This window comes from Dermacentor variabilis, chromosome 3, assembly GCF_050947875.1.
Source record: "Dermacentor variabilis isolate Ectoservices chromosome 3, ASM5094787v1, whole genome shotgun sequence".
NCBI classification, from domain to species: Eukaryota; Metazoa; Arthropoda; class Arachnida; order Ixodida; family Ixodidae; genus Dermacentor; species Dermacentor variabilis.
The window spans coordinates 222046340-222118428 of NC_134570.1; the positions used below are offsets into that span (position 1 = coordinate 222046340).

Below are 72089 nucleotides of genomic sequence, written 5' to 3' on the forward strand. Positions count from 1 at the left end.
CGCAAGCAACACACATATATTTCATTTAGGAAACTGCACTTGTCGGCATTGTCACTCTAACAGGTGTCAATAAAGGTAAAGACGTAAAAGATTATCTGCTGGGTAACACTGTAGTCCGAGATAGCGACAAGCGATCACCAAAATAAATATGAACCATTCTTTCAGCATCATCAAAAGACAGAGAGATAACGTAGAGAAACAGGGGAAGAAAAACAGGAAAAGAGCGTGAGTATGTGAAGAAGACGGATATTGACAAATAACAAATAACCAGTGTAAAGACGAAGGATGCTGCCATAAAATAGTTTGGAGAAAGCAAAAAAGCCAAAAAAAACATAACAGCAAACAGTGAATATCGCGGCGATCAACAAATGTGGCAATGACGTCATGAAAGCATAAAGGCTCAGAATATGGCCTAATGAAAACAACCATGGAAAGGGGGGGGACGGCAACTTTCGAATTTACAAACGTGACTATGGAAGGAGTGAAACCTGGTGAAAAAGCTAAACCTCGGCGGCATTCACAGCACAAAACACCTACAACAAACAAAACAAAAAACCAAAAGAACCTTAGACCGTCAAAGGGATTTTTTTTAAAGTATATTTCAGAAAATTGACTTCTGGAAGCACGTAGAAAGATGGTATGCTGATACGTTTGCTGCCATGTTTTCAGTATGTAGAACGCTTCGACAATCTCTCTTTCCGCCTGATCCCTCGAATAGAACAGGAACGTTGTGTTCTGAAAAATTAGTTTAGAAGGGTTGTTTCTTCCATCCTGTTTTTTTTTCTTTGGAATCTATCACACCGCTCCATCAAAGTGGTCCTGCTTTGTTCTGTACATGCCACTGGTGTTCCCGTGCCCTTTCATTGAAACACCTGCCCTTTTGTCAAATATAGATGTTGTCACATGTCACTACCCCCCAAACACAATCTGTGTAGTGCATTTCGTGCATGGTGAACACTGTGGTTTACTCTTTCTCTTGCCGGTCACCATGGGGCACACTCTACTGAGCTGGCATGGAGCCGAAACCATGACATTGACACCGCAGCGGCTTGCTACTTTTTGATGTGCGAAACTCGATTAATATAGGGCGTGACCAGCAGTTTTTCTTTCCTAATACCCTCTTTTTGTTGCTTTTTACCTTCATGTTTATGCAAAAGGCTTTCGCAGGCGCCTGTGATTAAACTCTGAGGGTAACCAATCGAGAGGAAGCGCCGAACTTGCTGGTTGAAACTGGTTTCTAACTTATGCTGGCGTGATTTTTCCAGGGCGGACTTACAAGTTAGGGTTATGTTGACTCTCTAAACTAGTTTGGAATGTGCACTTTCTTATGGGATCTCTCCTTATTCTGATGATGCTGCAAAATCGTTCATGGTTATTTTGGGGATCGCTTGTCGCAATGTTGGACTACACATTTACCGAGCAGATAAGTTTTACGTCTTTATGTTAATCGGCACATGTGAGAGTGACAATGCGGAGACGTGCACAGGTTCCCGAATCCAATATATGTATATTGCTTGGTTTCCAAAAATAAACAGTTCGCAGTCAGAGGTCGTGGTGTGGTGTTGCTTTCTTGTGCCCTCGTTTTTTTGGCGCAGTTGTAAGAAACGTCTAAAGCATGTTGTCGTTCCTTAACTAATAATTGCTTCCTAATTGGCAGCAGGTCTTCTAGTGTTTGAGGCATCCCAAACTGAACTTGATGCTGTGTCCGCTAGGGAAGTACCAGTATAATGAGGGGCATTCTGACAGTGCAGAATCTGCTGCCTGCAAAAGCCTCCCCTTTTAAGATATATAATGATGCACAGGGCCGGAAACATACGTGCAATTTACCACACTTTCTTAACTTTGAAGCCTATTCTCTGAAAATGAGCTCGAGAAGTTTTTCCTCTAGTCTACCCAAGGATGTCATGCCTTTCTGTCACTCGGATCTCACACCAAGTCATCGCGATGGCTCCGAAATCCAACCGCATGTTCATAACATTCTCAACATTATCCTGCAAACAATTACCGTCACTGGCGTGTTCACGGAAATCAAGCCATGCTTGAGCACGCCCTGTAAATGACCCGCCGAAGATATCCGGTTGAGTAAATTCTATTAGCGTCTTCAGAGACAATTGCATACCCGTTCGCATTATGAGCTTCAACGGCTGCTGTGGCCGGTCGCTGTATTTTCTCGTAAGTGAAACGGATCTCGGAAAATATCTTTTGTTCCAGAAACAACTTTTTCTTTTTCGTAGGAAACCATTTCCCCGTAAAATCGTGTCCCAATGCTCCTTATAAGTTTGCGCAGATAGCCACTTAATGTACCTGGTCGTTGCTGTTACAGTGAAGTTCTTTTTGCCTATGATCCTGAGAGTTCTTCGTGGCGTAACGTCGACCGGAAATTATCATCATCTGTGGCTCAAACCACCGAATGCAATGGCTGATATCTCCGTAAGGAGAAAGCTACAAGCACTCAGCGGAGTGAATCGAATAGTGCATAGATTCTTTGTAATCACGCATAAACATGCGTAACAACATATGTTTAACACTTTAATGATGACAAATATAAATACCAAGAAAACATGTTTTTTCCCTTCTAAATAGGCAAGACCCATCACGAATATGCATAGTCAACGAAAGAAATTCATATTTTTCACAAGTTTTTTCAGCAATAAGGGGAATATCTCAGGCAGGAAACTGGCAATGGGCTTCACCCCAAGCCATCTAAGGTTTCATGTTAAATTTTCTTTCTTTATTGTTTCACGGATTCTCTCCGTGTAGGGGGCAGAGGTAAAGGCAAAATGCCTGACAGAGCCTCTGCGCCCCTACAGTTCAAGGCAGCATGACATATCATTCACACACATATTTGTCGAACCTATCTTTAACACACAGCACACAGCAACGAAAAATTCAATTATTCAGGACACATGTGTCCAAAGCATTACTTTTGCTTCAGCGGGATAGATTTCGAAAAAGCAGAAGATACATATGCAATAAGTATTATATAACAATAAAATTGGCTTACACCAGAAGTCAACAAAGAAAAAAAAACCCATAGAATCACTTGCTCGAAAATAAATAGCACATACAGTAAGTAGAGCAGTACATTGAAACATTTCAGAAAAAAATAAACGAAGGTTTAGACTGATACACAATGTAAATGCCGAAACAATGGCAAACATGATTTACAAGCGCTGAGAAAAATGTAACATAACTGAGGTTACATGTGTTATCAGGGATGAGCACAAGTTACTCAAAATGAAAATGCAATGTCACTGCCCACTAATAGGTTTTTACAGTCATTTTTGAAACTTGTATAGGTAGCTTTGTATAGGTAGCTTTCATCATGTGTGAACCATAGGCGTACATGTCATTTGCTTTGTATCGCACGTGTGCGACATCACTGCAGGTGTATATGTTGCATGTGTCCTCTGACCTTGCTTTCGCTAGACATCAGGTGGCTCAAAGCAACGATCGAAACCACAGAATTGGTGATAAGGTGTTCCTGCGACTACATGCAATGCGAAGCACGTAGCGCTCCCCGCATACGTTTCCCCGTAAAGATTACTGCTGCGCAAACTGCCGTGGCGACGGCTGCTTGGCTGTAGTATACGAAACAGGGAGTGATGTAACTTGGTACGTAAAAAAAGAACCCGCCTAGCAATTCGCATTGTGACAATGCTATGGGAAGGCCACGTAGAGTGAAGTCTCCTGAAGAGCAGCGTGCATATGAGCAGAAGCAAATTTCTCTTCTCTGTGATCCGACCTTTGTAGGTGCACGAAGCAGCGGCGCAAGCCAAGTCGAAGACCGTCGAAACTTCTTAGGCTAACTATTAGGTAAAGTACATATGAATGTCACCACGTGAACAATTTCAATCTACGTCGCTGTGGGTACTCCTAGTACTCATTTGCTGCTTCGCTGTCCAACCACTTTCACAGAGTAGACACGAGACCATTTTTTATCTTGAGAGTACTCAACGCTGCTGGGTCGCCAAATGGCATGTAGGCACTGCTTAAGGCAGTGTTCCCGCTAACAGCACGACAGGACAACAGGACAACAGGACGCTCCTCAACTTGACACCATCTATGTGGGTGGCTGTGACGTTGACACATTGTACTTGGGACATTGGAGTGATCCATCAAGTGATTAGGATGTAGTATACAATAGGGTCTCTATTACTGTTTATTCTCACTCCTTCCTCCTCAACCTATATAAAGCGTTCTCTTGGGTCGTTACGCGTACCATTGTTTGCTACCGTTATCCTGCTGGTATTTTCAAAGAGCTAACATCTGGTTGTATATGCCTCTGCTACATCTGAAAATTCGACTTCGATGTCCACGGAAGCTTATTAGGGTTACTCACCGTGGTTGCTCAGTGGCTATGGTGTTGGGCTGCTGTGCACGAGGTAGCGGGATGGAATCCCGGCCACGGCGGCCGCATTTCGATGGGGGCGAAATGCGAAAACACCCGTGTACTTAGATTTAGGGGCACGTTAAAGAACCCCAGGTGGTCGAAATTTTCGGAGTCCTCCACTACGGCGTTCCTCATAATCAGAAAGTGGTTTTGGCACATAAAACCCCATAATTTTTTTTAATCACCTAGGGTTGTCCGTAGTATAATTGACCTAGTGCGGATGTTCTGCAGACATTCTTATATGAAGTAATTGTCAGTTGGGTGTCTGTTGAACATTCCTGGTCTAATTGGTATTTACCACAAGGAGCGCATGTTTATTACAGGGGTATGTATACTGCCGGGCAGTGCTAACCTCTCTAACCTTCGAGACAGCCCCATTACAATGCCTTCTAGCTCCTCTATGATTTAACAGAACATCGCTAGAAATTTCTTTAAGAATGAACATTGCTAATACTTCTTTCTAACGACATCCTGTCCAGATCTCGAAAGTTTATCACTCTCTTTATTGGCTTAAACAGATGTGACTACCACTTTGGTGAAGTGCTCTATACTCTCTTATAGGTGTCATTGTATTGCAAGATATTGCAAGCATGTGTGAGCCTCATGGTGGTCAAGTCATGTTCCAACAGAAAAGTAGCTCATGCCGCACTACAAAAATGTAATCGGGACAAGAAATGAAGGTGGTCATACGTTAATGTCGTAACCCGTTGCCAGTATTGTCGTGGCTTTCAAATTGCAAATGCGCTTCTCTGCAGATGCATTATTCAGGGACGCCTGGCTTGCACCAAGGCCGATCGCAGGCGGATCCTACCTGGGAACGCTAACCGGTGGCGCTGCCGCTAACAAGACTGGCAGTCACGTGGCCAGCAGTAGCAGCACTGGGAGCAGAACCACGCTATCGCTTGTTGTTGCTGAGCAGCCGGAATGCTCGGTTGCGACCTCACCGCTGGCGGTCGAGCCATACCCGTGCGCGACGGGTTTCAGAACTTCCACGCCTTCAGTGGCGGGGCTTGGCGCAGGCGGTCGATCTCGGCCGCTGACCAAGCCTCCGTACTCGTACGTTGCTCTCATAGACATGGTCCTAAAGGACGCACCGGACGGAAAGCTTACGCTGAGCGAAATCTACAAAGCCATCATGGCCCGGTTTCCATACTTCAAGAAGGAACAACGCGGATGGCAGAACTCTATTCGTCACAACCTCAGCCTGAACGAATGCTTCGTTAAGGTGTGTTGCTTTTTTCATCTTCTTGGCCTTGTCTAGGTAAAGCATAAGGGGGCAAGCACTTCTTATCGCTTAACATTCCCTTTGTGGCAAGTTGTTTTTCTACACAGCCTGATCAGAAATTTTGAGTGTAGCTCAACGTGCCCGTTCTCTCTTCGGATTGTTTGTATTGAGACAACCGTAGAGCGAGAAATGGTTGGGAAACCTGTATCATATGGAATATTGGGTATGACACGATCAATGGAAACACACACGGCTTGTGAACATATCTTTCCTTTGCCTTGCTCAACAACGCCAAGCAGGTGCAGTGGTAATATATGTCTTCTCGTATGCAGAAAAATGTCAACAATACAAGCGCTACATTCTGTCATTGAGTGATTCATTTGCATTGTTTCTAGCACCAAGCGTTCCGTAACTGCATTGACTATATATATATATATATATATATATATATATATATATATATATATATATATATATATATATATATATATATACTCTGCTGAAAATAAGCGCTTCCTTCTGCGTGGAGACACTGCTTGTCAGAGGTGCCGCGAGCGCCGCCAGCGTAATACCCCTGTCAAGCGGGCAAGTTAAGTGCACTTACTGGGAGTGCACTTCGGGACCTTGAGTCACACTTTAGGCAACGCGCTTCTTAACGGGAAAACAGAGTGCACTCCCAGTAAAAAAAAATGGCGACAGACTAAGAGCGCGTTTTTAAAGGTGTAAATTAACAAGAGAAAGCTGCTAAAAAGCGATTGTTTTAAGTAGAATTATATATAAAAACAAACTTCATCTATTTGTCTCAACAAAAAACGAAGACGTTCTTATTATAAATCTGTTGCAAGTCAATGCTGGCCAAGACGAATGCCTAGCAAATCCAAAACAACATGGCGGCGTGCGGCGAGGCGGCAGTTGATCCTGCTAGAACAGAATATGAGCAGTTATATTTGAGCAAAGACGGCGAGTTCGATATTTAGCTACACTGCAAAATGCCACGCACACGGCTCAAAGCACGACCGGCATGGTCCCCCCCACCCCCCAGCACGCTTTCACACCAAAATAAACACGAACTGAATGAACCTGGCGGCGCCGCAGTGCCGCATCATTCTGGCGCCGTTAGTTGCGTACATGATAAATTCGTTTCTTTATTGTGCTATTTCGCTTTTCGCTAAACACAAATTATATTGTTAAAAGCTGTTCACTAACTGAAATGAACTTCTGTGTCCTTTTTCTATCCATTACATTTTGCGTCCTTGAAAGCGTTGGCGGCGAGGCTACGTACTCGGCCAGCAAAGTGCGTTCCGTGAACGTACTCCGACTTGAGTGCACTCATCTGAGAGTACACTCCGCTGCGACGTTAAGATTTGGGAAAGTGCACTTAAAAACTGAGTGCACTCGCCGTAAGTGCACTTAACTTGCCCGCTTGACAGGGGTATAAGAGTGGCGACACGAGCAACCTAGGAAAGCCGCAGCCTTATACGCCGACACGAATGCTAGTGGCGAGAAGCAGCACCTGTGGCACGAACCTATCGACAGCCATGGCACGTATGCTAGCTGTTCTCGACCAAGAAACACGTAAGTGGGCCGCTTACCTAGTAAAGGTTGAGGCGCATTTTGAAACAAGCGAAGTCACCGATGATGCCAAGAGAGCTTTGTTGTTCGCGGCGCTGCGGTCATAGAGGACACGTCTCGCGGCAGATTGGCACCGCTTCAGCCGGACTCTCACAGCTACTACGAAGTTGTAGTTTCGGTAAATGAGTTTTCTAACCCAAAGCCTAATGATATCTCGGAGAGCTTCAAGTTTATCCATCCTACCAGCAAGAAGAAGAGTCCTTAGTTCATTATCTCGACGGTGATTGTCGGGATACGTAAGCTTGATCAGAAGTGCATTTGTTCGCTGGTGTTAGACAGGACGCTTAGGGATAGCACTGCATGGGGTGTCCGTTCAGAAAGTTTGCAAAAGTAGCTACTGCCGAAGAAGTACTTAGCACTTAAAGAATCTGAAGCCCTTCCCTCGCTGCGAAAACCGCAAAACACGGGTCGCAGCAGATACATAGGCAGTGGTATGCGTGCGAACACAAGTGATGCAAACAGAACGGTATACCGAACAGCAGAAAACTCAAGAGAAAGTGACCACAGCAGCACATTGCAAATCTGGTCCATCATGGGCCTTGACGAAGCGCCTTAGGCAGTTTATCGCGTTGGATGCAGGTACCCATATGGATGGACATTGATATTGGCTCTCCAGCTTGTATCTTTCCAAGAGTAACGTATGAAGTACACCGTGACCGTTGGTTTCGGCTGCAAAGTGCATCGTTAAAGCTTTTCTCAAAACAACCAGTACTGGGCGTTTTGGCAATGAAGCCTGCTTATGAGTCGCTAGAAGTTAATTGCACCCTGACGGTATTGGATTGTGAAGGTCCCAGCCTGTGCGGCCGGAACTTATTGCCGAAGCTTGCAGCAGAAGCTACTCCGGGTCCTGCACGTGATGACGCAACCAAGCGCGACAAGTAAGCGAGAACCGGTAGGAACCCGTGCCATAAGAGAAGAGTATGCAGACGGGTTCGCCGAAGGCATAGAACACTTGAAGGTATCGCCGCGTCGCCGCTCCGTTGACATTAGGCACAAAACACTAACAAAATTTTGCAAGGCAAGAAAAGTTGCCTTTGCTCTAACAAGTTTTCTTCTGAGCTGGATAGGCTGGAGCAAAACGGCCTAATATCGCCAGTCCCTTATGCGGAGTGGGCAACACCGATAGTCCTGGTACTTAAAAGTCCCGGCGTGTGCATACTTGTCTCTTAAGGGACATTAAAGCGTGTGTGTGAAATGAAAATGTACCCTCTACCAGCCATAAACGACATCTTCACAAACTTGCGTAGTAGACAGCACTTCTGTATTGTGGATCGAGACGCCTACAACCAGATTGTACTGGAACAAAGCTCGCGAAAGCTGGCCGTTGTAGACACGCATAAAGGATTATTTTTTTTATAATAGGTTGCCGCTTGGAATCTTGCCAGCACCGGCGATATTTCAGAGAATGACTGAGTCAATATTGCACGGAATACAAAGGGTACAAGCATATCTGGACTACGTTTTGATAGCAGAGACTGCGGAAAAGTTCAACGTAATCCTGCGAGTGGCGTTGCAGAAATTTGAAGTGCATGGCATTAAACTGCGCTCTGACAAGTGCCAGATAAACTGGGCCACGGTGAAGTATCTAGGCCACTGTACCGACGAAGAGGGATTGAACCCAAATAAAAAAAACACCGGGGCCATCAGGCTCGTCCCAGCCCCTTGAAATGTTACAGATATACGATCGTTCCTGGGTACGCTGGCACTTTAAAAGAAATTTTTACAGAATGTTTCGACGCTACTGGCCACTTCGTACCGACTTCTGGAAAACGCAACGAGATGGTCATGAGATGCAATAGAAGAAGATGCATTGCAGAAGGCTAAAGATGCTTTGTGTGCTGCGCCAGTGCTGACTCACTTGAATCCAATGAAAAAGCTATTCTTGGAACGGGATGGCTGATGATCTGGTGTAGGAGCCGCTCTTGGTCATGGAACTGATGGACAGTGTTGACCAGTTGGATTTCGGTCGCGAACGCTGACAGCTGCAGAAAAGAAATGTTCCCCCGGATTGGAGCGAGAGGCTCTTATTGGCGGCGTTACGCAGTTCTGCGGTCACCTACTGGTGCACAGAGTCTACTTCAATTACAGACCACGAGCCATTATTATAAGGACGGAGCGGAAAACAAATGCAGCCTAGACCGGGTTAACTATCGTGTAACGCTGATGCATGAGGCCGCATACTTAAACCCGTGCAGCATGAAGCAGAGCCGGAGGTCATCACGCCCGTCGTTCTGGACCTACAGGACCTCCTTGCACTGCTTGCGACACAGTTGCAAGCAACCACGGCGACAGATGACGCCATCTCTCGAGCATTCAAGTACACGCGCAATGGTTGGCCGCGTACTAGTAAAAGGATCAGCTAGCTCGCAGGATATTAAAAGAAAGGGTGCGAGCTGTTAGAAGAAAACGATTTATTGCACTGGGCCATCGCGTGGTCATACCTACAGCATCCTGCAGGAAGTTTTTCATGTTACTGCATCAAGCCCATCAGAGAGTGTTGTCTAAGGTGAGAGCAAGGTCAGCACTTTCGTGGCCCTCTTTGGACCATGAAATCTAGCGCGTCGCTGGCACCTGTAGTAACTGTGTTCAAGCACTGTTCATGACTAAAGTACCCGCTCCCGTGAACTCGCCGGAGGCAGGAGAAGGGTGGTTACGCCAATACACAGACTATACGTGGCCACTGCACGGCAATATTGTTTTAATTGGGGTGCATTCCCACAGTAAATGGCTCGAGGCTGTTTCTGTAGCGTGTGCAAATTTCCGTAGCAGTGTCAGAGCTCTGAGAGCAATGTTTTCCCCGTTCGGTGTACCACACACACAGTGGTGCCACATAAGTGAGCCCCTTTCACAGGCTCCGTGAGTCCACGCAACGGAACAACATCGTATATAGGGCAACAGCCTCCGATCACCCACAGATTAATTGTCTTGCTGAGTGCGATGTGCGGACGGTAAATGATGGATTACAGAAGAGCGGAATCGCCGAATGAGTTACTTCTTTGGCTCACGTCTTGTGTAACTATAAAAGTACTCTTGTCTGTCTGTCTGTCTGTCTGTCTGTCTGTCTTTTTTATTGAAATGAAAATAAATAAAAGAGACGTAGTCACCTTATAAATGGTGACGGCTACTCATTTTCTCATAGCGGAAACAACAATATAAAAAATACGCAGGAAAATGAAAAGAAATCACTTCATACGGTCAGAAATCAACAGCACAGTCCTATACGCCCATGCACATAACAGTATAAAAGTCAAATGCAAGTTGCGCCACAATGAGTTCGTAAACAGTCACAAACACACACAAACGGCCGTTATGTAGTGAGCATATAAACCGATGAGGAATTACACAGTGTTAAAATAATTCACGCATAACAAATGTATAACACGTATCATACAAGTACTAATAATTACAAATAATAGAAGAACGTTATAGTAGTATCGTGTTATTCTTCAGTGCAACACCTAGTATTTGTTAAGGATGCCTGTTCATAAAAATGTTCAAGTGCGTTCAATGCTTTTCGCTGTGCTTTTTTAGGTGGCCATGGGCCCAGCAATTTTGCGACTGGGAAAGGCCGGTGAGAATCAATGGAGTGCTGCTCCTGTTCTAGCTGCCGTCTTTGCATCTCGTATATCGGGCATTCGAGGAGTAGATGGCGAACATCCTCATCGTCGTGGCCACAGGAGCAAGTCTGGCAAGGAGCCCGCTTGAGGCGATATAGGAAATGCTTGGTTTATGCTGTCCCAAGGCGCAGTCGATGAATTAGCGTCTCGGTACTTTTAGAAAGTTGTACACCCAGCTGGTATTTGAGTTGAGGGACCACTTCGTAAAGGATTGATTCCTTAGTGTTTTCATTAAACCATGTTCACCTACACAAGTCTTTCTTTAGTACTCTCAATATCCATTTTGTCTCCATTGGTGATAAATGGATGAGTTGAATTTCTGCATCCTTAAGAGCCGATTTTGCCAATGAGTCCGCTAGTTCGTTGCCTGCTATACCAGCATGGCCCGGGACCCACTGTAATATCACTTCATGTTTCCTTTCATTAGCCTGAGTTAAACTTTTCAGTACTGCTCATGTTATTCATGTGTGTGTGGTTGGTTGTCATCAATATTTTCAAGACATGCTAAAGCCGATAAAGAGTCTGTGCAAATTACCCCCACTTTGTGGGTGTCTCATATCTTTTGATAAAATGAATGGCTTGGAGAATTGCCACTAATTGCTCTATTGTTGGTGACGACGTGTGTCCTAATCGACAAGCGTACTCTACCTCTAAGGATGGTATAACATATGCTGCAGTCACACTTTCTTTGAATACAGAACCGTCTGTGTAGACGTGAATAGATTCCTGGTACTTGTCAAGTAGGTGATGAGGCGCTAATTGACTGTCTGTCTTCTTACGCCGATACTGTGGCTCAACTTGTCTATCAGCTTGAGCTAGTAAGCATGTGCTCGTGGTCCTGATACGGTGATGATCTTTCCATCGCCGTCACTCCTGCTTCGTGATCCGACTCCCGTAACATCGTCGTCTTTACACCTTCTATGCCGGCTTAGTAGCACGAGTTTAATACGTAGGTGCTCGTGTGTTTTTATGCATTCGCTGCCATTGCATCATCGCTATTCCAGGTTTGTCGTCCGACTCTCGTCATGCCTTCGTTGTAACATCATCACCGTCATACTGCCGTCATTCATTGGTTGTGATACCGCCGTCGTGATGCCATGTTGGTCGTTCCAGCGTATAGTTCTAGCTTCGTTACCCGATACTCGTCATGCCGTCGTCGTCATGTGATCGTCGTCTCGCCATCCTCGTCATCAGGCTTCGTAATACAATCATCGACACGCCGTGGTCTTCAAACGCTCGTCTCCATCCCATTTTCCTCATACCGTTGCCATGCCATTGCCTTCATTGAGTCATTCTCACACAGCTGTCATCACGAATTCGATCACGTACCTTCGTCATGGTGCCATCACGATCCTTCCATTATTGCTACTCTAACTTCCGTCTCGAATCTCGCCGTCATCATCACGCCATCACCATCAAGCAGTCATAATCATACCATTGCCATCATGCCGTCGTGATTATACTGCCTTCGTCGCTCCAAGAAATTAATCTTTGTTTGCCATTCAAACGCGATTATGGTGCTGCCGCCATACCATGGTAGCATGACAGCGACTATCATGCATCTGTTGTCCTTCCGTCGTTTGTCATGCCGTCGTGGTCGCTCCAACTTCATCATTCAAGTTTTGGCGTGCAGTCGTCGTGACGCTGTCGTCGTAGTGCCATTGTAGTCAAACACTCATTGCCATCGCATCGTCGTCTTACAATCGTCAGCGCGTCGTCGTCATACAGTCATCGCGATGCATTTATTGTAATGTCGTCAGCATGATGCCAACGCGGTCGTTTCTTCTTCGTCATTCTAAATTCGACATCCAAGTCTCGACAGGAAGCGGTCGCCATGCCATCAACGCCATACAGTTGTCGTTACACCATTGTCATCATGCTGTCGTCGTAATGGTATCGTTTTACCATCGTCATCACATAAGTAACGTCACCCCATTGTCCTTAATTGATGCCGTCCCGCAGCTCCTCTCGATTCATCGACCACATTCCTTCTTCGTCATTTCATCGTAACTATGCCGTCTTAAATCAATCGTAATTATGTGCCGTTGTCATACCGTCGTCGTCATTTGCGTCTGTGTGAGACAGACAATGCAACCACTGTGAACCATCGTCGTCATGCCGTCGTGGTCGTGCCATCGCCGTGATTTCAACTTAGCCATCCGGTTGCCGCCATGCCAGCGTCGTCATGGCTACGTTGTTCACTCGTCATTATCCCGTTGCCACCACGTTGTCGTCAAGCGTAGCCATTACACCAATGTAATCATTTAGGAATTGTCATCTCATTGTCGTCATAGGGCTGTCGTCATACCGCGTTTTTGTTCCTTCCACATAAGTCTATTGTCGTGGCTGCTTCGGCGTTATACAGTCGTCGTCATGCCTTCATAGTGATGGGCGACTTGAGTGTCATAGCAAAGCGGGGCTATACCGTAGAACGTACCACACAGCCGAAGAATCGCAAGTCTCACAGTAATCACTAAAGATGCTAAGCAAACGTCACTAAATAAATACTGTATCCCACTACATTGCTCAAATGGCAATCGCATTACCGTCGATAGCCATCGTTAGATGAGTTCTGCAGTAATTTTCCTTAAATAATTTTTGCGTAGTGTCCCAACCGAATGCGACGGCTGGTTGGTACCCTAAACTAGCAGCCTCAAGCTCAGAAGCATGTTTTAGTAACTTACTCACCACGCCGGGTACCGGCACTGAAACTGCTATGTTTTTTAGAAGTCGCGTGACCAATGATGATTTGTGACTGTCGATGGCCTCAGAAGACGCCCAAAGTGCGAGTCACCTACCTCAAGCAACCTTCTATGGTGGCAGAATGGCTACGCAGCCTTCTGTTGCAGAGTACGAAGTCACAGATTGAAGTGTTGGCGGCGGCAGCCTCACGACCGCGGGGACAGAATCAAAAACATGCTCGCGGGTGCTGCTTTAAATCCGCGTCAAAAACGTCAGGTGGTTTAAATTAATACGGATCCACCTGCTACGTCACATGTCCCCTCTGCGTGCTGCTTTGATTCCCTAAGCCCTACAATTTTGAAGAGCCGCTCTCGAAAAGACAATCTCAGTCTTTGGTTCGCACCTCCATTAGCCCACAATGGGTTTTGGTACGCGGTACCTGCTTCCTGTAGGGTGCACCATGAGGTTAGTCGACTGCGGAACGTCGGGGTCCCTGAAGACACGATAGTGTCTGTGGCTGAGAACATCATTCATGAGGTCCAGTGACACCGACAATCCACTGGGCTATGTTAACCATGGCACCAGGTGCGTGCAGTGCATATGCCGTACATGCACAACATGTCGCGCCGCCTCAAGAAGAAAACGGGAAAGTGTGGCGTTGTGGTCGTTTTCTCGGCGCAACAAAAACAATCGAGAATGTGCATCACGGTGAACAAAGGTTAACGTACTGACGCCTGTTTGAAAAATTATGCGACAAACTTTGTTGACTGCCATGTGGCTGCAGTTTACATGATTACACTACCGTGCGCCAAATGCTATATTTGTCAAACGTTGGGGGTTCAAACGATTGCGTGAGGGAACACAGGGCAGCTGTCTGGACATTAGCGGCTGGGGACCATCTGGCTGATGTATGTCGTAGGTGCTCGTGCACCACAAAGTTTCAAAGCACTGTTGTGCTCAATCGGCTTCATAGCCAAATGGATAGATAAGTATTCGGAGTGTTGTGGGTGAGAGGTGTGTAAGCACCGTGTCCCTGGCTCTTAAATTTTTTTTTTCCTATCTGGAAAATAACCTGTTCATCAATTTGTTGCGATAATTCCTGTGTTAGAGGGGCAAAAGATGAGCTTGCCATGAATGTTAGGTTTATTCGTAGTAAAAATACAACTCAAGTCTAACACTTCGTTCTGTGTGCTTTTTTCCGCCGTCCGATGTCTTCTTCGCGCTAGGTAATGATGTCTGGAGATTTATTGCTATTCACGGAGCTTGTGATCAAAAATTTGTGAGACAACTAAAACCAGGTTTCGGCAAGAACTCACGATGTTTTTACAGCGAAGCTGTCTATGGGTAGAATCCAGGTGTTTATTGCGTCCCAACGCGAAAAAACTCGACAATAAAAGCGAGAGTGAAAGAGACAACAACACAAGCAAATGCATATCGCCCGTGGCATCGGAGCTCGGTTTAAAGGCAACCTGTGCCTAAAAGGGTGCTCCATCGCAGCTGTCTCTGTGTGAATGTAATGAGGTAGTGAGTGACGTATTGTGTGCCCGGTGACCTGACCACGAGGAATCTTGCAGCGAACCTGTATGTGGCGCAGATTCGGAGTTTCGTCGTGTCTGCCAGGATACATTATCATCATCAGCAATGGCTCTAGCGTCATTGTTTTCTTTGCGCCCCTCGTCGCCACTGCACAAATGCGCTCATGCTGCTCATCATCTGCTTCCACAGCCGAGGCCGTTGTGCGAAAAACTACCAACACCAATGGCTGTTTAATGTGCAGCGGACGTCACGGCTCTATAGGTGGATGGTGTAACTGATCTCACTTTCATTCTGCCGGTGCAACGGCTAAGGCACGCGTCGTCAGGACTGCGGAAGAACAACATCGTGCATATGAAGAGTGATGAAGGGAGCAACGACGCCAGTGCGAACATGCACGGCGGCTGACGAGCCTGCCCACGAGGCGACGCGCAGGTGACTAGCGAAAACCGGCGAAGCATACCGAGAGCCAGATAATGGCGCAAAGCGGCGTCAAGGGGTCAACGTGACTGATTTGAAGGGTACGAGGTTCCATAGAGACTTCCCTGGTCGACAACTCGGCCTTACCTGCAACGTGTGTGACAGACTTGATAACAGCCGTCGTCGTAATAGAGTGGCCGCGTTTTCGTGGCTATGATGCCCTTTTTTAAGGGGTATAAGCCATTCGTTGTCTCACGTAACGGACACATTTAATAACGCAACTGATACGTGAATGTGTGTGCGTACCCATATCGTCACGATGGCCACAGATAAGAACAATAAATATGTTTAACATTCGTTCAAAAATCTCTGCCACATCAGTGTCGTGCGCTAAATATCTTTGCTGGTCATCCACCTTCACAGAGTGGAATGGCTCATGAATTTTTTTAGAGCTTGATAAATGTTTAGGGAAATAGGCGTGCGGTCCCACCATGCCCATGGTGCTGTATCATGCCCATGATGCAGCTGTATCATGTCAATTAGGTGTAGCAACGGTTTCAATGCTTATTCCACCTTCAAATATAGAAGAGGCACGGATAGCTCAGAGTAGAGGAACCAGGGTGCTATAATTTTGCTTAAAATACTCATTGCGCATGTATCGGTCAAGTCTTTCTCACGTACACAACTGAACTGTCAACAATACAGAACGCACTACACGGAACAGGACGAATCATTTTCTTATCCCTTAACGTTCCATCAGTCTTCTTTCCATAGCTCGTTGCGTCGTCCTCAATTTAAGTAGAACCCTTTTCGTAAGCCTCCAGGTTTCTGCCCCGTACGTGAGCACTGGTAAGACTATGCTGTTATACACTTTTCTCTAGAGGGATAATGGCAACCTGCAGTTCATGATCTGAGAATGCCTGCCAAACGAACCCCAGCCTATTCTTATTCGTCTGATTATTTCAGTCTCATGATCCGGATCCGCGGTCACTACCTGCCCTAAGTAGATGTATTCCCTTACCATTTCCAGTGCCTCGCTACCTATCGTAAACTGCCGTTCTCTTCCGAGACTGTTCCACATTACTTTAGTGTTCTGCAGATAAACTTTTTAGACCCGCCCTTCTGCTTTGCCTCTCCAGGTCAGTGAGCATGCATTGCAATTGGTCCACTGAGTTACTAAGGAAGGCAATATCATCAGCGAATCGCAAGTTACTAAGGCATTCTCCATTAAATCTTATCTCCAATTCTTCCCAATGCAGGTCTCTGAATACCTCCTGTAAACATGCTGTGAATAGCATTGGAGAGATCGTATCTCCCGGCCTGACGCCTTTCTTTCCTGGGATTTTGTTGCTTTTTTATGGCGGACTACGGTGGCTGTGGAGCCGCTATGGATATCTTTCAGTATTTTTACGTACGGCTCGTCTACACCCTGATTCCGTAATGCCTCCATGACTGCTGAGGTTTCGACTGAACCAAACGATTTCTTGTAATCAATGAAAGCTATATATAAGGATTGGTTATATTCCACCCATTTATCTATCACTTGATTGAGAGTGTGAATAGGGTCTATTGTTGAGTAGCCTTTACGGAATCCTACCTGGTCCTTTGCTTGACAGAAATCTAAGGTGTCCCTGATTTTATTTGCGATTACCGTAGTGAATACTTTGTAGGCAACGGACAGTAAGCTGATCGGTCCATAATTTTTCAAATGTTTTACGTCTGCTTTATTAAAAATTAAGATAATGTTAGCGTTCTTCCAAGATTCCGGTACGCTCGAAGTCATGAGGCATTGCGTATACAGGGTGGCCAATTTTTCTAGAACAATCGGCCAACCATCCTTCAACAAATCTGATGTTACCTGATCGTCCCTAGCTGCCTTCCGTTATTGCATAGCTCCGAAAACTTTCTTTACTTCTTCCGGCGTTACTTGTGGGATGTCGAATTCCTCTAGACTATTCTCTCGTCCATTATTGTCGTGGGTGTCATTGGTACTCTATAAATCTCTATAGAGCTTCTCAGCCACTTGAACTATCTCATTCATATTAGTAATGATATTGCGGGCTTTGTCTCTTAACGCATACATCTGATTCTTGCCAATTCCTAGTTTCTTCTTCACTGCTTTTAGGCTTCCTCTGTTCCTGACAGCACGTTCAATTCTATCCATATTATACTTCCTTATGTCAGCTGTCTTACGCTTGTTGATTGGCTTAGAAAGTTCTGCCAGTTCTATTCTAGTTGAACGGTTAGAGGATTTCATACATTGGCGTTTCTTGATCTGATCTTTTTTCTCCTGCGATGTTTATTGTGTATTGTTTCTACGAAGGTAATTAACCCTCTACTAAACGGAGTTTACTTTGAGTCGCCGAGTTGATGTTCACACAACGATAAAGTAAAATAGTTTGGAAATCAAAATATTTAGGCATATTATTCCTCCATCAAGATAAGGAAATTCCAAATAAATTATTCAAACGCAGAGTCATCAACTGTTATTACCTCACGTGAGCGCAGCCGGTGGTCTATTTCGTTTGCGTGCAACGAACAGGGCATCCCTACTATCTGCACCGGGACCTAACAATACGCAAGTACCACGTATATTGATAGAGCCTCAGTAATGTTGTTTGTAATCGCTTGGAGATACTCAGATTATTTGTTGCATTGATTACATAAATACTCTCAATATTTATTCAACTTCTCAAATATTATAATTAGATGAAGCGTCCGAACGAGAAAATTGTAGACCAACATAAAAGGCTCCCGATATAACTTTGTTACTCAACACGTGCTACATAAAAGTGTTTTTCCGAGCGTAAACGAAGGCCGCGAATGCACCAAAAGATGCTCGAGCGGCCGGTCGTGCGGCAATCTTGCGTGTACTCGCCGGCTTCGTTCACGCTCGGGAGGAACTTTTATGAAGCACGTAATGAGGCACAGAAAGGTGTATCGCGAGTTTTTTATGTTGCTCTACAATTTTAGCATTGGCACTTTTTCTGTACACCTACTAATAAAGAAGTTAATTAATTAAGACGAGTTGTCTAATTAGACGGAATGCGAAAAAAAAAACGCCTGAGTATCTCCACGGGACGGCAAACAACATTATCGATGCTCTGTCCGGCTACGAGACACTTGAATATTTTTAAAATCTTCGTGCATGATAGTCCGGACAACCTGTACATGTACATGGAATATAAAGAATACTAGGAGCGACCGTTCGTCGATATTTCCTTTGTATACTTTTATGATTGGGAACCTTATTGACTACGATTCGATGTGACTCTTCCACATCATTTGTCTCAAGTGGTGACAAACCCTACATGTTTTCGAAACATCTGTTTCTGAATACTTAAAATACCGGTCACAGAATCTTCGCCCGCTCTTAACCCTATAGTGGTATACTTAGTGTTTCCTGGCCCATAAATGTATTTGCCGATTGTTGCTCCGAAAGTACTGTCGAGAAAAGTCTCTTGAAAGGTCGCAATATTTCGTAACATTCGAACTATAATAATGTTTAATGTGGGATTTAGAAGAAATTCAAAAGATTTTTTCCATGAGTCCGCAGCATATTTGTTTTCTCTGAGCCGTCAATATAAGTACACTATGTACGATGTTTCCAGTCCATCAAACTTAGTTACATGGAATTATATTCTTTGGTTACTATAGTTGAAGTTCGCGAAATGTTTCCACTACGGTATTATCGATTTATAATGATTGCTTAAGGAATCATTCTTCTAGAAATAATATACAAGGCATAACGGTACATTCTATTGATATTTCATTCTCCTGCAGAACTGTAAACTGGCCCGTTTTTGTTAAATTTCGAATTCATACAGCTATACGATCAAGCTTGAGAAATTCTAGAAGAACCTTGTACATAGGCGGCCCAACAATACAGCCTGATTTTAGTTTCTAACGCCTACTCTACGCATGCTCTACATTCAGCAAGTAGTTGGGATTGTTCAGAGTAGCCTAAAAGGCACAACGGCTAGCAATAAGAAAAAAAGGAAAGCGCGCTGAGCAATAAACTTTAATACGACTGATCGGTGCATCCGTCAGGTACTAAGAGCCATCAAGTTATTTCCCAGCTTCCCAAGAAAAAAAGACGCTTTTAGCCTTAAATGGAGCTGTACAGAGCTGTACAGAATCGCTCTCATAATGTGTTACTGAGGAGTGGTATGTGAGATTAGCACGATCACAAGAGATTACGCAGGAATGTCCGATAATTTGTGTTTAAATAGCCGAAGCCCTGGACCCGTCGATAAAATTTTGACAATCGACTATTGTGCTCACCGCTGTCGTAGTGCTTTGAGTGTCAGATGTTTTTATGGGGAAGTATTCGGTACTGTGTGGTTTTCAATCGCCATTACAACATGACAATAATCATCGTCTTCATCCGCCTGGTTACACCCACTGCAGGGCAAAGGCCTATCCCATACTTCTCTAACTACCGCAGTGATGTGCTGATTGTGGCCATGTTGTCCCTGCAAACTTCTTAATGTCATCTGCCCACCTAACTTCCTGCCGCCCACTGCTAGGCTTCCCTTCTCTTGGAATCCAGTCCGTAACCCTTAATGACCATCGGTTGTCTTCCATCCTCATTACACGTCCTGCCCATGCCCATTTCTTTTTCTTGATTTCAACTAAGATGACATTAATTCGTGGTTGTTTCCTCACCCAATCTTTTCTTTTCTTATCCCTTAGCGTTTCACACATTTTTCTTCTTACCGTAGCTGGTTGCGTCATCCTAAATTTTAAGTACAACCCTTTCGTAAGCCTCCAGGTTTCTGCCCCACAGGTGAGTAGTGGTAAGACACAGCTGTTATACACTTCTCTCTTGAGGGATAGTGGTAACCTGCTGTTCATGAGCTGAGAATGCCTGCCAAACGCATTCCAGCCCATTCTTATTCTTCTGATTATTTCACTCTCATGATCCGGATCCGCGGTTACTGCCTGCCCTAAGTAGATGTATTCCCCTACCACTTCCAGTTCCTCACTACCTATCGTGAACTGCTGTTCTCTTACGAGACTGGTAAACATTAGTTTAGTTTTCTGCAAATTAATATTTAGACCCACCCTTCTGCTTTGCCGCTCCAGGTCAGTGAGCATGTATTGCACTTGGTACCCTGAGTTATTAAGCACGGTAATATCATCAGCGAATCGAAAGTTACTAAGGTATTCTCCATTAAATCTTATCCCGAATTCTCCCAAATCCAGGTCTCTGAATACCTCCTGTAAACACGCCGTGAATAGCATTAGAGAGATCGTATCTCCCTGCCTGAGGCCTTTCTTTATTGGGATTTTGTTGCTTTCTTTATGGAGGACTATGGTGGCTGTCAAGCCGCTATAGGTATCTTTCAGTATTTTTACATGCGGCTCGTCTACACCCTGATTCCGTAATGCCCCCATGTCTGGTAAGGTTTCGACTCAATCAAACGCTTTATCGTATACAATGAATGCTATATCTGAGGGTTTGTTGTATTCCGCACATTTCTCTATGACGTGATTGATAGTATGGATATGGTCTATTGTTGAGCAACCTTTACGGAATCCTGCCTGGTCCTTTGGTTGACAGAAGTCCAAGGTGTTCTGGATATTCTATTTGCGATTACCTTAGTAAATACTTTGTAGGCAACGGAGGGTAAGCTGATTGGTCTGTAATTTTTGAAATGTTTGGTGTCTCCTTTATTATGGATTAAGATTATTTTAGCGTTCTTTCAAGATTGCGGTACGCTCGAAGTCATGAGGCATTGCGTATGCAGAGTGGCCAGTTTTTCTAGAACAATCGGCCAACCATCATTCAACAAATCTGATGTTACCTGATCCTCCCCAGCTGCCTTCCGTTATTGCACAGCTCCGAAAGGTTTCTTTACTTTTTCCGGCGTTACTTGTGGGATGTCAAATTCCTCTAGACTACTCTCTCTTCCATAATGGTCGTGGGTGCCATTGGTACTCTATAAATCTCTATAGAACTCCTCAGCAACTTGAATTATCTCATCCATATTAGTAAATATATGGCTGGCTTTGTCTCTTAACGCATACATCTGATTCTTGCCTATTCCTAGTTTCTTCTTCTCTGCTTTTAGGCTTCCTCCGTTCCTGAGAGCATGTTCTGTTCTATCCATATCATACTTCCTTATGTCAGCTGTCTTACGCTCGTTGATTAACTTGGAAATTTCTGCCAGTTCTATTCTAGCTGTAGGGTTAGAGGCTTTCATACATTGGCGTTTCTTGATCAGATCTTTCGTCTCCTGCGATAGCATACTCGTATCCTTGCTAACGAAATTAACACCGACTTCTATTGCACAGTCCTTAATGATGCCCATAAAATTGTCGTTCATTGCCTCAACACTAAGGTCCTCTTCCTCAATTAAAGCCGAGTATCTGTTCTTTAGCTTGATCCGGAATTCTTCTATTTTCCACCTTAGCGCTAGCTCATATATCGTCTTCTTACTTACTAGTTTCTACCGTTCCCTTCTCAAGTCTAGGCTAATTCGAGTTCTTACCATCCTATGGTCACTGCAGCGCAGCTTGCCGAGCACGTAAACATATTGTATTATGCCTGGGTTAGCGCAGAGTATGAGGTTTATTTCATTTTAGTCTCACCATTCGAGCTCCTCCACGTCCACTTTCGGCTATCCTGCTTGCGGAGAAGTTACTCATTATGTACATAATATTCCGTTCTGCAAACTCCACTAATAACTCTTTCCTGCTATTCCTAGAACCTATGCCATATTCTCCAACTGACTTGTCTCCAGTCCGCTTGTTGCCTACCCTGGTATTGAAGTCGCCCATCAGAATAGTGTATTTTGTTCTGACTTTACCAATCGCCAATTCCACGTCTTCATAGATGATTTGAACTTCCTGGTCATCATGACTGGATGTAGGGGCGTAGGCCTGTACGACCTTCAATTTGTACTTCTTATTAAGTTTCACAACAAGACCCGCCGCGCTCTCGTTAATGCTATAGCATTCCTGTATAATACCAGCTATATCTTTATTAATCAGGCATCCGACTCCTAGTTCTCGTCTCTCCGCTAAGCCCTGGTAGCACAGGACGTGCCCGTTTTTTAGCACGGTATGTGCTTCTTTTGTCCTCCTAACCTTACTGAGCCCTGTTATATCCCATTTACTGCCCGCTAATTCCTCCGATAGCACTGCTAGACTCGCTTCACTAGATAACGTTCTACCGTTGAACGTTACGAGGTTCAGATTCCAATATCGGCTTGTCTGGAACCAGATATTCTTAGCACCCTCTGCTGCGTCAAAGGTGTGACCACCGCCGTGGTGAGTTGCTTCGCTGCTGCTGGGGACTGAGGGCAGGGGTTTGATTGTTGTATTCATATAGGACGTTGTGGCCAAGTACGGCACCAGGCTGGCGAATCCTGCTCTGGTGAGGGAGTGCGTTACCGGTTCTTGTCACCGGAATTAGGCCGCACTCCAGGCCTGTTTATGTAATTTCATCGACACGCGGGTCTTTTTTTATACGGTGTAAAATTGCGCGGCACCAGGATTCGAACCACGGTTCTCTTGCAGGCGAGGCGGATGCTCTACCTTTACGTCACCGCTGCAACATGGCAATACCTTGTGACGAAATTTCCATGTCGCACAGCTGAACTCGAAATTGCTAATCTGACCCCGGCTAAGGCAGGTGTATTCTGATGGAATGCGTTCAAAATTCCTGTGTACCGAAAACTGCGCGCACGCTGAAGAATTCCAGATCATAAAAAATAATGCTCCGACCCTGTGGCGTGCTTCATAATCAGCCCGTCCCATAAAAAAACACACAATTTGTCTACGAGCTGTTAGACCGCGGCGTTTAGATATCAGCAGACAGCTACGCCGTCAGTCGCGGTTAGATCACAGTCCAGGCAGAGGCTAAGAATGTTCCGCATTAAGACCTTCACGCTGATAATATTCAAGACAGATCACGAGGTACGAAATGCTAGGATGTGAACGAACGCGCGGTGTGCTTGAGCATACACCTACGCTGCTCTTCACAGCTCCGTCCCATAATTCACCGAAAACGACAACACTGAAACATGCATGTTCAGTTAAAGCTGTGACCTATTTTGATCTGTTGACATTCTGCACGACGATGATTTCTCACGTGCCATGTCGCTAATACGCGAACTGTGCGGACAGGCAGTTGGTGCTACAGAAGCGAGCGCTTTCAGCGAGCTCTGATGAGACCGCTGAGACAACACTGAAGCAAGCGAATTTATAAAGCAGCGGTATAGCAACACGATGACTGCTATCACGTCACCTCATTTTTCTGCGTCTACCACGTGGACTTGTGATGCAAAGCATTCTTGTCGAGTCTAGCACAGTTATTCCTACCATTTGCAGCAATGTAATCGTTTTCGTGGGCCAATTTCAAAGGCAGCGCAGTGTCGGAAATCGGCTTACCTATGTTGTCGGCTTCTCGACAAAGCACGCCGTAGGTCGTGTCTGTCTGGCCATCTTCGTCTTACCTGGTAATGCGGCTTAGACGACTGAGGCCCGCAATCGTAATTATACATTTCACCTTCAGCAACCACTGTGTCATTCATCTTGCACATACCACCATTCACAATCACGTTACAAGGGCTGTCACCACTTCTCCCCAGAAAACTGCCGCTATTCGTGAGATTCTTTCTTCTAAATATGCAAGAATGCTTTGGAGCCGTTCACACTTGACTGGGGTTATGGCTGCAGAACATTTTTCATCACTTGTCTATGTAGAACTAGTGAATGTAAGGAGGGTGTCATTGAAGTCATTTCCCTTGTCAGACACTGCTTCCATCGTTCAGAGCCACGGTCGCATAGCCAGACCAATCAAATGAGCGCAGATTTGAGCATTATTCGCCATGTCATCACCTGAGGCAAATAGTGATATTGTGTCGCTTCGTTTGGTGCTAGGTGGCTCGCGAGGACACGTCGGAAGCCAAAGGCAATTATTGGTGCCTGCACCCTGCCTACAAGGACATGTTCAAGGACGGCAACTACCACCGGCGCCGGCGCATGAACCGGTGCCCGAGGCCCGCCGCACTGCTCGCCGGGGTGCCGCCGCCGGTGGCCGCCAGGGGGCCCCACCAGCTGCCGGGCGCTTTTGCTCCCGTGCGGCCTTCGCAGCCCGACGCGTTCCTCGGCTACCGCGGGCATCACCACCAGCACGACTTCGGCGTCGCGCAGTCGCAGCTCAGCGCAGAGTACTTTTTCGAGGCCGCACAGAGGGCTACTGGCCTGTGGACTGAGCAGGGGACCTCCAGTGCCGGCGAACGACATTACTGACTAGTTGCAGGACTCGTGGCCACAAATGGCTCAACTACTTTCGCATATTAGTAAAATACCCTCACGTCTCCTCGTACACAGCGGCGTGAGTCGAGGATCCAATAGTCCGCCTATGTACCCTTATCCCGATCTTAGCTAATATTTTGGTCATGTCTGCTGTGGTGATTGATATTGAGAATAACCGTAAAATAAACTAAAAGTCAAACTTCGTCTTTGCTCACTTCCTGAGAAATGCAGATGGGGGGAGATAAAGAGACCTACTGTTTAAGAAAATATGAGATATAAATTACATTCCTTTTCCTTCCTATCAAGGCATTATTTTGAGCCACACAAGACGCATCAATATATCCCCGGTAACAAAAGTCTTAACCAAATCATTTGAAAATGCTCAAAATTCTCGTACTTACGCCGATCCACATGGGAATTCGTCTGTTAAAGAATTGTGAGAGACCACGTGTAACCCTTTAAATTTATCTCTCATTGAATGCTGGACTACAGAGTGGCCTGAAAAACAGCGTAAACAATGTGAAGTAGACACCACGCGCGTTTTAATAAGTCTCTCATGCTGAACGTACATCCTTTAGGCGAGTGCCATCTGTGATGGGCAGAATTTTCCGCACATAGGTTGACCTTGTCTGCAAGAAAAAAAGACAAGAAAGACGCATATGCATTAGTTTGCAAACATTGCTTCTTATGCATCAATATATATGCGTTGAAGCATTTTAGTTATTCTCTGTACAGCGTGTATCACGTAAGTTGAGCAAAACTTTGAAAATATGCAAATGCCACTTAGCCGGACCGAACCAAGATAATGTCGTTTTCCGTGGTTTGGAGATATTGAGATTGGTTTTTGCACTCCGTCAAATTAATATTTACTTTTGTTTGTTAATAAACTTCTCATTTATTTATTTATTTATTTATTGAGTAGGCTAAGGGCCCGTTAAGGCATTACATAAAGGTGGGGGGACGAAAAAGTTCAAGCGTGAGTGGAATGTGTTCAATGCAAATATATGAAGGCATTCGGAACCATAAAAAAATGATCGAAACATCGAGCAAAACAAACAACTTAAAAAAAGGAAAGAAAAGAGAAACGGAGTTTATACGATATCCGGTAGCGTGAAAAACGCATAAGAATCTAAAATGCCATGTAGCCAACCAGTACCCATCAGTACACGAGTTTAAGGATACAATCGAATGATGATTTAGGTAAACAACTTACACAAGTACATGTCAGATGAAACGGAAGGAATTTTATGCAATGCCAAGCACACGAAAACATTGTTTAAGTAAATATTTAAGCAAATGTGGGTTCGGACAAGTTAGTAGACTCCAAAAAGGTTAGCAGTGCAGCATGAAAAGATGATGAATCCGTAAGCGAGACAACGTCTGAAGGTAGTGAGTTCCATTCGGCAATAGATAAAACTAGGGGCGAATTTTGATAAGCGTTAGTCCTGGCAAGTTTAGGTTTTACTTTATGAACATGGTCTGTGCGGGTCGAGATATGGGTAGCGGGAAGAATATGGACTCGAGAGAATGCAGTTTTGCTGTGGTAAAGGCTAGAAAAAAGGACAACCGTGTTAATTCCCTGCCCATGTGAAGTGAGGGGATAAGTAATTTCTTTCAGGCGGACACACTTTGATATCAAGAGTATGGAGTCAAAATGAACCGCGCAGCTTTATTTTGAAATGATTCGAGTAGGTTCGTGAGATTATAGTGCTGGGGGTGCCAAATAACGGATGCATATTCTAAAGAGGGCCTGATAAGAGAACTGTATGTGCAAAATCTGGTGTCTGTGTTCTCAAGGTGTATATGCCGTTTCAGGTAACCAAGCTTTTGTATGCTTTTGTGGTGATGTGTTCAATGTTATCATTCCAGCTTAAATTGGAGGTAAAAAAGACACCCATGAACTTGATTGAAGATACTGAGTCGACAGTTATACCGCGCATTGTCGGAGGTATGTCGAGTTATCGACCCAAATTTTGCGTGTTTATTTTGGCTATGTTAATTTCCATCTGTCATGTGCCACACCAGTCAGTTAGTTTTGTTAAATCAGACTACAGTCCAGCGATGTCGCCAGGGCAGCTTATTTCATTATGCAAGACGCAGTCATCTGCGAAGAGATGTACTTGTGAAGTAATAATAGTTGTGATGTCATTGGTGTATAATAAAGATAGCATTGGACCAAGCACTCATCCTTAAGGAACTCCCGAACTGACGTGAGTGCGGTTAGAAAAGCAGTTGTTCAGACTGATGACTTGAAATCTGTTCGTTAGGAACTCCTCAATACAGCACGTCCTGTTGTAGTGAAGCTGTAGGTTTCTAACTTTCAAATTTAGTCGACTTTGAGGTACCCGCTTGGAAGCTTTAGAAAAATCAATAAAGATGGCGTCCGTACTAATCATCATCATCATCAGCCTGGTTGCGCCCGCTTCAGGGCAAAGGCCTCTCCCATACTTCTCCAACAACCCCGGTCATTGTGGCCATGTCGTCCCTGCAAATTTCTTATACTCATCCACCCACCTAACTTTCTGCCGCCCCCTGCTACGCTTCCCTTTCCTTGGAATCCAGTCCGTAGCCTTTAATGACCATCGGTTAACTTCCCTTCTCATTACATGTCCTGCCCATGCCCATTTCCTTTCCTTGATTTCAACTAAGATGTCATTAACTCGCATTTGTTCTCTCACCCAATCTGCTCCTTTCTTATCCCTTAATGTTACACCCATCATTTTTCTTTCCATAGCTAGTTGCGTCGTCCTCAATTTAAGTAGAACCCTTTTCGTAAGCCTCCAGGTTTCTGCCCCGTACGTGAGCACTGGTAAGACAATGCTGTTATACACTTTTCTCTTGAGGGATAATGGCAACCTGCTGTTCTTGATCTGAGAATGGCTGCCAAACGCACCCCAGCCCATTCTTATTCTTCCGGTTATTTCCGTCTCATGATCCGGATCCGCCGTAACTACCTGCCCTAAGTAGATGTATTCCCTTACCACTCTCATGTCTCGCTACATATTGCAAATTGCTGTTCTCTTCCGAGACTGTTAAACATTACTTCAGTTTTCTGCAGACTAATTTTTAGACCCTCTCTTCTGCTTTGCCTCTCCAGGTCAGTGAGCATGCATTGCAATCGATCCCCTGAGTTACTAAGCAAGGCAATATCATTAGCGAAGCGCAAGTTACTAAGGGATTCTGCTATAACTTTTATACCCAATTCTTCCCAATCCAGGTCTCTGAATACCTCCTGTAAATACGCTGTACTAATCAATTTGTGTCAAATGGCGGAGAAAAAATTTCAGAGCAACATAAGAAAATCCCGATACAGCTTTCTGTTGCTCAATACGTGCCACAGAAAAGTGTCTTTCCCAGCGTGAAATAAGCCTACGAATACGAGCAAAATTGCAGCGCGATTAGCCGCTCTAGGCATTTTGCGTGTATTCTCAGGCTTCTTTCACGCTCAGGCAACCACTTCTGCGTGGCATGTATTAAGAAACAGAAAGCTGTATTGGGAGTTTCTCATGCTGCTCTGTAATTTTTTCACTGACCTTTTCAATACAGATACAATAATTGAAAAGTTCGTTCAATACTTACGACTAATTATCTAATTAGGCGGAATCCTGAAACGTAATCTGATTATCTTACAAAGGCGGCAAAGAACATTATCTTGGTTCGGTCCAGTTACGTGGCATATGCATATTTTTAAAGTTTGGTTCAAGTTAGGGGAAACACCCTGCATTTGAGGTACAGAATCTTTAAAAATCGCATATGGCCGACAGCGGAATGATACACTTTGAGCTGGATTACTCGAAGCAGCAGACATTACTCGCACGAGAAATCTAAGTGTACATTGGAGTTATTAGCAAGATTAATAAATTACCCGCGTTTCAATTCGTACATTGCAATAGGTGCCCTAAAGTTAATTTATGCAGTTGACAAGTGAATTTTGGTAATTGGACTATGCATTCCAATTTATTTATTTATTTATACATACTGCAACCCCTGTTGGCGCTATAGCAGGAGCGGATAATACACTATAATACAAGAAATAAATACAATAGGCAACAAACAAGAAAGTTTAAGTGCAATGTTGAGAGAGCACAGAAAAGAATTCATTTAATGGGAGACAACGGTTGGTTCCTGGTAGTGAATTCCATGTTTCAATTGTTTTAGCGAAAAAGCTATACTGAAAGGTATTAGTGCGTGCAAAAAATGGTGTAATGTTAAGCGCGTGATGTCCCCTACTTGAAGATATTTTTGCAAAGGTGACGTATTCACCTTTGAAAGTGATATATTCACTTTGAAGAGTATATTCGAACGACATTCACCAAGACAATCACCGACCGTTGCATAGCAATTGAACAGACGTACCAGCAATTAACTACGACAGTGCAGAATTTGGCGATGAAATTGGGTAACTTTCAGGAAACTTGGATAGGACATCAACCACTGCAAACACAACAGCAGTGAAAGGCCTCCTGGTCTGGCATTCGAATTGCAATGATTTTGCTGGGAAAAAGGCTGTAATTCAGCAACATTTAGAATAATTATCAAGAAAGCCAGATATCATCATGTTGCAAGAGACCCTTATTGAGGAAGTCAAGCACTCAGGTTACCGGTCCCACGCCAGCCCGCCAAGCCTCCGGGCCGCGGACGGCAGTAACGGGAGGGGAGCTTTCACCTTGGTGAGAAAAGGCATCACGTACGTCGAGCACGAGCTGTTGAACAAAAGCACAATCGAGCACACGGTGGTAGACGTGGTTGCCGGGAAAAAGCAGAAGGAAAGCACTTTTCTGATAAGCGTGTACAGCAGCCCGTCACACGGAAAGCAGAAATTCAAACCACTGTTACACAAAGCGTGCAACGTCGCGGGGGCGGACGACAGGCTGGTAATCTGCAGGGACTCTAGCGCGCCGAATCAAGCCTGGGGTTACCCCAAAACATTGGCAAAGGGCGGGAACCTAATGCAAGATGCTACTGACTTGGGCCTAAATCTAATCAACGACCCAGCATACCCTACAAGAATCGGCAACTCGGTCACCCGAGACACAACGGCTCATCCCACTTTCGTCAGGGGTAACGGCGGCGATATGGCGGACTTTGAATGGCGGAACACGGGCCACGAATTGGGCAGTATTCATTACATTGTGGAGGTCACTGTCCCGCTCGGTGGTAACGTCGAAGTCGGCAGAAGCTTTCGGAACCACAGATTTACTGATTGAGACGCGCTTCGAGGATTGTTACCCGAGGAGCAGGCCGAAATTGCAGACATTGAGTACTGGTCCACCGAGATTGTAAACAAGGTAGAAAAGGCTACCAAGGAAGTCCAGACGGACGAGCGTATCCACAGGGTTGACAGCCGCCTGGCTCACCTCATCGCATCCAAGCAGCCCATCCTGTCAATGTGGAAGACGCAGCGGACAAACAGAAAGCTACGCAAGAAGGTCGCCGAACTCAACCGCGAGATCGAGCCCCACAGCAGAGTGCTATGCACTCAGCAATGGAATGAGGTTTGTAACGCAGGGGGAAGGCCAGATGCACTGCGGCAAGACGTGGAGTATGCTGAGGCATCTTTTGGATGCGACCACGACCAAGTCTCACCAGCACCACAACCTGGCCAAGATCATCCACAGGGCGCTGACCGAGCACGGGGAAGACGAAGTGAAGAAACGCCTCGACGACAAGTACCTGCCGGTCACTCCCACAGAAACGCACCCGGACTACCTAGGCGAAGCAAACGAGTGGCTCGATCGAGACATTGAAGTATGGGAAGTAAGGGTTGCCCTGCACAATCTCAACAGCAACTCCGCCGCTTATCCCGACCGCGTTACGAACAGAGCGCTAAAAAATCTTAACGATGCGGCCATCGAGAACCTCACTGCATACTTCAACACTTGCTGGCAAGCCGGGTCACTACCCCGGCAGTGGAAAGCAGCCAAGACAAATATTGATTCCCAAGCCGGGCAAGCCACCCAACATTGAGAACCTCCGGCCGATCTCGCTTACGTCCTGTGTGGGCAAAGCGTTGGAGCCTGTACTCATGAACAGGTGGCAGAGTTACCTGGAAGATTCGAGGCTCTACCCAAACACACTCATCGGGTTCCGAAACAAGCTCGGAACTCAGGACGCCATGATAAAACTGAAAAATGAAATCCTCGATGACACTACCAACACGAAAGACAAGCGAGCCATTTTGGGTTTGGACCTGCAGAGCGCTTTTGACAAAGTGAGAAACTCTGCGACCCTGGCCTAGGTGCCACGGCTAAATATGGGCAAGAGAAAATATACGTACATCAAGGATTTTTTGACCGAGCGGACTACCGAAATCATCGCCGGCGACCTGCGGCTCCAAAAGAAGAAGCTCGGCAGTATCGGGACCCCCCAGGGCTCGGTCATATCGCCATTACTTTTCAACCTTGTAATGATAGGGGTGGCCGAGCGCCTCTCGCAAGTCGCGTGGGTCCGACACACCATCTATGCCGACGACATAACGCTCTGGGTCCCAGGAGGAAGCGAGGGACACATATAGAGTACATTGCAACAGGCGGTTGACGCTATCGAGGAGCAGCTGGACGGGTCTGGGCTCGTCTGCTCCCCAAGCAAGTTTGAGTTGTTGGTGATTCCTCCGAAAAGAGCAGCTAGGAAGAGGAAAGACAACGAACCTGCGAGAGAGCAAGAGACAATAAAGATCAACACGAGCGGCGGTCACACGATCCCGGTTGTCGAGAAGATCCGAGTGCTGGGGATGCTGATTGAGCGCAAACGAGTCAAAGGTGAGATGGTCAACCGTCTAGAGGCCAAAGTCACCACGGCCATCCACCTCATCAAGAGGGTGTCACACAGAACAGCAGGCATGAAGGAAGAAAGCCTCACCCGGCTAGTGGAATCCTTCGCTATAAGCCACATTGCATACGTTGCTGCTTTCCACAACTGGAGGCAGTTCGAGGGAAATAAGATCAATGCGCTCATACGCAAAGCATACAAGGCTGCACTCGGACTTCTCGACTGCACAGTCACCGACAAGTTCCTGGCCCTGGGAGTGCATAACACCCTGGAGGAAATCGCCGAGGCGCAGAGGACCGCTCAGCTCGCGCAGCTCTCGGGAACAAGAACGGGCAGACAAGTGCTGCGTGACCTAGGCCTGGGGCCAAAGGAAAGTGGACCCGAAGATACAGAAGTGCCTGTACCGGACGCAATTAACAGATGGCTATGGGTATGTCCAGTACCAAGAAACATGAACCCTGAGTTCCACAAAGAGCGCCGGGCGGCGAGGGCCAAGGCGCTCATCGATCTCCACGCCAAAGACAGGGGTGCCGTGTTTGTGGACGCGGCAGATTATCCGCATGACAGAAAGGCATCCGCCGCTGCAGTCGTCGGGGCATCGACAGGCGCAACGAGAACAGCGGCGAGTGTGCGGACTCGAGGGGCGCATCCAGCCAAGGAGGTGGCCATTGCCCTGGCCATCGCCGACCCCGAGTGCACGACTGTGCTCTGCGATTCTGGGACGGCAGTGCGAAATTACGCCAGAGCAAGGGTGTGTAGTGAAGCCGCACGTGTGTTGCGTGCGGTCGATCTCGCGAGTGAAAGTCGATGTGTCGTGATAAAGTGGTTTCCGGCCCACATGGGCAGTGATGTGTCGGATCGCGGCAACGCACACCACAACGAGACGGCGAACGCGGCGGCGCGAGGACTAACCAACCGTGCCGCTGCTACTGCGGTCGACCCGTCGTGGTGGTGGGAAACCAAAGACAAAATGACTTCCTGCAACGAGATTGTTAAGTGGTAGAGACTAGAGCGAAGGACTATGCCGCCACCTCATCCGGGCTTGACCCGTAAGGAAGGGGTTCTATATCGACAACTTCGAACGGCGTCGTTATTCCCTCCGGTGCTGATGAGGCACGTGTGTCCAATTGTTTATATAAGTGACCTGTGTTGTGTGTGCCAAAAGGAAAGAGCCACTGCAGCTCACATCCTTTGGAACTGTGCTAAAAATCCGCACGAAGCTGCAACGACAGCAACGATCCCGCCGCGGCTCGAGGCCGCAACAAGGTGCTATGATCACGATGCCCAAGCCGAGGCCGTCCAGCAGATCTCGGCGGCCCTCGAAAGACAACGACCGAGCGAAACCGGAGGGAGGCTGCCACCCCGAAAGAGGGGCAGGCGTGGTCGACCAAAGGAAGTAGTGCGGCCGCGGCCGAAGTAGAGGCGCCACACGTCGCAAAGACTTCATGGTCGCGTCACGGTGACGCCTCCCTAATAGGGGAAGGCTAACCGTTCTGCAGGCATCCATAACAAAGTTTCTTCACTCACTCACTGGAGGGGCGGCAAGATGAATGAATAATGCCATGAAAACATTTCAAGGAGTTAACGTGTCACTGTTCGGCGAGAGATGTTAGGTTGAGTGAGGACAAGACTGACGATGGCGAGAACTGGTGGTCATAACGTCGGTAGACAAATCTAATGACTTTCCTTTAGATGGCTTCAACTCTGTCTATTTCGTACTGCTTGTAGAGATTCCAAACGATGCTACCAAACTCAAATATAGGGCGAACAATAGTTTTATATAACAGTAATTTTTGTGTCGCGCGGAGAATTAGACAGAGTACGACGTAAATAACTGAGTTTTTGTAGAGCTTTAGTCGTAATGGAATCAATATGCTTTGACCAGGACAGGTTAGTGGTAAACGTGAGACCAAGACATATACATTCAGAAATGCGTTGAATGAAATTATCAATAAATTCGTAGCTGAAAAAGAACGGGCTAGCTTTGTTAGAGAAGGACATCACGACAGCCTTACGGAATTTAATATTCATTGGCCATGTTTCACACCATTTGGAAAATCTGACGAATGATTCAGTAAGGCGAACATGCTCAAAGGGAGATGAAATGATGCCATACAATATGCAGTCGTCTGCATACATTCGAATTTTAGATATCTCGCGTGGTAAATCATTAGTATATGGTAAGAAAAGTAGAGGACCGAGGACCGATCCTTGAGGGACGCCTGATGACACATCCACCACCTAGGAATTGATCGACTTAAAGCTTACGAATTAAGAGCGGCGAGAGAAAAAACTCTAAGGAGTTTCCTAATTGAGGGTTGTTTAAAGTGGCGAGTGTAAGTGACGTTTGAGGAGCCATCGTTGATTTGTGCACAAGATAGACCGGGAGCATGGTGCTTTCTTTGCGCGTCAAGCTCAATGCTAGGCGCCTCCGAGACTGTCCGTTGAAACCACTCTGCGAAAGTGGCTTGACTCAACTTTCCTATACGCCATGCCTCCAGGCCTTGCCCTGATGTTCGTGCGCCTACTTGTTGGTGACACATGACACATCCACCACCTAGGAATTGATCGACTTAAAGCTTACGAATTAAGAGCGGCGAGAGAAAAAACTCTAAGGAGTTTCCTAATTGAGGGTTGTTATAAATGGCACTTAGTTTGGACAGTAGTTTTGAGTGAAGTACGGTATCGAAAGCTTTGGAAAAATCTATGAATATAGCGTCAATTTGAAATCCCTTATACAGCTTAGAAGCTATGTCATGCGTGAACTCGACAAGTTGTGTTATGGTGCTAAAACCGCGTCTGGATCCATGCTGTACATTACAGGGAATGTTATTTGATTCAAGGAATTCCATACTGTGTTTTTATATTGTATGCTCTAGTATTTTGAATGAATATGGTGTTAAATATATTGGCCGGTAGTTAGAAAGATGCTGCTTACTACCTGACTTATGTAACGAAGCACCTTAGTCGTCTTCCATGATGGAGGTACTATGCCGGAAGTTAGTGATTTATTGAAGATAAGAGCAAGGTATCGTGAAGTCCATAAGGCATACCGAACAAGAAAAAATTCGGGGTTCCATCAGGCTCCTCACTTTTCTTTGTATCAAGATTTAGTTTGAGGTTTAAGACGCCTTTAGCGCTAATTAAAATATCATTAATGGGGCAAGTTGGATCAATGTTTCGAAAAGGAGGAACAATATTTATTATGGCAAGTCAAAACGGACTTAAAGTATGCGTTGAAGGCGTTGGAGATTAATAATGAAACACTAGTCATTTCGATGTTCCCACATAATGATGTACAAGAGCTGTCACGAGGAAAATGGATCCCCAGAAGTTATGCGGGTTACTTTTCATCAGAAGCGGTAGCTGCACGCTATAAAAGAAATCTTTAGCTGATTTGGTTTTTGTTTGAAGGTCCTCGTTCGCCTTAGGAAACCTAGCAGTGTGTATGGGGTTATGGGAGTCCTTCAATCGCCTAAGCCTGCGAACACGACGTGAAAGATGTAGTATATCCTTGTTCATCCAAGGGATTTTAGTATTTTTGTTGTTTGTTTTTATGGGAATGAAGTGTTCAATACATGACAAGACAATATTTTCAAAATATGTCACGAGAACATTGACGTCACTTGGAAAAGTGAGTGTTTAAAAGGTGTTGAAGGCATCAGCTAATGCATCTAGAATAGAGGTGTCGTCAGCATGATTGAAACCGCGAGATGTAGTAAGAACGAAGGATGGTTTAGGAACAATGCACGGAAGGAAAACAAAAGCAGCTTTATGATCAGAAATGCCTTCTACCACTTCACAAGTGTAATCATTCGCTGCGAGGTTCGAGCTAAGGAAGACCAAATCCAAAAGAGTATTCTGCCTGGTAGACTCGCAAACGATCTGAGTAAGCCCGAAATTCAGGATAAAATTTAGAAGTTCTTTATCGAAAGTGCCATCATGACCGCACGTCGATAGAGAGGGCCAATGAATGCCCGGTGTGCTGAAATCACCCATACAGATAAAGTTAGAAGGCCCTAGGTTGCGCATGTGCATGAACGTTTCGATTGCTTGAAGCGAGTCCACCGTTGTTCCCAGGGGACTATAGAAAGCGCCGATTACAAAATGCATTTTTTCCAAGTAAAGTTTGCACTAGGCGGACTCCGTACCTAGAGGAGCTAGAAGAACGGAAAACGTAAGATCACACCACAGCAAAAGGGTGACGCCACCCCCTTTGCTGTTTTTTCTGCCCGTCCGAATTGCGATATAGTCCGGTGGAGGGAATTCCGAGTCAAAAATTCCATTGTGTAGCCACGTTTCCGTGATAGCAACAACTTGAGGACAGTACGAGTGAATAAGAGATAAGAAGGCAGGACATTTATTGGCGACACTTCGTGCATTAAGATTTAGTAAACGAAGGCAATCAAGTGATGTGGAAGCTGGTCAAAGATGCGATGATGGCGATACAGTATAGCTGCTGGCATCGGCACAGCTGTTAACTAAAAGCACAGATGAGAAGCGAAAAGAATTACTGGAAGATTTCACCTTTGAGCTAGACGCGTGATCCTAGTAATAGCGAATCTTGTTAATAAAGACATGATCATAGCGCATTTTTACAACAAAACCTTTGTCGCGAAATGAACCGGAGGCCTCCCAGAGCTTTTTGCGAACAGATCTCACATTTGAAGACAAGTCATCGGTGAAGCGCAGATCGGAATTTGCAAGTTTAGGGGAATTTTTGAAGATCTGAAGCTTTTCTTGGAAATTTAAGATCTTCATTATTACCGTGCGCCGGTGGCCTTCCCGAGGCCGACCAATCCGGTGACACCGTTCAATGGACGGACACTGCATCAGCAGTGTCTCAGAAAATAGCCGTGAAACATTAGCTAATCATGTTTCCTGAGTTTCGCCAGTTGGTTCATCAAGACCGTGTAGAATTATAATGTTTCGACGGGACCTGTTTTCTAGTTCATCATTCTTAGAAAGTAACCGTGTCACAGTTGTCGAAAGCGAAGCCAACTCTGCTTGTAGTTTGGTGCACAGGTCATTGGCCGCAGGTGCGTTATCCGCTGCGGTCATGCGATTTTCTAAGTCCCCGAGAAGTGAAGAAACAGCCTTGAAGTTGTTTTGACTGAGACATGCTTCCAATTCACCATTCTGCGTGACAAGCCTGTTCACTGTGGCTGTTAATGCCATAATTGTTTTTGCACGTCATCAGACAAAGCGCCAGAGGCCGAGAATGAAGATTCAAGTGTAGCTAGACGGCTTTCAAAGGCCTTGAAATGGAAGTCAACGGAAGCTTTAAGGTTAGCAATATCTTGCGCAATTCGGTTCTGGCCAGCGAGGAGCTGAACAAACATATCACCAACGTTGTGAGTGTCAGCAACCGCTGCTGGCGACCTATCGAGGGTAGGGGTGCTTCCAGACTGCAAGTTTAGCTCCGTGTTGGCTTGAGGGTTCCTTCTAGGAGGCGCCGGGTTCGTCTCAACATCACCACTCAACGAAAGGCTACTAACAAGATGCACAAGCTCTTTCTAAATATAGGCAAAACAGGAACTGCAGCATCGTGGGCAAGGCAGCAGCAACAAAAAGGGGTCGTCAGGTCGAATGCAGTAAGCATTATTAAAGTGACATACCTGCACAGAGAGCAGAAGTCGTCTAAGCATGGTTGAGGCGTTGCTGTCACCTTGCCCACTGAAGAAAGCGGCCAGCGGTGCTGCCCTTGTAGTCGCAGGTACTGACGTCACACCGTTGGATACCAGTAGGATTGGACAGTCCGTGATTACGTAGTCGAACGGAGATAACTTGAAATCGGCGGTGGTCAGGCCAAGGATATCTTCACCAAAGAAGACAGGGCAGGCCAGCCACCGGCAAGATGAATCCTGTATTCGCTGTTCCACAATCGACGGCGTATCCTGGACCGCCTAAGGGGGGCCCGCAGAACCAAGGAACCCGAAGAGAAACTGCACAAAGAGCAGAAGTCGTCTAAGCATGGTTGCGGCGTTGCTGTCACCTTTCAAATTTCTTTTGCAAATCATGTCAGCCTCTTTAAGTAACCCAGGGGATTGATTGCAAATAAGCTATTCGTGTCAGGCAATCCTAAAAAAATTCTTCATGGCCTAAAGAAACGACATCCTGCGTGCCACGTCCATCAGGCTGTATAGATAATGATACGTGACAAATTTGTGATAATTAGAATATGTTTTACTTATGTTGTGAACTGCATCGTTAATTCTGGCAGATTTTTTTGTGTTTAGACTCACAGTGAAACACAAATGTGGAGGTAAATATACGTTTAGCGATTACAGAACAACTTCAGTTCTGCGCATACCTTCTGAGGGGATTGAGAAAAATATTATATATAAGGTTGTCTAAGTTTTTCAAACAACACAGCATCATAACGTCGTCACACTACGACTTTGAGTGTGGCGTATCAACGGGAAGTGCTTCGCTATACCCAAAGCAATTATTCTTACAGAACAGAGAATCAAGAAAGCCTAATCTACGAATTTCCTAAGATTACTGGAAGGCAGTGGAGCGAACTAACCATATTAGTCCTTCAAAAAAGCAATATTGTTAAGTTATCCGCGTTGTAATTCTGTTTTAAAAAGTGGGTTATCACACGATTTATCTAAAGCTACTAACTCTTATAGGTAGTTAGGTATCGAACGAACTTTCTAAAGCTACGTCGGACGTAGGAACGAGTACTCCAGTTTGCAATATCACAGATATATGGCGGATCTGCAGAGAGAACGCTCTTTGGCAACCGAGTTCCAAGAAACTTGGCACAAGATTCAGAATCATCATCATCATCATCATCATCAGGCTGGTTACGCCCGCTGCAGGGCAAAGGCCTCTCCCACACTTCTACAACTACCCCGCTCATGCACTAATTGTGGCCATGTCGTCCCTGCAAACTTCTTAATCCCATCCGCCGACCTAACTTTCTGCCGCCCCCTGCTACGCTTCCCTTCCCTTGGAATCCTGTCTGTAACCTTTAATGACCATCGGTTATTTTCCCTCCTCATTACATGTCCTGCCCATGCCCATTTATTTTGCTTGACTTCAACTAAGATGTAATTAATTCGCGTTTCTTCACTTATCCAATCTGCTCTTTTCTTATCCCTTAACGTTACACCCACCAGTCTAGTTTTCATAGCTCGTTGCGTCGTCCTCAATTTAAGTAGAACACTTTCTTAAGCCTCCAGGTTTTTGCCCCGTACGCAAGCACTGGTAAGACAATGCTCTTATGCACTTTTCTCTACAGGGATAATGGCAACCTGCTGTTCATGATCTGATAAAGCCTGTCAAATAAACCTCAGCCTATTCTTAGTCTTCTGATTATTTCAGTCTCATGATCCGGATCCGCGGTCACTACCTACCCTAAGTAGATGTATTCTCTTACCACTTCCAGTGCTTCGCTACCTATCGTAAACTGCCGTTCTCTTTCGAGACTGTTCAACATTACTTTAGTGTTCTGCAGATTAATTTTTAGACCCACCCTTCTGCTTTGCCTCTCCAGGTCAGTGAGCATGCATTGTAATTGGTCCCCTGAGTTACTAAGGAAGGGAATATCATCAGCGAATCGCAAGTTACTAAGGTATTCTCCATTAACTCTGATCCCCAATTCTTCCCAATCCAGGTCTCTGAATACCTCCTGTAAACACGCTGTAAATAGCATTGGATAGATCGTATCTCCCGGCCTGACGCCTTTCTTTCTTGGGATTTTGTTGTTTTCTTTGTGGAGGACTACGCTGGCTGTGGAGCCGCTATAGATATCTTTCAGTATTTTTACGTACGGCTCGTCTACACCCTGATTCCGTACTGCCTCCATGACTGCTGACGTTTCGACTGAATCAAACGATTTCTCGTAATCAATGAAAGCTATATATAAGGGTGCGTTATATTCCACCCATTTATCTATCACTTGATTGATAGTGTGAATAGGGTCTATTGTTGAGTAGCCTTTACGGAATCCTGCCTGGTCGTTTGGTTGATAGAAGTCTAAGGTGTCCCTGATTTTATTTGCGATTACCTTACTAAATACTTTGTAGGCAACGGAGAGTAAGCTGATCAGTGTATAATTTTTCAAATGTTTGGCGTCTCCTTTATTATGGATTAAGATTATTTTAGCGTTCTTTCAAGATTCCGGTACGCTCGAAGTCATGAGGCATTGCGCATACAGAGTGGCCAGTTTTTCTAGAACGATCGGCCAACCATCATTCAACAAATCTGATGTTACCTGATCCTCCCCAGCTGCTTTCCGTTATTGCACAGCTCCGAAAGCTTTCTTTACTTCTTCCGGCGTTACTTGTGGGATGTCAAATTCCTCTAGACTATTCTCTCTTTCATTATCGTCGTGGGCGCCATTAGTACTCCATAAATCTCTATAGAATACCTCAGCCACTTGAACAATCTCATCCATATTAGTAATGATATTGCGGGCTTTGTCTCTTAACGCATACATCTGATTCTTGCCAATTCCTAGTTTCTTCTTCACTGCTTTTAGGCTTCCTCTCTTCCTGACAGCGCGTTCAATTCTATTCATATTATACTTCCTTATGTCAGCTGTCTTACGCTTGTTGATTGGCATGGAAAGTTCTGTCATTTCTATTCTAGCTGTAGGGTTAGAGAATTTCATACATTGGCGTTTCTTGATCAGATCTTTCTTCTCCTGCGATAGCTTACTAGTATCCTGTGTAACGGAGTTACCACCGACTTCTATTGTACAATCCTTAATGATGCCCATAGAATTCAACCCTAAGGCCCTCTTCCCGAGTTAAAGCCGAATTCCTGTTCTGTAGCTTGATCCGGAATTCCAACATTTTCCCTTTTACCGCTAACTCATTGATCGGCTTATTATGTACCAGTTTATTCCGTTGCCTCCTGAAGTCCATACTAATTCGAGTTCTTATCATCCTATGGTCACTGCAGCGCACCTTGCCGAGCACGTCCACATCTTGTATGATGCCAGGTTTAGCGCAGAGTATGAAGTCTATTTCATGTCTTGTCTCGGCATTCGGGCTCCTCCTCGTCTACTTTCGACTATCCCGCTTGCGGAAGAAGGTATTCATTAACCGCATATAATTCTGTTCTGCAAAGTCTACTAACAATTCTCCCCGGCTATTCCGAGTGCCTATGCCATATTCCCCCACTGACTTGCATCCAGCTTCCTTCTTGCCTACATTGGCATTGAAGTCGCCCATCAGTATAGCGTATTTTGTTTTGACTTTACCCATCGCCTATTCCACGTCTTCATAGAAGATTTCGATTGCCTCGTCATCATGACTGTATTTAAGGGCGTAGACCTGTATGACCTACAATTTGTACCTCTTATTAAGTTTCACAACAAGACCTGCCAGCCTCTCTTTAATGCTATAGAATTCCTGTTAATTCATTTTTCATTTCATTTATTTCTTGTTTGAGACATACAGCTGCCTCAGGGGCGGCTGCAAAAGGCAGTATTCTTGCCTGACAAAGGCTGCAGCACCCCATTACCAGCTCATCATCATCATCATCATCATCAGCCTGGTTACGCGCACTGCAGGGCAAAGGCCTCTCCCATACTTCTCCAACAACTCGGGTCATGTACTAATTGTGGCCATGCCATGCCTGCAAACTTCTTAATCTCATCCGCCCACCTAACTTTCTGCCGCCCCCTGCTACGCTTCCCTTGCCTTGGGATCCAGTCCGTAGCCCTTAATGACCATCGGTTAACTTCCCTCCTCATTACATGTCCTGCCCACGCCCATTTCCTTTTCGTGATTTCAACTAAGATGTCATTACCTCGCGTTTGTTCTCTCACCCAATCTGCTCCTTTCTTATCCCTTAATGTTACACGCATCATTCTTCTTTCCATAGCTAGTTGCGTCGTCCTAAATTTAAGTAGAACCCTTTTCGTAAGCCTCCAGGTTTCTGCCCCGTACGTGAGCACTGGTAAGACAATGCTGTTATACACTTTTCTCTTGAGGGATAATGGCAACCTGCTGTTCTTGATCTGAGAATGCCTGCCAAAGGCACCCCAGCCCATTCTTATTCTTCTGATTATTTCCAGCTATATTCTTATTAATCAGGAATCCGACTCCTAGTTCTCGTGTCTCCACTAAGCCCCGGTAGCACAGGACGTGCCCGCTTTTTAGCCCTGTATATGTTTCATTTGTCCTCCTAACTTCACTGAGCCCTATTATATCCCATTCACTGTCCTCTATTTCTTCCAATAGCACTGCTAGACTCGCCTCACTAGATAACGTTCTAGCGTTAAGCGTTGTCAGGTTAAGATTCCAATGGCGGGCTGTCCGGATCCAGGGATTCTTAGCACCCTCTGCTGCGTCACAGGTCTAACCGCCGCCGTGGACAGCTGCTTCGCAGCTGCTAGGTACTGAGGGCTGGGGTTTGATTAGCTTCAGAATATAGCAGTTGAAATACATAGAGAGCTGCCGATCATACAGGCACTGGTTTCGGTCAGGACATATGTCAGCTTGGATGCTGTGCAAACAAGCTGGAGGCGCATGCTCTGTAGCACATTTCGACGGTAATCTGTGCCAGCGTGGTGGAGAGCTGAATAATAACGTGACTATAAGAAACGGCTTCAGACGTTCAATACAATATAGGACGATATGTTAGGTTCTACGTAAACCATCGAACAACCGTCCATCGAAACACCGAAATTAACCAAAAAATGCTGCAAAGGTCTCAAGTTTTGAGGCAGTAGTTAATATGGGACTCTCAGGTTTTGTTTATGTTATTTGGACCGTACTCCTTATGGAGAGGCCGCATGTTCGATGGACATGCCAAGCCACTTCATTCGACAAGGCCTCATTTTAGAAAGGCTGCTCAAGGGCGTAGTGTGGTTGAAACTTTTGGTCCCTTCTTTAAGTGGATTTAAACACTTGCTTTCGTTTTCCCTGATTTTTGAGCTTTCATAGGGCTGCGTAGCACTTGTGCTTTTGCTTTGCATGCGCATGTGTAAATATAATGCGAACAATTTTCGCACCACATTACCCATTATTCAATGAAAATAAAGAAAAGAATGTTTTAGCGATGGCCTTGGTGTAACGTCTCTGCCTGCCACTAATCACTGCAGGGTCCGATTCCTTCTCCCAACTTCCACTGTTTCGCTTCACTTAGCAGTCTGCCTAGCGGTGTGATTGAAGCAGCCTAAAGAAGAAGCGTCAAGAAAGAACTGTTTTAAGCGACAAAGCAAACGGTACGACAAGGGTCATTCAAGCACTTTCGCGAAAGAAACCTGAAGGCGATTTGTAGCAAAGGTGCGGAGAAGAGTTGCGCTCCACGGCTTTTGTCAGCTCTTCGTCGCGGCAATATGTGGATTGCAATTTCCATTTCGACATCTTCTTAATTACGAAAATCATGTAGATGAATAGATTGCCACCAATCAGAGGATCGGTAGAACGGACGCTCCAAGTAGGCTTTACTTGGAGCATTGGGCTATTTGCAATAAGCATATATTGACATAGTATCATGTCGAGGTGCACTGAATAAACGTTTTTCTTTTTGTTCCTTTTTTTGCACTGAAACCGCGCAACAACGATATGAAAGCAATTGCGGCTGTTTTTACAGCAATGTTACAAACCGTCGATCAATGCAGCTGCACCGGCACAGGCAAGCTGCCCGTAAAAACACTAACAATAAGCGCGGACGCCAGCGAAACACCTCTTTAGCGTTTAAGCATGCTCGTGCGCGACAAATCCATGGAAACATGGAAAATACTACTAAAATACGTCGGACGTACCTTAGTTTGAAAACTCCTGCATCGATCTAACCTACTTGTTATGAACGTTGGAGAGACATCTGGGACGTAACTTTACCGTCAACCTTTATCAAATTGGCATCGGCGTGCCTCAATTACTCGGAATCTGTCATTCTCTAAAGGCATTAGGAATGACATTCCACAAGGCAGTATACTGGGGCTCCTTTATTCAACATATTCATTAATGATATTGTTGCGTAAGAAGATACACTGGAATCAATATGTACAGGTATATTTGTAAGCTCATATGCATGTAGACCTGCGCAAAACTAATAGCCCAGCCAGGTTACAACGTCCTCCTCATCGTCTCTGCAACCATGACAGGTCTGGTGTTGGTCACTGTTCCGTAGCATGACCCCAGGTGGCAGAGCACCATCCCTGAGCTATAAAGGAAATCTTCTGAACCACGAGGGCTTCTCTTATGGAACATATCTCACCTGTCTCTGTGATTTTCTGGATTCTCACTGCACTTGTGGGGTCTACAGCCCCCTACATCGGGGTGGTGGATGTACAGCCCACCGGGGACCTTCACGGTGCCCGTCCACCCGCGGACATCGGTTTGAGGAAGCGAGTAAATACATCGAATGATAGCGAGGACGCAGAGCTGTACTTCGCATCATGTGACGAGTCCTCGGAAGACAGCTTTCGACTTGTCCAGTACCCCAAGGCTAAGCGAAGAATTCTCAACGGAGGTTCGGCATGCAGCTCCAACTCCATGATAACTGCCCCCCAACGATGGCCTCACTATATCCTGTTTGTGCCACAGTACGCTTCTGACAACCTACATGTCCTCAACAGGCAAGCATTCTCCGTATATCAAGCACTCTCCGTATATCTAGAAAACACGGTGCCGAACGGGATCAAGTATGTCAGGATAAAGGCTAGGCAAAATATCCTGGAAATCGATGTGCTGAACCCGAGCGCGCTGAACATACTACAACATGTAACGCAGCTGGGTAACATCCAGGTCCGCTCCATCGTGCCAGCGAATGGTGCTACAGTAACAGGAGCCATCTATGACATTGACAATGAAATACCTAACGCAGACCTCCTAGTTCTCATAAAACCAGCAAGTGAACACAACATCATTGTGCATGTTGGTCGCCTCGGTAGCACACGTTGTGTGAGGATAACGTTCAAAGGTGACTGCCTCCTATCCTACGTGAAGGTTGGCCACTTTCGCCACAAGGTTCGACCATTTATTCCAAGGCCAATGCAATGCTTCAATTGTGAGAAGATTGGCCATGTGAAGAGTGTTTACAGAAATTCGGCCGTGTGCCCTCAATGCTCCGAATCCCACTCAGAAGACCACTGCAGCGCAACTACGTTGAGGTGTCCTAACTGTCCGTGCGATCACTGCGCCTCTTCCAAAGACAGTCCCCAGATCAAGAAAGAGATCACCATTCTTATACAAATGGTGAGAGACAACTGTACCCACAAAGAGACCGCGGTGAAAGTGCGGCGAAGACAACGTCACCGTCGAAGGACTTGACGACGGAGAATATCAACTTTTCAAGAAAAGTCAACTCGAAAAGCAGGAGCATCAGCGAAAGCTTCCAGCACCCCAAACACCGATGTTGGAAGGGAGAAAAGTGCCAGATCTCTCTCTACAAAAGAATGATCGCCACTTCCGCGTACATGACCAGCAGAAGAGCCGCAGAAGTAGCCGCCCCCAGGTGCTGTATCCGAGGAGTCACGGAATACTGATGAGCAAGTGACAGCACTTATTAGGCCTTTAATGAATGCCATTCGCGTGTTGCTAAGCAACATGCACACACCGTCTGCCAGAAGTGCGCTTCAAGTACTGGACACTCTGAGTCCGGTGCTGGCAACCCTTGAGTAGATCATGGCTGCCTAGCCACTGTCCTTCAGGGATGAGGTCCGACAAACAACTATTTTCAATTGCAATGCCCGCGGTCTTAGAGCGCGCATTTCGGATTTCCGTCGCTTCGTGTACGCCAATATGCTTCCCATTATCGTCATTTGCGAGCCTAACTTATCCAACCCGATCAGGCTTTCTGGATATGAATCGTTTATGTCGTCAACTGTTGGTGAAAAAGTAAGGTTTTGGTGTTTATTCGCCATGACGTCACTTACATTCATCAGCCTGGGCCACCTAACGACGATGTTCAATATATATGCCTAACAGTAAGGAAGAAGAATTTTACGTTTACTTTTGTGGGCACCTAACCATCTCCCTCAAGTTGATTTGGTCACAAAAGACTACGAGACATCTTATCCTCAACTCGCGGTCCCTGGGTCGTTACTGGAGATTTCAGTGTTCATCATACACTCTGGGGAAGCTCGAAGGTCAACGCGAGAGGCAGAGCTCTGGTATCTTTCGCCTCCAGTAATAAACTTTGGCTGCTGAATGATGGAAGCCCTACGTTTCTACGTGGATCTACATACAGCAGCTGTCTTGACTTGGCTTTTGTCTCCTGAAGCCTTGTCAGACTGGGTGGTTTGCGGATGTAGAGACGCACGGGAGCGACCGTATCCCCACGTACGTCAAGATCAGAGGATTGTCCCCTTCCAAAATAAGAAATACGATCCAAAGAGTGGACTGGTCTAAATTTCAGTCTGCGATGGAAGAACATTTCGACGCCAATCCATCCTTCGACTCGGAAGGCGGCAATCAAGGGCGCGGAGCAAGCCACAATGCGGACTCTCACATGATCTTTTTTTTATTTCAGAAGAAGAAAAACCAGCGCACTAGTTCAATTGAACCCATACATGCTGCCGTTTCTCAGAACGCAGAGAATTCCTAGCCAAAAGCGGCCGAACCATACAAACCTACTCTGGAGTCCGTCAATCACCTCGCATACAGGCATTGCTGGACGACGCCCTCGTTATTACAGGCGCGCCTTCGATACCGTCGGACTGGAATCCGGCGGAAGGCGAGGCTTTGTTTTGCAAGATGGACGGTGGTGTGAACTTTCTTTTCTGGGCGGCTCCTGTGCCTTCCCGCCGCCACTTTCGTCACCTTCGAAAACTTGCGCATGTGGCCGTTTTGCAGACGAGCTCTTCGCGACGTCCACGTCTTCTTGGTCGCTACTGGGCGAGGGTTGACTGGTTTCAGAGATATCTTTGGCAACGCACGTTGGCGTAACGGTTTCCTGTCGTAGAGATGCCACATCAACATCACTGTTGTCGCTTCCAACACTTTTCACAATTCCCTTCTCGGAAGATTCAACAGCTGCCGACGTAGGTTTGCTGTCCTTGATTCCCGCAGCCCCCGCCGCATCTGCCTCGTCCATAATGAGCTCGGCAGGATCCTCCCTGCTCCTTTGGCTTCCTACGCTTGCATAAGTTTTAGCGCATTGGCTATCATCATGTCCGAAACGCCGACAAAGCTTACACCATGGAACGCGCAGGTCTCGGCGAATGTGCCTTGTTCGCTGACAGCGCAGGCAAAGTGGCGGTCTTCCCAGTACCACCACAAGGGCCGTAATGCCAGACACTCGTAGCTGGTGTGGCAGGTCCTCCAAAGTTACGCCACCCTTCACCTGCAGACTAACCGTGCGTGTCGAGGAGCCCTTATCGCCGAATCCTGGTACACGCCATTGCTCTCTGCAAACGCCCGTCACTTTGCCGTACGGTGCAAGAGCCGCGCGAACGACTTCATCTTGTATGTGGTAAAGCAGCCAGTAGAGCCTTCGGCGGACAGTATGGGTGCTCGGATCTATCACGAGGCAGCGGTGATTCTTCACAGTCACGTCAGTTACTGCGAGCAACCTCTTTCCTTCTGCGCTCTTGAAGGTCACCGCCCACACGTGTTTCATCTGAAACGCCCCCAAGGAAACTACCTCGGGGAGCAGTTCCAGACGATCCAATGTATCTCCGAAGTCCTCAGCTCGAAAGGGCCTGGCTTTAAAGCTGCCGTGAAGAAAAACAGTATCTAAAACAGACGAACCTGCCGGCAATTGTAGCAAAATAACGTCAGAGTTCGTAGATTTCTGTGCATCAGTCTTGTTACCGCGGCCTTGCTGGGCTGCATTCGCCGCTCCAAGGGAGCTCGACGTTACACGACCGTACACTAATATGGCCGGAAGTGGAATCTTAGGCCACGCTGACAACTGTGCATGGGTGGTGCACAACAGTTAAATACGTATTCTACAAGGTGTTAATAATGAATGTTTAAAAAACGTCTGCAACTGGACTCGAACTTGCAATCTTCTGATCCGAAGCCAGACGGCTTATCCATTAGGTCCCACACGGACAAGTGCGCAACAATGGTGCACCACGGATTAACACGTATCCTTCAAGGTGGAAATAACTTTGAAAAGAGCGTCCGTGCCAGGACTCGAAACTTCTGATCCGAAGTCGAACGCCTCATCCATTAGGCCACGTAGAAACTTATACTTCGGTGGTATGGTACGGTATAAAAACTTTATTTAGGTCCTGAGGGATCAGTCTGGGACTGATGCGGGCCGCTCCCATGTCGGTACAGAGAGGCCGAACATCTCTGCCGTTACGCGGGCCCTCTGGACAGCCCTGAGTTGTCCGCCAGCACTTCACGGTGCAGCATCCGCTGCCACCACTGTTCGCCTCGAGAACCATCAACAGCCAACGTCATGCAGCGCCACAGCATGTGTTCTAAATCGAGCAAGCCCCCACACTTACTACAATAGACTGAAACCCCGACGTCCGGATTAATTTTATTCATGATGACCGTATTGGGGTACGTTCGTGTCTGCAGAAGCCTTAATGTAACCGCCTGCGGTTTATTTAATTTAGAATGTGTGAGGGGCAATGCCCTGCTCCCTAAGTAATAGTGCTTGGTGATTTGGTTGTAGGTTAACCGTGGGTCTGTGCTCAGGAGCGGGAGATCCAGCTCCTTCAGGGAGTACACGGCACAATAATCCTCGTGCCTCCCTGTGCGCCACCTCGTTGAGGTTACGCGGGGCAACCTCCACTGTCCCCATGTGCGCCGGGAACCAATTAACTGTATGCGAAGTGATATCCCTACCCTGTAGCAGTCTGTTATCCGGTTCCGCAACAAGTCCTCTCGAGAAGGCTTTAATCGCAGATCGCGAGTCACTAAAGACCAAAACTCTTCTTGAATCAATTAGTACTAGAGCAATAGCCACCTGTTCGGCAACCCCCGGATCTTTGGTATAAATGGAAGCGGCATTTCTAACGCTCCCTTTGCCATCTACCATCACCACGGAATAAACATTTTTACCATTAATCCACGCGGCGCCATCAAACGCAGACTCCTCCTCCTGATCCTTTGCCTCTCGCAACAAAGCCCTAGCTCTCGCGGCCAGCCTCCCTGCATTGTTGCACGGGGTTCACATTCCGCGGAAACGGACGAACCATGATATTTGCCCTAAGGTTCACGTTCAACTCGTGTAGGGGCGCCCTATCGTGCGACACACCATCGATTCTTCAATTCACTCTAAAATATACCTACCCGCTGGTGTATTTAGCAAACACTCCCTCTGTGCAGTACGCTGAGCCTCGGCATTTTCACCTAAAGTATTATGCAAACCCAGTCGTAACAACATATCGTTTGACATAGTCATAGGGAGACAAGCGCAGCCTTGACGGCTTTTCTGTTTAATGCTTCCAATTTATTTTTCTCCCCCCTATTCCAAGTTAGCATAGCTGCCACATACGGGAAAGGACACATAATAAATGCATGAACTAAGGGCATCGCACCTTCTTCTCCTAAACCCCTATGCCTATTAGAAATCCTTCTTTAAGTCTTATGGCATCCTCCGTCTTCTTGGTAATACGCTGAATTGTTTTATTGTTCGATTCATTCGCTTCAAGTACAAAACCCAGGACCCTGATTGCTTCAACTTTGGGCATCACTGGCCCTTCTCTAGTATGAATTCCCTAGTATGAAGCAAGGCTCAACTTTTGGCACCAAACCCTTCGGTATACGACCTAGCTTCTTAGATTTGAAGATCAACAACTCCGACTTTTAGTGGAGTACTTGAGCCCAATGAGACCCAGATACTCCTCCGTGAGCGTTACCACCTTCTGCAGCCTAGCCTCAAGCTCTCCATCACTACCACTGACACTCCATATAGTAATGTCATCCGCGTAGATAGAATAGCCAATATCCTGAACAGTGTCCAGCGTATTCGCCAATTTCGACATCGCCAGATTGAATAACATATCCGAGAGTACGGATCCCTGAGGAGTACCCCAGCAACCCAATTTAAAGACTTCCTACATTATCTCCCCAAACCTCAGACATGGCCTTCTTTCCATAAGGAAAGCCTTGACAAAATGGAATAGCCGCTGCCCCATATTCAAGTCCGATAGCACCTGTAGAATGAACGAATGTCAGATTTTATCAAAAGCTTTTTCCACACCAAGTCCAATAATTGCCTTAGTATCCCTTGTCCGCCGGTCAAGGAGCTGACGCTTAGTCCTGACCATAGCATCCTGAGTCGAGAGGCCAGGCCGAAATCCTATCATCGAGTTCCGAAAGACCCCATTGCCCTCAACAAAACGCGTTAGCCAATATATAATGACATATTTAGCGACTTTCCCCAAACATGATGAAAGGGAAATGGGTCTGATATTTTCAAGCTCTATGGCCTTCCCTGGTTTGAATATCTGAACAGTAGTTGCAAGTTTCCACTCGTCCGGGAAAGAGCCTTCCTTCCATCTGCAATTGATCTCCCGCGTAAGCAACTCAATTGACCCGTCGTCTGAATTCCGTAACATTTTATTCATTATGGCATCCGGCACTGATGCCGATCGACTGTTAAGATTCTGCAGCGACATCGTTATATCACTTTCAGTAAATTCCTCATCCATAGCTGCATTTTGGTCACCACTATATTCCAATATCACGTCAGGTGTATCGTGCCAGGTCTCCAACGGAAGCTATCTCTCAGCCAATTTCTTAGCAACTCCTGCTCTCTGGACTCCCCACAATGGTCGTCAATTTCTACTGTTATACGCTTTCTAAGCTTTCTATTCAATCTCTGACCCTTCCATCACGCTAACATCGACTGCTTCGCTTCGAACAAATGCGCCAGGCGACTATCCATGTGTTCCGTGTCAATATCGGTCTGAACCTCTTTAGTGGACGCCTCAACGTCACTTTTAAGCTGACTTGTCCGCTGTCCCAAGGTCAACTCATTTCCCTCATCATCGATTCTCTGCGCTCTTCGTTTCTTAAATGCATCCCAGTCAACCAACCTGAATGTGCGCTCCTTTTTATTAACCACTACCAAAGATATCATAAGTATGTAATGATCGCTACCAAAATCTATATTAGAATTGGACCAGAACAAATCCACCACTCCCCGAACAAAAGTGAGATCAGGTGTCGAATCTCTACATGTCGATGTGCCACATCTGGTGGGATACGAAGGGTCTGTAATCAGAGTTAAATTGAAGTATAGTGCCTGCTGCCATAGTCTATCCCCTATAATAGTGCTATAAACATACTTCCACACATGATATGGTGCATTAAAGTCCCCTCCAATAATCAACGGTGCATCTTTAGCCAGATTGGTTGCCTTCGTCAAGAGAGATTTGAAACACTGCTTCGTGTCCCAGAGGCTACTGTACAGGTTAAGCAGGTAAACGCTTTTCTGCCATGACCTTTGCCGACCTAAAATTACCTCTACCATAAATATTTAATCTTGCAATCCGCCAGGGGAAGAAGAACAGGTGCCGAACAGTGCAGATGTATCCACGTCGGCTCCCGCGTTAAATATTTTTGGGCGTCTTTCCAAGGAGAACTCTGGATATATACGCGTATACCTCATCGGAACCACCAAGTTTCAAGGAATCCGCCGATGCCAGAGTTTTATCGGTGGGTGGACTTTTCGTCATATTCTGAGGCTTTTGCTTTACGATCACGCCTAACCCTAACGGACACAGCCTGCTCTCGGCGCAGCAGTGCAGGCAGGCCTGTCTGTACAGGGACCCCACGCTTGCGTTTTCCCGTCTCTGTGCGTGACTGAAGCGACGACACGTGCGTTCCTCGAAAGCGACGTCATGCCCGAAGTCGTAACTGTGGAAGGTATGGACGTCACCCAGGAAGATCTCAACGGTGCGGGGAGGATCACTGCCCTCAGCAACCGTAAAAAGCAGGAGACGAGGAGGCCGCCATTACGAGATGGCCAACGTGGTACCGTGAACAAGCCGGCTGGCTACCGCACTGCCAAGGGACCGGCTAAAAGTCTGCTGTCGCAAGTAACGGCAGCTTTGCGACTTCCGAAACTCCCGAAGGAACAGATCAAGGTTATCGTGCGCCCCAAGGGAGGCCTCGACGTATGAAAAGCCGACGTAGTACTGCTCGCTCAAGCCCTGGCCATGCCGGCGGCCCTGCCTGAGCATCAAACGAAGGAAGACACCGTGTGCCCAAACAAGGTACAGAATATTTTAATTATCTGCACTCCGCACGCCTCTAATACGAGGGCCTATGCGAGACTAAATAAAATACATACTAAGTATGGCGGGTACGAGGTCTCGGCGTACGTCGCCGCCCCCAAAGATACGTGCAAAGGCGTAATAAGGCACATCGACCCCTGCCACGATGAAGGCATGCTTAGAAACATGATTGTGAACGAAAGAAATCCCATGGCACTAGAAGCCAGACGAATCAAGAACTCGCATGTAGTGATCTTATTCCGAGGCATGCGTGTGCCCAACCACGTGATCTGCGGCACGGCCTTGTTGCCATTTCTTTATTTATCAATACTGCAATCCCCATTGGGGATTTTAGCAGGGTGGGAAACAATACATATGCAAAGAATGCTATAGCATAGGCAACGAAAACAATACAAATCAGGTTAACAGAGCTTGAACATAGTAGTGGCACAGCAAGATAACAAATTGTTACTCAATACTTGAAGCAAACGCCGAAAGTGATGACTTTAAAACTCGGTCATTGGTTAGATGATTCCATTCAACGACTGTTCGGGGAAAGAAGGAATACTTAAAACAATTATTACGTGTACTAAATGGGGTTATTGTTCGGCTATTTCGCTGCCTAGTAGCATAACCAGATGAAAAAGTAATTATTCCCGTGAGATCTGCCTTATAATGACTGTTAATAAGCTGAAAAAGAAATTTTAGTCGTGATACACGATTTCTTTGCATTAATGGTGGCAGGTTGGCTTTTGTTAAGAGGTATGTCACTGAAGTGCGTCCGAAGTTGTTATAAATGAAACGAGCTGCTTTTCTTTGCCCCATTTCTATCTTGTTAGTGCCAGTTTTAGTAAAAGGGTCCCAAATTACACATGCATAGTCTAGCATAGGCAGAATTACAGCTTTGTATACGAGTAGGCGTACAGTGGGAGTAGAAAGTTTCAAAGCGCTCCTTAAAAAATAAAGCTTGCGGTTAGCATTAGCTACTAGATATTCAAGGTGCTTAGCCCAAGTGAGGTCATTTGTGATCCAGAGTCCTAGATACTTATAATGTGTTACTTCGGAAATAATTATGTTATTAATACCGTATGGAAACGTTAGTTTATGCTTCTTATGTGAGATGGACATAAAAACTGTTTTCTCGAAATGAATTAACATTTCCCAGGCTGCGCACCAGTCGACAATTTGTCGAAAAGCCTCGTTCAGCAACTCCTGGTCAGTAATATTGTCTATCTCTGCGTACAATACACAGTCATCTGCATAAAGCTTAGCCATAACTGGAATACCATGCAGCATATCATTAATGAATAAAAGGAACAAGAGAGGTCCAAGGACCGAGCCCTGGGGAACACCAGAGTCTACCGGAAGTTGTTCAGAAGAATGATTATTAAAAACAACAAATTGCTCTCTGCTATCAAGGTATGCTGTGAGCTAGTTAATTAGTCTGGAGAGTATCTTGCTCAATTTGTAAAGTAGTTTTTTGTGAGACACCCGGTCGAAAGCCTTTGAAAAGTCCATGAAAATAGCATCTATTTGTTTTCCATTGTTAATTGCTTTCGCAAAGTCGTGCGCTGTTAAACCTAATTGGGTAATTGTAGAGTAGCCTTTTCTGAATCCGTGTTGATGCTTTGTTAGTACATTATTGTTTTCCAAGAATTCTGACATATGATTATGGATTATGTGTTCCAAAAGTTTACATACTGTAGATGTTAAAGAAATTGGACGGTAGTTTTGAATGCAGTGCTTTTTTCCTGTTTTATGTAATGGCTTCGCTCTGGCTGTCCTCCAGTCACTCGGTACTTGTTCCTCGCGCAATGACCTTGTGAACAGAACGTGCAAGTACTTTGATGTCCATTCTGCATACCGTTTTAAAAATGTGTTTGGAATGTTGTCCGGGCTAGAAGGTTTTTTAGTGTTCAATTGTAAAAGCATGTTCAGTATACCTGGTTCGCTTATTTGAACATCGGGTATAGGCGGCACACACATTTCGAAAGGTGGTATTACATCATTATCATTTGTATAGACGGACTTAAAGTGTGTGTTAAACGCATTTGCTGTTTCTTTGCTTCCGTGAACTGCCTTACCATCAACATGAAATAAATCACATTCCTTGGAGGTCGGAGAAAAAGAACGCCGAAATTTCTCTGGAGCCGTGGTTATGAAACTTGGTAGCGATTCACCATAGTAACGTTGTTTATCGGCATGCACTTGACTTTTGTGCTGAGAAGAAATGTCCTCCATCTTTTGTTTTACCGACTGCAGGTTTTCGATTTTAAATTGTTTCTTTACACGTTTCAGTTTCCTTTGGAGCCTCAATGTCTCGCGGGTGATCCAGGGATTATTGCGATTTTTCTTTTTAGTCGACAAGGGGACAAAACGAGCAATGCACTCTTTAACTATTTTTTAACCTGCACCACAACGACACTACATCTTCCATGCTACTTGAAAAGTCGTCGAAATTTAGCGAAAGTATATCAATAATTGGTACATCATCGGCTCGAGAGAAGTTTCGGTAAGATGAACATTCAGATTTCTTATCTAACACGGTGTCTTTAACGATGAGTAGTACAGCCTTGTGAGCCGATATGCCAGGTACTATCTAGCAATTCGTTTTGGCACTAATGGATCCGCTGAGAAAAAAAAAGGTCAAGCATTGACGGAGAACTGCCTTGAATTCGTGTGTTTTGTTCCACAATTTGCAATAAGTCAAAAGCAAAAGCAACGTCCAGCATGGCTTCCCCTAGAGGGTCATGTTTTTTAAGTGAGAATGTTTGCCAGTCGACATTAGGCAAATTAAGATCTCCGGATAATATAATATGATTACCGGGTTTTACATTCGCATATAAAAATTGCCTTCAAATACGGCAATGGTGGAATTAGGGGGTCGGTATATTGCTGCAATAACATATTTAACATTTGCATGGTAAGCTGTACAGAAAATACACTCTACATTGGGTATTTCAGGCATTAAAAAATTCGCAAGGATGATTTAAAAAGTATGCTAACACCCCCACCTCTACCGTCATGGTGTTTTTGATGCGAACTGTAGTCAGTGGGATCGAACTCACTGTCAAAGATGGTGTCATTAAGCCAAGTCTCAGTCAAGACCGCTATATCTGGGTTGTGCAAGACCAGAAGAGCCTCCAACTGAGTGGTCTTGTTGAGTATACTCCTACAATTGACATTTAATACTTTCAGGGTTCGAGATGTCTTAGTCAAAAGTCAGTTTGAATTTTTTTAAGCCTGTAGCGAGAACCCTTTGATTCGTCCCAACTAAACAAGACGTTATCAATGCTTAGTTTGTCAAAAATTAGTTTTTCCTTGGCTCCGTCTGGTTTCTCTTTCTCGCAACTTTTCCACAGTTGTTTACGTGTCTCCCGAACTCGCTTTGAATAGTCCTCGGCTATCAATATTCTGGAGCCTTTAAGCTTATGACATGATCGTAATATTGACATTTTTTCCCGAAAGTCGAGAAGTTTCAGAATGACTGGTCGCACTAGGCCTGCTTGCTTTGTCCCCAGTCTATGGCATCATTCGATGCCACTCACCGTTAAACCAAATTTTTTCTGAAAGACATCATGGGTTAATTTCATTTCCAGTTCCTGACCAGACTCCATGCTATCTTCCTCTATACCATAAATGATCAGGTTATTTCTTCTGCCTCTGTTTTCCAAGTCGTCCATCTGGTTACTAAGTGAAGTAAGCTGCCCCTGAAGTTCTGATATTGCGGCTTCCATATCTTGTAACTTCGTGGCTAAGACTTTCAGGTTGGATAACTGCCTCTCAATACCGTCAATCCGCTAAGTTAAAGAGGAAAGTTTGGGCTGTATCTCGTTCTGGGATACCTGCGAGTATCCCAAGGTTTAATTAATTTTGGTCTAGCCAGATAGTATTTCCACTAGCATCTCTTTTTCTGTTGGACCAGGATTTGATTCAATATCGCCGCAATAATAATAATAATATTTGGGGTTTTACGTGCCAAAACCACTTCCTGATTATGAGGCACGCCGTAGTGGAGGACTCCGGAAATTTTGACCACCTGGGGTTCTTTAACGTGCACCTAAATCTAAGCACACGGGTGTTTTCGCATTTCGCCCCCATCGAAATGCGGCCGCCGTGGCCGGGATTCGATCCCGCGACCTCGTGCTCAGCAGCCCAACACCACAGCCACTGAGCAACCACGGCGGGTCAATATCGCCGCAAGACAACAGGTCTTTCGATAATGAAAAAAACAGAAGACGGAAAGCTCTGAACACCCAGTGGACAGGGCAACAGCACTAAAAAAATGGTCGTCACTTCGGTAACAATGTTCACAACTAAAATCACTAAACTGCAGCGCAAAGCAAAAAGGATTGCTCAGCATGTCGCCGTGTCTGCTGCTGCCATGCCCACTGGCGAAGAACGGCTCCGACGGTACTCTTATAGTCGTTGGAAGTGCCACGTGACATGACGTCGCCGATGTCGACAAAGGTATAGTCGCCGATAGCCAGGGATGATCCGGTCCTGAGATGACACCGTCGTAGAGCAGTGTCACTGATACAGCATCAAATTCTTGAAAATGGTCGCCACGTGTCCTTTGATGAAAATCATGCAGCACCAGCAGAGCTCCGAGAAAGACCTGCAGCGCAAAGCAAAAATGATTGCTCAGCATGTCGCCGTGTCTGCTGTTGACATGCCCACTCTGTTCTTTATGTTCTTTATATCGACGCCAAGTCGACGTTTGCCATGCTTGCGGCCACGTAGGCCACTGTGCCGACGTTTGCATCAGCAGCGAGGAAGAGAGAAGTAAATGCCGCAGTTGCGGAAAAGCAAAAGCGGACGATGAAGAAGAACATCAATGCACCTCCAGGTGCGAGGCATGCGGCGGGCCCAACATTGCCGGGGACCGAACGTGCAAAAAGCGCTATCAAATCCCGTACATCGTATGACGCCGACACAGAAGACGCCGACAGACAGCAAGGAAGGCACAACTGGACGAAGAATCTGACGTCACCGACGCAATTGGCCACATCTCGTTGGCTGCACCAGCTGCGCGGAGCGGTTCCATCCGAGGTACCCGATCTCTATCCGGAGGGCGCTCACGCTCGAGAAGGAGAGAATCCAAACCGAGGCAAGGAGAACGCTACTCCAGATCGAGATCCCGGTCTCGCTCCCAGTCCATCAAGCGGGCCACGTGGGCCGACAAGGTCAAGGGAGCGACGCAGCCGTCGGGGAAGAACAACGCATCAAGCAAAGAAACGACAGGTGAGGCACAGCCAGAGCATAGGATCCATCCCTGTATCCAATCGTTCGAAACGGAAAATAGGGAACTTAGACGCGAACTCGCAGATCTTAAGGAATCCTTTAACAGCATGAAAGGAAAACTCATAAACCGGCATGAGGTTAGCAACAGTAAGCCAGGCCCGTTAACCGGGCAGTCGAAATGCAAGGCGCTCAACCCGGAACCTTTCAGCGGCACAGATGAAGAAGAAGAGGGCGACGTGGACCGAGGTCAACGAGACCCCGCCCGCCGCCTCGGCTTCCCCCGTCAAAAACGAGGGTAAAATGGAAAAGACCCTGAGGAGGATTATGGAAATGCTCTCCGCCATAGAGTTGAGAGTAACGCTATTAGAAAGACCTAGGGCTCAGCCCAAAAGTAGGCAAACAACACATACTGAACCGCTCCCGACCGGATCAAATCCCGACGGGGGCGCCAAAGGTTTCTAAAATTTCACAGTGAAGAAGATGGCTATCATAAATAACAATACCATTGAAATTTGGCAGTGGAACGGCGCTAGCTTCCAGAGGCGCAAGGTTCGGTTAGGTCAGCTCGTCATATCGGTGACAGACAAGCCACAAGTCATTTTACAGCGGGAGACGCTCGCGGAGAAGGAGATTGCTTTGTCGGGGTATCGCGCAGTAGCATACAAAGGCAAAACGGGGAGAGGCATCGCCGCCTCAGTTAAAAAGAGCGTCTCCTATGTGGAGCACACTGTTCAAAACTATCGTAGCGGAATAGAAGCACAACTGATCGAGCTCGTGCTCACTGGATCGAGCAACGCGAATGTCTTTATTCTTAACGTCTAGAGTTCGCCTACAGATAAGAACACAGACTTTAACGCACTATTCCATTCCGCAATCAGGGCAGCCAGACACGCGCCCTTCTTAATTGCGGGGGACTTCAACGATCCGAACACGGAATGGGGATACGGATTAAACCGCAAGAAGGGCACAAATTTAGCCAGATACGCTGCCGATTTTAACCTCACGCTTGTTACAGATCCTAGGTTTCCCACTAGAAGGGGTAATTCGGTCAGTCGAGACACAAGGCCGGACCTCACATTCTTCCGAAATATCGAGGGCACGTGGGATAATCTCCAGGGGGACTTGGGTAGTGACCACTACGTTCTCGATATCGCGGTGCAGGTAAAACCCAAACCTCCGGTCAAATACGAATACGTCGATTGGGATCTTTTCCGAAAAATTCGAGCCGCAACAGCACCCTAAAGCGAATCCTTCGAAGAACTAATTACCAATCTTTAACAGGCCTTCAAAAACGCGACCAAAGAAATCAGCACAGAAGTTGAAGTCCCCAAAATGGACTCGCGGTGAGCGCATCTCCTGGAGGCCAAACACGCTCTTGGAGAGAGGTGGAAAATACAGAAATTAAATCGCCGACTACGCGCAAAACTAACGTCACTAAACAAGGAAATAGAGTGCTATTCCAAGCAACTGGCCCTGCAACAGTGGGACGAAACGTGCAACGAAACTGACGGTCGCATGAGAAGAGGTAGTAAGTGGAATCTGCTTAAACGCCTCCTAAACGACAAACGGTACCGGAATGCGCTAAATCTGGCTGTCGATAGGCTCATGCATAAGCAGGTCACCTCGGGCCTCACAAACAATGTAATTGTCAATGACCTGGCGCGAAATTACCTACCCGTCAAGGAAAGAGATACGCAAGGCATAAGCGCGAAACGGTTTACACGGGGCTAGACAGGCCAGAATTAGACGAACGTTTTACGATTTCAGAAATCAGAGCCGTACTCTTCAACCTAAATGGAAGATCGGCCCCGGGGCCAGACGGGGTCACCAACAAGCTCCTGCGGAACCTGGACGACAAGGCCATCGAAATCCTAACGGCAGAGATGAGGTGTGGAGCTCGGGGCAGGTCCCGTCGTAATGGCGCACCGGCAAACTGGTGCTCATCCTGAAACCGGGGAAACCTCCGCACATAAATAACCTGCGTCCCATCTCTCTAACATCGTGCATTTGCAAAGTGGCAGAACATTCAGTACACACAATCGAATCGTCGAACACGTAGAAAACCACGAACTATTTAGGCATAATCTAATAGCTTTTAGAAAGGGACTCTCCACACAGGACGCAATGCTGCTCCTGAAAAGATCTATATTCCATAACGAGACGAGGGACGTACGAGGTACCATTGCACTAGACCTCGCTAAGGCCTTTGATAAGGTGGCTCACGAACACTTCTTGAACGAAATTTCCCATCTCAACCTAGGGCGAAAATTCTTCAATTTCACTCTTTCGTTCCTATCGGAAAGGAAAGCATTCCTTCGACTGGGCAAGATCTCGGGTGGTCCTTACGAACTGGGCAACTGCGGAACCCCTCAGGGCTCGGACCTATCCCCACTACTATTTAATATCGCCATGCATAAACTCTCCGAAAGGCTGGCTGCACTCCCAAAATCGTCGACGCATGGCCTGCAGTCCACCGGCAACTGGCGCCTCATCACAGCTCGATTGATCTCCGGAACAGATATCCCGGAGTCGGCGCAGAAGGCTGGCTGCTGATCCACGGCTGGCTTTATAAGCGCTGGAATTCTGGTCTCCTGAGCAGTCCGGCAGCAGTGTACGAAGCGAGTGGGCGACTAAAAGTACATCTGCAATCTTTTGCAGGTAAGCAAAACATATCTCCGTACTACTTTCCTTGCTTTCTTACACTGCTGCCGGACAACTGACTTGACTTTAATTGAAACTTGTTGCCTGAAGTTTCTTGCCATGAGTAAGGGTGACAAGAAAGATGTTTCGACACTAATATCTGATTTTGAACGGGAAATACGTGCTGAGATAAGGTCGCTGAAAGAAAGCTTAAAATTCTGCAGTGATACATGTGATGATGTGAAAGAAATAGGAACCGACATTAAAGCACTCAGAGCCGAAATAAAAACACTAGTTTCCCAGAACGAAAAACTAAAGACCGAGAACCAACGGCTTGAAAAGAAATTGAAGAACTTGAGCAATATCAAAGAAGTAACAATCTTGAAATAAAAGGTGCGCCCGAGGAGCTTGACTCAACTGTCGTGGTTAAAAAGATAGGTGAGCTCGTAGGCGAGCAAATCTGTGATAGTGACATCTGCCACAGGGTATCCACGGCAAAAAAGAATGAACAAACATTGTTGTCCGGTTCATTTCACGCACAAAACGTAATGCGCTACTCGCGAAATCAAAGCAACAGAAGATGGTTTCGACTGACCTAGGCCACAAGGGCACAGAAAGTGCTATCTATGTTAACGAGCACCTGACACGACAGAACAAGCAGCTCCTTGGTGCAGCCATAGCAAAAAAGAAATCCGCAACATGAAAATATGTATGGACGAGTGGAGGAAAAATTCTGGCTCGCAAAGATGAAACTTCAGATGTAATCCGTATAACAAGTACTGCTGACTTAGATCTCATCTAGTGAAAAAAGGGAGGACAGAATGGACAAAAATTATTTTTTCTTGTCAATAGAAAAAACAGCACGGATGAGTACTGATGCTTGTTCTAGATCTGGTTTTACCTTAGCACATCAAAATATAAGAAGTCTTAAGAATAAGAAGGAAGAATTTGATATATTTTTGCGTTCTCTTCATGCTGACCCTGATGCAATACTGTTCACAGAGACATGGCTGTGTAATATTGACATGTCTCCTGAATTCCCCAATTATTCTGCAGTGCGATTGGATCGTGCTGGAAGAGGCGGAGGGTTAGCTATATACATGAAGCAGCAATATTCCTTTCAAGTACTTGATAGTCTTTCTATGAGTAGTGGTGACATGGAATGCCTAGCAATAGAAACAAACTCGTTTCTGCTTACTGTAGTATACAGACACCCAACTGGATACAAGCGCCGTTTTCTAAGCCGTTTAGAACAACTTATACATTGTTTTAATGACATAAAAAACCATATTTCATCATGGGTGATGTGAACATTAATATGATGAGTCAAGGTTTGTATGCGCTTGATCTGATAAACCTTATAGCGTCTTATGGATGTGAAAATGCTATTTTAGAGCCTACCCGTGTTACTCACAGCAGCTCCACATCTATCGATGTCTGCATAACAAGCGTAAACATAAACGATTCCAACGCAGGCATATTGTGCTCAGGCTTAGTGATCACCTACCTGTTTATATTTGTACACAAAACTTATTCATTAAAAAAAAACGCCCAAATCTCCCGCGATATAGAAGTAATAATGACAAAACTCTTCTTAAGTTTAGCGAAATAATTAAACGAGCAGACTGGTCACGTGTGTATGTGCAAGAAAATTCAGATAAAGCATATGACACTTTTTTAGAAATCTTCGTTCAATGTTACAACACTGCTTTTCCGCTACAACAGTTCAAAATAAGAAAGGGTAAGAATAGAAAGCCATGGATAAATAGTGACCTTTTAAAAAGAATCAAGCAAAAGAACGCAGTTTTTCACAGATTTATAGCTACCAGAGATATTACAATATTGCGAGAGTTCAAAGAATTTCGCAACAGGTTAAACAGTGACACTAGAAAAGCAAAAATAGCCTATTATGAAGTAACGTTCTCGCGCATAAAGTCAGATCCTGCAGAAGTATGGAAGCAAGTTATTTCTTTAACTGGAAGAACAGTGTCATGCAATACACCCAAAGAAATAAAAGTTAATGATAGTAGTTTAGAAGGCAGGGAGCTTGCGAATGCAATTAATCATTACTTCGCGAATGTGGCTGTTAGCGATGAGGATACAATGCAACATGAAATTGAACTAGGTAACCAGGTGAATTCTCTCATGTTGAATGAGGTATCGCCAGAAGTCCGCAGATACATAGCAGAACTAAGGACCAACATTTCAAGTGGTTACGATGACGTAAGAGTGGCTCCAGTTAAGGCTGTTGCATCTATATTTAGCCCGGTATTAGCATATCTTATAAATTTTTCGTTTCTGGAGAGAACTTCCCCAACAAAACTTAAAGTGGCGAAAGTTACTCCTATCCATAAAGGCGGCATTACTTTTGAATTAACAAATTATCGACCGATATCCGTGCTACCAGTCTTCTCGAAAATATATGAAAAATGCGTAAACAACCGTCTTACGAAATATCTCGACAAACACAGCCTATTATCGCCATATTAACATGGTTTTCGAAAAAACAAAACGACGGAAGAGGCTCTAATAAGTGTAAAAAACCACATAATAGAAAATATTGAAAATAAGAGGTTCACTTTGGGTGTCTTCCTTGATCTGCGTAAAGCTTTCGATTCAGTTGACCATCATATCTTATTGCTGAAATTAAGCCGCTATGGAATTCATGGTGTTGTCCTGGACTTATTTAAAAGCTATTTATTATCAAGATATCAATTCGTTGGCATAGACAATGTAGAGTCCCAGTACTTAAGCGTAATAAAAGGAGTTCCACAGGGATCTATATTAGGTCCCGTGCTTTTCCTTCTATATATCAATGATATTACGGAGGTTCAATATACACCGGAAATTACAATGTTTGCTGACGACACTAGCCTGTTCTTCACAGGATCTACCCCAGGCGGCACGTCAGGTTGGGCCAACGTTGGAAACATATTGGCACTTCTTGGCCCAATGACGGCCTAAGACTAACAGCGTGGTTCCAATATTGGCAGTGCAATTCTGATTCCTGGCCCAATGATGGCCTAAGGTTAACAGCGTGGCGCGCATATTGGCTGTGCCATTCTGATAGAGATCCAACGTTGGCCCACATTACACAGTCAGTAAACAATATTGGCTGTGCCATTCTGATCGAGATCCAATGTTGGCCCACATTACACAGTCAGTAAACAATATTGGCACTGCCGTTCAACAAGGCGGGAATTATTGGACCGACTTTCATAAGGATTTGCCAATATGGGTTATTAGTTGGCTTTCTTTGGACGACATTGGCCCGTAATAAGCCAATTTTCGCCTTGTCGGCTTTTAGTGCTCTACGACTTGCTGAGATTGAACAACGTGTTTTGAAACCTAACGCACTGATCACAGGCCCACTGCGCAGGAACCAGAAATATGTTCTCCCATGTCAACTCCATGAATGGTACACCGCCGTTTTTGCACTTCTCCTTTACCGAAATGCGTCCCCTAAAAAGAAAAGCCAGTGTACCACGTAGCTAGCAGGGGAAGTCGCATAAATTTAGCCGCTGCTTTATTGATCGTGAATAAGAACATGAGCTTTCCATAAGAAGCAACGGTATTGCGAATTTGCCTGCGCATTGTATATTATGCATGTACGCTCCGCGGCTTTGGTGGGTAAGGATTCTGAGGAGAATCGAGAATTAAAGTGCCTCAGAGCTGATGGAACCGTTTTATATTGCATCGAGATGGAGCGCATATGTATTAGTGAAAGTTTTGTTTGTTTGTTTAGCATGCATGGCATGTTGCGGCGACATAATCATCATGCTCCTATTCTAATATATTTGTTTGTTCGTGCATGTGTAGTAAGCTCCTTGTATGATTGCCCCTGAGAGAAAAAAAATTAATTGCATGTTTTGGCATTTGCGTGTCAACAACCTCTTATCTTTGCCTTTAGTAGGCACGGCGCATTCCGGATTTTTTTTCGGCCTAGCTTTCCGTCCTTCAGCCCCCGCTTGCCTCTCCCCCACGCACCCACGTGAGCCTGGTCAATGCTATCAGTCAAGCGTTCAGACAGCCATAAGCTGCTGTGTCGAATTGGGTGCTCTCGGAAGCATGGGGGAAAGCGGCGGGGTCACTATTGTCCTCCTTGTCGCCCTCCCTCACTGTCACCCCAAAACGCGGTCGGGCTAGGTCCAGCGGGGGAAAGTGGCGTTTACGCCATATTCTTCGCTCACCCTTTCTTTTCACTCTTTCCTTCTATGCGTCGCTAGCCCGCCGACTGGGTGCAACACCACCTGAGTGCTTGCCGTCTTGTCTGTTCTTGCCAGCGCACTCCTCTCGTGAAAAAGGCTCGCTTGCGGTCGTCATTCCTACTGAGAAGCCTACATCTTGAAATACGCAGCAATGTGGCCACGAATTTTTGTGAGTGTTAGAATTAATATAGGCGAAACAACAATTAGAAAAAAAGTCGGCGCTCGTGGCCACCGTCTTCGATGTGGGATGAACTCGGATGCACAGAAGCATGGATCTTACAATGGTGAGTGCATTTGTTTTGCGCATGTTATAAGTTTTATAAGGAGCACTGTCACCCAAGCAATATCACGCGGTATATATATTACTGAAACAGGCCTGGCTAATGTAGAGTGCCTGTAATTACATAGCTCTTTTTATTTGCAGCATTTGAATAGTGCCCGGAGTAGAATCACGTGTAAATCTCTGTGAATTTCACCCAAATTCTAGGACTATGATTTTATCAAGCCACGCGCGCGGCCTGATCCTGCTAGTGATACCAAGGAACCACGCTTCTTCTCACTGTTATAGGTCAAGCATCATTTCCAGCCGTCAGTATTTCTTTCTTTTCGTAGAATAAATGCCTCTTTTACTAGTATTTCCTGATGGAACTTCTCGGTTTCCACATTAAAGATTTCGCACGAAGGCCGCATTGTGTCTACACAGTCTGAAACTAGGCTTTTTGTGCTGTAGCAGGTTGTGCTGCAATTTTTTAATTATAACGTGCTACGCTGACTAGGTGTGGGCTGTAAACAAGGCGGACGGATCCTGCGCATTTTATGTCTGTTCAAAATATTACGTTACACCTTGTACAAGATATGCCATATATGTCGAAATATTAAGAAGTGTTACCTGACACATCTCTTGCAAGAAAGTTTCTTGATTCACCCCATCGAACTGTCTGCTCAGACTTATAATATTGTTGCAGTATGGCGATTTTTCAAATGAAAACGCTGTCACATACATTTGTCATACCAACATCTCTGATAATGTTTCTTTTTATTTTACAGTGCAAGCATTTCCTCCAAGTAATGGTGAAGTCGCTATGGGATATGGTAGCAATATGAACGAAACCACCGCGTTATCGTGGTCCTCGTGGGCCTGATCAGCCCGCCGTCATCCAAGCACTGACCAACCTGCCTACCGACGTCAGCTCCCTGCCCTGAAACCCCTGGCCAGCCCACCATCCTCGGCACCTTGCCCAATTCCTATCCTGAGGGCAGTGCCTGTAAATAAACTGTTTGAAGATAACCGAGCGTCACCCATCTAGCTTCCCGGAAAATGCCTGTTTGTGAAAATTTATTCGCAAATAAACTGTCATAAACGTCAATTTCAGTATTCTTTTATTATTATTTGCAAGCATATATGACTTCTGCTTCTTGACATCTTTTTGTCGAGCTTTCCTAGCTGCTATTGAGGAAGACGGTAAGGGGACAATTGCTACGAAAAATGCCGCTAGCAAAAGGTTTGCGGTAAGAATGTGTGCGTGCTCTAAAGCCAGCGTACCTAGAATATTCGTCATGCAAAGGGCATTGGCTCAAAGCTGGCATTAATAATGGCAACGATATGGATCAACAGTGGTCCTACGCTGGCAGCACGATGGCTGCTGCATTGGCATAACATTGGTCCAATCTTTGCTTTAACGCTGGTCCTACGATGGCTACTGCATTGGCATAACATTGGTCCAATCTTGGCTGTAACGCTGGTCCTACGCTGGCAGCACAATGGCTGCTGCATTGGCATAACATTGGTCCAATCTTGGCTTTAATGCTGGGCCAGGATTGGATTCGGTTGCACTTTGCCAATATGCCAACATTGGCCCAACATTGGTACTAATTTCTGCCAGCATTGGGCCTTGGTTGGACCAATGGTGGTGTGCTGCCTGGGACTATTCATGAAGTAGAAGCTTCAGCAAATCTATACCTCACTAAACTTTCGGGTTGGCTAACAAAAAACAAACTAAAACTAAGCACACAAAAAACTAAACTTGTTATGTTCAGGCTATTAACAAGCACATCCGCGGTAATGTAATAATTTATTATAATGACCAACGCATCAAACAAGTAAACACACAGAAATTCCTAGGAGTCTGGTTCCATGAACACCTGTCATGGACACGACACGTGCAACATCTCTTAACTGATCTGGGTCGCTCTGCATGATGTCTCAGTAAAACCGCTTCCCTTCTCCCTTCGTGGTTAACTAAATCACTCTACTATACGTTATTTTACTCGAAACTACTATACGGAATGCTGGTGTGGGGAACAACAACTAAAACAAATTATGATAGGTTAATAATCCTGCAGAAGCGCGTGCTTCATATTCTGGAAAAATATAAAGGTCATGCCAAGGACCTAGCCACTGAACCACTCTTTCTCAAACATGAAATCCTTTCCGCAAAAAAGTATATAATCTAAAGTTGATGCAACACATACATAAACACAAATTACAGGATGCCTTCCCAAGAACTGTATCCACGAAATCTGGGTTCAGAAGCTCTAGCCGAAAAACTAAAAAAATACACACGAACTATGGCAAACAGGCCATTGACTATAAAGCAGTGAAATTATTAAACCTCCATGATTCGAATATTGTCCTTACATTACAAGCCAAGAAGCTCAAGCGCAATTATAGATCATTCCTTCTGACTACTAACCTCATAGCCGATCCATAAATGTTGTCAAATTATGTTTTGTATTTAGTGATATGAATTTTTTTATTTATTTACTTTTTTGACTGGAAATTGGGAAAATTTAAACAAAATTGTTGGATTCCATTTCAATGTATCTTTTTTAAATTTATAATGTATTGCGGAGCGTGTTGCATATACATGTATAAACAAATACGTATGTGATCCGATGTAGAGAAGCAGATGCATTGTACTCAAGGAATCGTATATTGAGTCGTGTCAACTGCTGTAAACTGTCTTGTTCATCAGGTGGCCAAGACCTCGTCAGGCTTTCTCGCCTTTAGTCTTTGCCTCCCGCTGGGAAATTTTGTAGTCTTCCTGCAAAATAAACATGTTTGATTTGATTTGATTTGATGCAGGCGATATCACAATCTGGTCCCCGGGGGGATCTCTGACCGATCTAGAGCAATCTCTCTAGGCGGCCATAGATTTAACGGAAGAATTTCTTACATGCACGGGTCTTAAGCTGTCACCGACCAAATCCGAACTCCTCCTCTACAGACAGTCTAGGCAGGGCGTTAGAAGCCTGGAGCCTCTGGAAACGCTGCCAGTCGAAATTACAACACGAGAAGGGCGCCCAATTCCGAGGGTGAACTCCATCAAAATTTTAGGAATTTTAATCAACGCCAAAGGCTGTAATGCGGAAGCTCTAAACAAGCTGGGCGCGCAGGCGAAAAATATACTAAGACACATAACTAGAATCGCAAGCAAAAGGGGAGGGGACTCAAGGAGGACAACCTAGTCAGGGTCTTCCAAGTTTTCTTCATCAGTCACATTACTTACACGGCACCGTACCTCTAATGGAGCAAAATTGAAAAGAACAAACTCGACACGCTCATCAGGTCCGGCGTCAGAAGAATTCTCGGTATTCCACAATCCGATAGCACAGTAAAACTACTTGAGCTCGGAATTCACAATACCGGAGACGAATTAATTGAAGCACAGTTTAATGCACAAATCTCCAGGCTTTCGTCAACTAAGCCAGCAATCAAGATTCTTGATGAAGCTGGTCAAATGCCTATACAAGCACCGCTCGGCAGACACCTCCTGTCTAAATTAACCCGTGAAGGTATAAAACTTGAGCCCGTACCGAGGAACATCCACCCGATATATAACGAAGGTCGCAGAAGAGCGCGGGCTAGAACCATCCTTCGACGAATCAATCCTTACGGGGCAGATGCATTCTTCGTCGACGCCGCCGAATATGGCAGCGAAGACAGGTTTGCAACCACGGTCGTTGACGCGTGGAACACTTATCAGCATCGCATCGTCGCATCAGCGTCGCATCAATCTACGCTAAACACGCGATCGAGGCGGAGTACACCGCGGTAGCCTTGGCTCTTGAAGCCGCAATAGGCCCGGCGACCATTTTATCTGACTCGCGCACGGCGGTCAGGGCTTTCTCGTCCACCCTAGTTTGTAAACACGCAGCCGACATCGCCAACAGATCCTTTCGCTTTACAACGCGAGAAGAAACTGGAGGTCATACTATAACGTGGTTGCCGGCCCACATGAACGATGCAACTAACCAAGCGGGCTGCAACCCTAACAAGCGGGCCAACTGCCTGGCGCGTGAATTCACGAAGCGCGCCCGAGCTAACGGTCTGGCTCTCCCGCAGGATTGCCCAGTCAAAGATAATCTTACGACCTTTCACGAAATTACTTCACATTACAGACACAGCAGGAGGAAATTTTCCCCCCCAGCGCGAAACTTAACAGGGCTTATGCTGTTACTTTCAGGCTCTTACAGACGAGATTCTACCTCACCCCGAGAGCGCTTAGTTGGCTAGATTCAAACTAACCGCAATCGTGCTGCAAATGTGGTCAAGCGTGCTGCTCCTTCGACCACATGCTCTGGCTGAGCCCGTACTACGTGGGCTCCGACTTTCATAACAAGTCCAAGTGGGACACCTTGCTGAAGAGCTCGGATTTCACAAACCAACTACAGGCCGTCCAGAGGGCCCGCGACGTCGCAGAGAGTGACCACCTCCCTGCCTCGTCGTGGGCGGAGCCACCAACTTGATCGGGGAGACTTCGGTTCTCCCCAATCGAGTTCCTCAAGAAACTCTAATAAAGGTCTTGTCACTGTCACTGCAATCCGCCACGTGGAGATCATGTCTAATACTCGCCAACCTCCTATTAATGAGAGTAGCGAGTCCTCTGCCCTGTTCATTATCCTTAACTTCCGCTTTGAAATCCCTTCAGGTCACGTTAGACGTCAGTGTTTCCTGTAACATGATAACTTGAGGTTTCACGCCATGCGTTCTAACAAACTGCTGCAGAGACGCCTTCTTATGATTGAACCCCCTACAATTCCACTGCCAAATACTAAATGAACCATTCAATAGAGCGATCTTGACCACGGAAATTTAGTGAAATAGTTTTGAGCTCAAGTACACTCGGCGACTTACCCTGGTGGACTAGCGGCCAAGTGCACTCCCGCTCCATAACAAGGACCACCGTCTACTTTAGATATATTTCAATTTTGCCTAATCTCTGATATTTTCCCGATCTTCTATCCGCTTGGTGTTCTACACTCCTTTCTTTAGATTAGCTGCAGTCATAATAAAGCTATATCTGAGGCAGCTACGATCGCATGGCCTCCGCACTTCGCTTTGCGCTGTTGCAAAAGCCGGTCCAAATGATCTGATTGCACCACAGTTTATTACGTATCCTTCGAGGTGTAAATAACGAATGGTTAAAGAACATCTGTGCGAGGACTCGAACCGGCACTCTTCTGATCCGAAGTCAGACGCCTTATCCATTAGGCCACGCGGACAAGTGTGCAACAGTGGTGCACCACCGATTAATACGTATTCTTGAATGTGTAAATAAAAAATATTTAAAGAGCGTCCGTGAGATGACTCCACCCTGCTCTCTTCTGATCCGAAGCCAGACGCCTTACCCATTAGGCCACGCGAGCAAGTGCGCAGCAATGGTGCACCACCTATTAATACGCATCCATAAACTCACCGAAGAACTGGCCGAAGATTGCGGCATAGCGTTGAGCATAATCTTCAGCAGCAAAGAAGCTGTCACCATTGCTGTCGCACATGGCATAAAAGGTGACAGAAAGGAGCTGCGAGCCCCCCACTTTTGAAGCTGTTTATATTGTTACGGTTAATGTTAAACCGGTTTTATTTAAGGGACGAGATTTATGGTGAAGTCAAGATGGCGTCCCGAGGCTGCACCAGCTAACGTCTTCTTTCTCTTCTGCTCGCCCGGCTCATGCCGTAGCAATCGCCGGTTGCCAGACGAAGCACGCTGGGCAAGTCCATAACACTCGAAAGCGTAGGGTGAAACCGCTTAAGACGGGCAACATGTACTAACTGGGTCCGGCTAGCCCGACGACCAGCGGACGTCAAGCGGGCCACCACGTACGTCAAGTCACTCAAGCGATCTACAATGACGAATGGGCCCGTGTACTGGGGTAAAAGCTTTTCGCATAAGCCACGTTTACGTTCCGGAGTCCACAACCACACAAAGTCTCCTTTAGCGTACGAGACAGACTGGTGTCGGCTGTCATAGCGCTCTTTCGATCGGTGCTGCGATGCCACAGTACGAAGACGAGCGATACGCCGGGCTTCTTCGGCAAGACCAAGCGTCTTGGCAACAGAGTACTCGCTGTGAAAGTCAAACGGTAGTATAGTGTGAATGTAGCTTAGCGGTGAACGTGCGTAAAGGAGATAAAAAGCACTGTAATCGGTCGTCTTATGTTTTGCAGTATTATAAGCATAGGTGATGAAGGGGAGTACGTGATCCCAGTCCTTGTGATCGGAAGATACGTACATGGCCAGCATGTTAGAGTTCTGTTCGTACGTTCTACAAGCCCATTTGTCTGAGGGTAATAAGGCGTTGAATGCCAGAATAGCGAACTGCAGAGACGATGCAGTGCTTCTACGGCGTCCGCAACGAACTCACGACCGCGACCGCTAATGATGGCAAGGGGGGTGGGTATGTCGAAGAATAATGAATCGAAGCAAAAACGGTGCTACGGACGCAGCTGTTGAAGATTCTATGGCCGCCATTTCCGCGTAACCGGTCAGATGGTCGCCACATGCGATCACGCATCGGTTGTCGTTAGATGATCGGGGAAATGGACCCAGAAGATCGATACCCATTTGTTCAAATGGCAGGCGAGGTGGCGGCAGAGGTTGAAGAAGACCTGGCGGAGCGGACGTAGGGCGCTTGTAACGTTGATATTGTTCGCTACTGGCGACGTAGTGCTTGTCTGTGTCCGGCATTCTGGGCCAGTAAAAACGCTCCTGTGTTCGCTTCAAAGTTCTGATGAATCCTAGATGGGCACGGGTCACATCTTCGTGCATGGCTCTCAGTATGCCCGTTCGCGGACTCTGCGGCACCACCACAAGAAAGCGTGCGCCTTTAGCGGAATAATTGTTCTTGTAAAGCAGGCCGTCACATACACAAAATTGACCGGTGGCTCCAGGACGCAATGCGGCTACAAATAGAGGTTCCAAACTAATATCATTTTCCTGCTCTTCTTTGAAAGTCATCGGGTCTGGGAATGTAGAAGAAATTGGAGCAAGACAGTCATCAAAATTGTCTTTGTCACACTCCGTCGTCGTCAGAGGAAGGCGGGAGAGACAGTCCGCATCTGCGTGGCGAGTTATAGGAAATAACGAAGTCGTATTCCAGCAGTCGAAGAGCCCAACGTGCCAGTCGTCCACTCGGGCCGCGGAGATTCACCAACCAGTATAACGCGTGGTAGTCAGTAACGATAGTGAACGGGCGTCCGTAGATATAAGGCCGAAATTTGTGAACAGCGAAAACAGCTACCAAGCATTCTTGCTCGGTCACAGTGTAATTGTGTTATGCCTTAGTCAAAGAGCGACTAGCATGTGCCACAAAGTGTCCAGCTCCTTGATGAAGTTGCACTAGTACGGCACTGATGCCGATGCCACTGGCATCAGCGTGCACTTCCGTAGGTGCGGATGCATCGAAGTGACGCAATATGGGTCCTGACGTTAGTAGAAATTTTAGCTGGCGGAACGCGTCGTCAGAAGCCGACGTCCTGTTGAAAGGGACGGCTTTTTGGAGAAGACATATTAGGGGGTACACCCCGTCGGCGAACCTTGGGACGAAGCGACGAAAGTACGAGCACAAGCCCAGGAAACTCCTCAACTCCCGCACTGACTTCGGTGCTTCGAAGGAGCTGACTGCCTCAATCTTCCGTGGATCAGGCCTCACACCGTTTTTGTCGACCAGATGCCCAATTAATAACGTCTCGGTTTCCCCGAAACGACATTTCTTGGAATTTAGGATCGAGCCGGCTTGTTTTACACAATCCGGAACAAAACTGAGACGGCTGTTATGCTCACTCAATATGCTGCCAAAAATCACCACATCATCGAGGTAGCACAAGCAAATTTCTCATTTAACTCCTCGGAGGATAGTATCCATGAATCGTTCGAATGTTGCTGGCGCGTCACAAAGGCCGAACGGCATTACGTTAAATTCATAAAGACCGTCTGGAGTCACGAAGGCCGTTTTCTCCTTATCGTCTGGGTGCATGGGTATCTGCCAATACCCTGATCGCAAATACACTGATGAAAACCAGGCAGCGGAATGTAGATAATCGATGACATCATCAATTCTAGGAAGCAATACACATC

At 45.9% G+C, this 72089-nt stretch overlaps 1 protein-coding gene and 1 pseudogene across 1 annotated transcript; both read left to right on the forward strand.

The window, feature by feature from the left end:
* Positions 1-5132: 5132 nt before the first annotated feature.
* Positions 5133-24975, forward strand: LOC142575031 (uncharacterized). Its single transcript, XM_075683999.1, has 2 exons — positions 5133-5618; positions 24395-24975. The coding sequence occupies exons 1-2, from the start codon at positions 5133-5135 to the stop codon at positions 24764-24766; spliced, it is 858 nt and encodes a 285-aa protein (XP_075540114.1). The 3' UTR covers positions 24767-24975.
* Positions 24976-29328: 4353 nt separating this feature from the next.
* On the forward strand, positions 29329-32960 carry LOC142575032 (uncharacterized; annotated as a pseudogene).
* Positions 32961-72089: the final 39129 nt, after the last annotated feature.

Excerpts from the sequence above, each read along its gene's own strand:
- LOC142575031 (XM_075683999.1), top strand. The coding sequence starts at position 5,133 with ATGCGCTTCTCTGCAGATGCATTATTCAGGGACGCCTGGCTTGCACCA. Across the intron at positions 5,619-24,394 it reads TGAACGAATGCTTCGTTAAG|GTGGCTCGCGAGGACACGTC; the intron begins GTGTGTTGCTTT and ends GTTTGGTGCTAG.